This window comes from Protopterus annectens, chromosome 2.part1, assembly GCF_019279795.1.
Source record: "Protopterus annectens isolate FY-2018-M chromosome 2.part1, PAN1.0, whole genome shotgun sequence".
Classification (NCBI taxonomy): Eukaryota; Metazoa; Chordata; order Ceratodontiformes; family Protopteridae; genus Protopterus; species Protopterus annectens.
Genome location: NC_056729.1, coordinates 147,607,637 through 147,679,725, shown reverse-complemented (window position 1 = coordinate 147,679,725; position 72,089 = coordinate 147,607,637).

Genomic DNA, 72,089 nt, shown 5'->3' with positions numbered 1-72,089 from the left:
CCAGAACAAACACAACAACAGATATCACCAGTTGGGACAGTGGGACAATGACTTTAGGACCAGGGGTGAGAGTAATGTAGATACTGATAACTACCATAGGGGGAATACAGACAATGAGACTGATGTCCCTTTAGAATCAGAGGCACCAAGAAGGTCCGAAAGATTATGGAAATTACACCCACACCCGACATACATGCAGGCCACCAACCATTATGCTTTGAGACAGTAACGGAATGCACTATCAACAACAACGTTACCACCAACAGTGATGTTTCCCTCCACACTACTAACAACAATGATGTTGTTCTTACCAACCAAAATAGTTGGGAAAATGAACACCATACGGACCAAGAGTATAGGGAACTTAATGATGTACTTAATATTTGTAAAAAAACATGTCCAATGACTTTAGACACTTTGTTTAATTTAAATGACAACAGTGAGGAATTTAACAATGCCACCAACACTATAAAACCTCACAGAGGCAACATTATGGTTAGACAGCCTGATAGTGAATTTTTTATTCACAATTATAATGATATGAATGTTGAAGACAGGCATTTTTCCCTGTTTCAAAAGGGATTTACTTTTGTGCCAGCCAGGAAGATAGACATGGCAGAACTAATGTTGGATATAAAATTGTTCACTAGAAAACTAAACTTAGAAGTTTTGGCCAGTTTGAACAATGTTTCTGATGGTAACAACGTGACCACTACTGGAGGACATATAGATGTTTTATCAAGGAGAAGTGCATACAACCCCCCCCCCCTACAGAGTGATATCAACAATTTTGAAAATGTGGTAATCAATGAGGTGAAAACCTTGATTCACAAAAGACACTCATTTGGTAAATCAAATCTTACCACAGAAGAAAAACTAGCTTTGGATGAAATTAAACACAAGCATCTGGATATCAGGATTATGAAACCCGATGAAGGGGGTGGGGTTGTATTAATGAACTACTGGTTGTATAGAGCGAAAATGATGGAAATTCTAAATGGGCATGGTAGATATACAATTATTTCCAAGAATGAACTAAACATAGCTTATCATAAGATTGACATGATTATAGAAGACAATTTTACGCAAGGTTTAATTGATGAAAAACTCTATAGATTCTTTAAAGTGGAGAAACCATTTTTATCTACCATGTTTGGTATTCCCAAGATACATAAAAGTATAGAGGACCCACCATTGAGACCTATAGTGACATCTGCGGGTTCTAAAGCACAACCACTAGCCATTTATATAGACACAAAATTAAAACCTTTCTACAAATTATATACACACATTTTAATTGATTCTTGGGACTTACTAAAGAAATTAAACCAATTGTCTTTTCAACCTGAATACTCGTTCCTGACTATAGATGTGAAAGACCTTTTTTCTGTAATTCCGCATGGTATTGGACTTGAATGGTTTGAATACATGCTAACTGAATTTAAATTTTTGACCAACAATGAGTTTAGATTGATACTGGAAAATATAGAATTGGTCTTAAAAAATAACTTTATTTACTTCCAAGATGACATTTACAAACAGGTAGATGGTGTGGCAATGGGGGCAGCTTGTGCCCCCATTTTTGCCAACATTGTTATGTTATTTTGGGAACAACACTTTGTCTTTAACTCTAATTTTGGGGCCAACATAGTTAGATATTATCATTTTTGGATGATATATTGATAGCGTGGAAAGGTACACATGATGAGGCTCTAAAAGCTTTAGATTATTTTAATGGTTCTACCTCCTTTTTGCAATTTACACACAAATTTAATTTGGATGAAATACATTTCTTGGATTTAACCATTAAGAAGGATTATATAAATAAAACATTTATATCCAGTATATATAGAAAAGCATGTTTTTCGAACTCTTGCCTTTATTATTCTAGTAACCATCCCCCATTACAGAAGAAGAACATAGTTAAGGGACAGATGGTCAGGGTGGCCCGGATGACAACTAAATACAGTGATCTGATTAACGAACTAGATTACATACATAAATTATTTTTGGAGAGGGGCTATCCTGAATCTATTATATTTCCCTTAAAACAAGAGGTTGCTATGGGATGGGGGACTAAATATATTCCCTTACTTAACATTGAAATGAGGACTGATGGCAATACTTCAGATGACTATTTAAATTCCAACAATGACATTGCTCCCAATATGTCTTTAGACACACCTTTTCTTATTATGACATACAATTCCAACACCAGATTAATAAGAAAAGCCATCAACAAGACATGGGACAATTTTAAAAGTATGCCTAACATTTTAGGCATATTTGATATACATCTATGTTACGGTTTTAGAAGGGGGCCAAATCTCAAAACTATTTTTGAGAGGAGCAAACAAGAGATGGACACAAAGAAAAAAGGTACATTTCGATGTGGAAGATGCCCGCAATGTACATTTATAGCCAACATAGAAGAACTAACACTGCCCACTATTTCAACTACATTAAAGGGGAAACATTATTGTACATGTTATACTAGTGGAGTAGTATATTTGGCCTATTGTACGTTATGTTGGTGTTATTATGTGGGCAAGACAGAAAGATACTTACACCAGAGAATTTACGAGCATATGTATGATGTCAACAGGAAAAAGGAAACAAATGCCCTTTTTCGGCATACACTAACATGCAAGGAGGCAAACTTCAAATTTTGGATTTTGGAAAAGTTACCTAGAAACAATAGAGGGAGAGATTGGGAAAACCAGCTTAGTTATAGAGAACTTATCTGGCAACTAAGGCTGGATTCCAACATACCCTCAGGTTTGAATGATCATATATCACTTCTACCAGCCTTAAAATTAAAAGCAAATAAAATTAAAAGAAAAATACACAACCATAAGAGATGAGTTGTTTTCAATTTTTTTATTAGTAAAATCATAACTTTCATGTAATTACATTCTGTATTAAAACAACAATCTGTATGATATTATTTCATTGTTATATAATTTTAATTCTATTACTGCAATGAAATACAATAGTAATAATCTTATGTTTTTTATACTTAACATTTAACATCAATAAAATAAATATTAATTTATACTCATTTACACACTTTTTAAGTCCATCTGCTTGTTTAGGTGACATAAATATTCCATTATTGGTAATCTAATTTTATTCGAACTTTTACAAATATACCCTCTTTGGACACTTAGTGGATTTTAGTTATTTTTTTATTTTTTATATATACATATCTTTTATACAATTTCTGTACATATTGGGTATATGTACTGAATGTACTTACTAGTTTTTATGTGGTTTTTATGTTGTTGTTCTTTATGTATTATTAAAACACAAATTTATTATGTATAGAAAAACTGAATGACACCACAACCATAGTTTGTACGTTGTACCTTTAAATCCATGTATTTTGTCCTAATGATTCAATTGAATCAATTAATTTTCTATTATATATGTGGGCTGTTACAATGGCAGTTTTATTTTGATGAAGTTTCCTTGTTTTTGGAAATGAAAGCGCTTAAGGGAATTACTGCATTTCGTTATTAAACTTGGTGCTTGTTACCTCCTTGGACTGAAGAGTCTGCTTAACACTATTACCTGCATCGACGCTTGTGCGACTGCCTTCATTGGGCTCTGTACAACGGGGAGTACTGTTTTTTATGAGTTGGGAGGCACTCCAAGCAGCTTAAATTATAGCCCTTTATTAGCCAGATGTTTTCAGGATTTTCTGTCTGTTATAAATTATGTGCATTTTGGCAGAGCTGTTCACCATTCACTTGTGGTTAGCAGTTCCCTATTTAGAAGAAAACCTACAAAGCTAGCATATAGGTCTTTAAGCTATAATACAGAAAGACTTTGCATGGAGCTCAGCTTAGACCAGCTACATTGTGTCAAACAGCACTAAAATCATAACGCTATCTAACATCTAGCCTTCACCCAACCTGACACCATTCAGGTGACCCATGTAAAACTAAGACTCCAAACCATAACAGACCAACCGTTATACAGGTCCTGACAACATGGATTTTCAATTTCTTAATGTTTTTGTGGCCAAATTGGTAGATAAGTGCATCGTAAGACAATGTAGCAATTGTCTCATGTACTCAGCCAGCCTTTTAATCATTAAAGAAACTAACATAGTATGCAAGAGATTTACAAACATAACTTCCTTGGAGACAAAAATCTCGCTTACAAACAAGTTTGTCAAGAACACATACACATTACATCCTTCACACATACCACTCACCACACCCATAAATCTTCTTATGCTGAGGTACTTAAAAAAAACTTCTTCAAATCTCAAAGACCTCCTAAGCCATCAGACTGCAACAACTACCCAAAGCAGCGAGTAACACACACCAAAAGCAACACCTAACAGTATATATAAGCCTACACCCAGTGACCCCTCAAGAACAAACACCATAAGGCAAGCAAAAACTTTACCTAGTACTCTAATATCACAATAGTAAAACACATGAAGCAAATAATCCAACAAAAAGATGTCACAGGATACCTTCTCCTTGAAAAGAACCAGACACCAGGCAGAGTAAGGTTATAAGTGCTTTTGTTCCCTTTATTCACACTCAATACAAACGGAACTTCATCAGATACAAAACCTTACACACTTCCCCCCTTTTTTATATGCAATTCAATTGCTTAATCATAATCAATTAACTTAAATGAATTAATTAGTTAAATGTGCTCTCAAGTTAAAAATACATTAATATGTTCTTTTAAAAATATGTTGCTATGTATAATACATAAATAATTCTCCTATAAAAACACATATATAATAAACATTTCATCTGTTAAAAAAAAAAAAAAATATATATATATATATATATATATATATATATATATATATATATTTATATTTATACTAACTTAATTGCTTCTATGTTCAACCACTTAAACCATTTTAATCTAATCTCATCTGCCTTTAAATGAAGCAAGCTCCTTAGAGAAATCCTGTCATTAATACCAGGAAAAACTGTAGCATCTGTAGCACCTGCCAGTGTGTTTCCCTGTATTCTAAAAAACAGGGCCAATTACCCCCCCCCCCCTCCTGTCTACCTACCTTTTCCAATACACAGAAGAGGAATTTTTTAAAATCCTTACAATTTATGCATTTGTTTTGTCTTGTCTCCTAATTGCATAAATGTGTTGGTAAATTCGCTTTTTTAACTTCTTTTCTGTTTTTCCTATATAATATGCACAGCATGACTGGCACAAGGCCACATAGACAACTCATTTTGTATTACAATTATAATTCCCTGTCAGTGGAATTATTCTATTGTGACCCTCTATTACTATATTCCTACATTCATAGATATACCTACATTCCCTGTAGCCATTGCACTTCCTCATATTACCTAATGGAATCCTATCTTTGTCTTTCTTCCTTTCAAATAAGTTCTTAATATTGGGTCCTCTTCTGAAAACTATTTTTGGTTTATTACCCAGTTTTTCAGTTAATCCATATGCCCCAAAAACACAATTCCAGTTCTTTTCCACCATTTTACGGACCTCTACACTATCCTCATTATATGTTAGCACACAGAAAGTAGTTGCCTCTTCTGTCTTCTTAACATTCAATAAACTCTCAGGTTTCTTCAATAATTGGGGATAAAAACCTTCCCCCCTGCTTGTTACATAACTCTCCTGTCCCTCTAGAACACTAGTTGGGTAACCCCTTATTCACAGCATAGTCTTTAACTCTACCATTTGTCCTTTAAACCTATTGTCATCTGTCGTTAGTCTTGATATTCTAATCATTTGGCCCTTTACCAAATTTCTTTTTTGCTAAAAGGGGTGGTCACTCTCAAAGTGCAGATAACTATTCGAATGGGTGGGCTTCCTATATATACATGATTCCTAACATCCATCCCTTCTATTTTTGTATAGGTGGATGTCCAGATAATTAACTGCTTCTTTCTCAATTTTACTAGTAAAATTCAAAAAATCAGTATTGGCATTGATATAGTTCAAAAAAAATCTGCCTCATCAAACCTACCTTCCCATAATATTACAATATTGTCAAAAAATCTATAATATCTAAAGATATTTTTCCTAAACGTTGAATTTAACACAAATTTGGTTTCCCAATATCAAAGAACAATATTAGTAAATATAGGGGCTACTGTTGCACCCATTGCTACACATCGGGTTTGCTTGAAATATTCCCCCTGAAACCACACAAAATTATTTTTCAGAACCAATTCCATGAGGGTAGCTAAGACATACATTGTATCCCTTGAAAATCTGGTTCCTTCCCTTAGTGCTTCCTGAAAATATTCCATTCCTTCTTTTTGTGGGATACAAAGAAAAAGGTCCTTAATATCAATAATCGAGGAAATAGCTTCTTCATTGAACTCATTCTTTGCCATGCACTGTAATAAATGCCAAGAGTCCTTCAAGACATGTTTTTATTCTCAAAAAATCCTTTTAAATGGAAATCTAGCATTTTTGCTAAAAGTTCTGTTTTACTCCCACCTCCTGCCACTATGGGTCTCATTGGTGGATCCCGTAATGATTTATGAATTTTGGGAATCCCAAAGAAGGCTGGGGTTACAGGATTGTTCACCTTTAAGTATCTCACCTCATCTTCATTAAAGGTATATTCCTGGAAGAGTTCTTCCAAAATCATGTCTAATCTAGCATTAAAGATGTTAACCTCATTCAGTGATGCTGCACTAAAGTAAGAACTGTCATTCAAATATTTCATCATTCTAGTGGTGTAGTCATAATGTTCCATTACAACTACCTCTCCCCCCTTATCGGGCTTTATGATTCTTGCTTCTTGGTTCCTCATTAACTCTGTTAATGCCTGTTGTTCGTCTTTTGTTAAATTCTGGTTAATCCATCTAGTCGTATTCCCTATTAAATTCCTGTACTCTATTTCATTCAATCTTTCGAAAAGGGCCACTGGTGATAATGGGGGGGGGGGTTATAAGTACTTTTTCTTTTTAAGGTTACTCTAGTTGCATCACTCTCCTTCCCATTCTGCATTACCAGCTTTAAGTTTATGGCCCTTGCAAACATTTTTAAATCTAAAATGATGTTAACCATATAATTCTGTTTCTTAGGGATAAGACTAAACCCTTTTACAAATAGTTCTGCATGGGTGTTATTTAATATGATTCCACTGTAATTATAAATCTTAAGGCCCTTATATTCCAGAATACAAACATTTCCATTGTCATTATTGTCATTACTGCTCCCTGTATTATTACTATTGTCATTATACATAGCTTCAGCAGGGACATTGTTAAACTCAAAATCATGCTGCAAAAATATATAATTTCCTTCATTGGTTATATTCAATACATCTAGATTTTGTTTGTTCCCCAAAGATTCATCACAGCATGTCTCATGTGTAATCTCAACACAATGCTTTTCCATATTTACATCAAAATCATTATACAGTTCCTTAAGACATGCTTCATTAGATAAATCATTACATTCTACAGCATACTGTAACAATGAGGCCTGATTGCTAAAACTTTCATTTATAGTATTCAGTCCATTTCCAATGTCTGCGGTGGTGGTGCTGCGGTAGCGTTGTCGCCTCACAGTTAGACGTTGCCTGTTCGATTCTCAGTTAGAGCATCTTCTGTGTGGCGACATGCGCGAACGGGCATTCTTCATTGAAGGTTGTGCATTACGCCTGGCAAGCCAGTACGTAAAACTCTACTGCCAATCATTAGCAGACCGGAGTTCTGCTGTGGTGACCCCTAACCGGGAAAAGCCGAAAGACACAAACAAACAACTCCATTTCCAATGTCCCAGGTATCAGCAACATTCTCTTGAAACAGCATAGTACAAGGAAAGTCAGTATAACACTCAGTGCTGTCATTTCCACCAAACACAGGTGACCATTCATTTGTTTTACTGTGGATTCTTGTATAAATGATCTTCCCTACACATTTATGACCAACAGTCTTATGCATCACTTCAGTACTAAAACAGTTAGAACAGTACTTCAAGTTGTCATTAACAACAAACTGAGATGGTCTTACCATTATGGTGGTGGTGGTGGTCTCCCCTTCCTTCAGTTTTGACCCCCTTGTTGAACACGATAGTCTCTCCAATACTGTTTTTTGTTGTTGTTGTTTCTGGGTGTCCAGGAACCATACTTGCTTTTCAGTCGTGCAGACCTTCTTGGCAATGGTCGAAAATCCTGCTCTAAACCAGTCCCTTGCTCACCAAACACCTCCGGTTCATCAACCTCATCTCCTGGGAAAATTTCCACAACTTCTTCATCTGTTTCTACGAATTAAACTCTTGGTCAACCACCTGCACCTGGAATCAGGTACACCCTCTTCTGCTCGTATTCCTCCTGATCTCTTTTCAGCTTCTTCTCTTTTTTCTTTTTAATGTTATTTTTGTGTTGCTCAACCCTCGGGAAGATGGTGGAATAAACCCCTTTGTTTGTCTCAAAGAGGCTATCAGCAGTTATTTCTCTTTGTAATGTCACAATTTCATCTTTTAAATTGCACATTATTCTAGCATTGTCTTTAATTAGTAACCTCATAAAGTCAATGCCTGTCCGGTCAAACAGTTCTAAAAGTTCCCGGTGTAGAACTGAACCACTCTGAATGTTATTAGGGAACTTACAGATTCTTTGCTCCTTCGGTCCTCTTCCCAGGCATATACAGTCTTCGAAAAACATGTTGTCAAGCTGTAATCCCCTGAATTTTTTCAGAGTTTTTTCCAATTTATAAATGTTATGTTTATAATTGGAAACAGGATCATCACCTTCTCTTGGCTGGCCCCCGAATCCGTCCCACGATGGTATAGGTTCCCTGTTCAGCCAGGAGAGGAATTCTCCATCACCCATTGCTTGCAAGCCTTTTCCATTCACTTCACCTACTCCAGTGTCATTCACATCTCTCAGTACCGCCCCCGAGTAGGATATTCTAGCTTCCTGCAACTCACCAGGAGACTTTTCAACAGCAATACAGTTACTAACATTCATTTCTGTAGCAGTATGAATTTAATTTGCTCTACTAGAAAATACTAAATCAACTTTAGTATTAATCTGAGAAATTAAAGCCAAAAGTTGTGTAAGGCTTACACTGTCATCATTATTAATATTGTCCACAGACTTATCCATTGCCAGGAACTTGTCAGTAAACACTGGTCTCTAATTCACAAAAAAATACTTGCTTGTAGTTTCTCTCTTCAGAGCCAACTTCTAAAAAAGTATCAAAGTCTAAAATTCACATTAAATTACCTAGTACTCTTGTCATGGGGATTCTGTTGTGTGACACACAGATACTCCTGTCACCAGGATGGACAAGGAGAAGATAATGCTTAGTTGTATATCTAGAGCTAGGATCTGAAATATCATGAATGCACTCAGGTCACTGCACCACAGGTGCCAATATTATTCTATCATAGTTCATGTGGGTCTAACTGACCTAAAGTATACCTCACTGGACTATGTGAAAAGAGACATTATGGACTATATGAAAATATATATTATGGAGCTCTCTGAATGCATTTCACAGACAGGTATGTGCCTTGCACTGAGCAGCATTCTACCTTCACCAAGGATGATGCCACAGTATGAAAAGGAAATTATTTATTTTAATAATTGGCTTAGTTTCTGGTATCACTCCAGGGGAAGCCAATATCTAAAAGCATGGAAGGACATGGTTAACAGACCACTGTTCTCTGCCAAGGATCATCTGCACCCGTTCCCTCCCCCTGGGATTTTAGATATTAGCTAAGACTTTATCCATCCCCTTACAGACATTTTTAGGCAATGCAAAAAAAGTCAAAGCAACCTTAAGGTGTTTCTGCTTATTTCTAGGAGACCAAACAAGAAACTCCACACCCCACAAGCTCTCCTCACTCTGGAAAATGTAGAAATCTGTACTGTTACCGTGACTTGGTTTACAGCCACAGAAAGTACTTTGGCAGTGGAAGGCTACAGTGTTTTCCACATATTTAGACCAACAGCAGCACAGACAGGGGATAAAGGTAGAAGTGTCTCAATCTATTTTGTCAGCAAGTCCAACTCCAAATTGGTTAAACAGGATTATGCCCTGGAGTTGATCCACTTCCAGGTCTTCTTAGACAAGGTTCTTTATCATGTACTGGCCAGCTACAGGTCACCCTCTATTACCCATGTAGCTCACAACTCTTATGAATACATACTAGAGGTGCACATGATCAACCCAAATACCCTATTCATGGGAGACTTTAACTAACCCTATGTAGACTGGGCAATGTACACTGCCTCAAACTCACAGGCACAGCATTTCCTGTACTTCATTGAAACAAACAGCCTGGATCAGATAGTGTACTCTCCAACCAGAGGATCAAACATACCAAACCTAGTACTCACCAACATGGGAGAGCATTGCACCCCCCCCCCCCCACCATAATGAAGTTGGACCTGAAAGCTGTCTCCCTCAAAATAAAATTCAATCTGGAAAACCTAACTAAACCCATAGTAGTTAGGAACTATTCTAAAGCAAGCTACATCTTATTAAGTGGTGGTTTGTCAGTAATCATGCTTTCCCAAACCCTAACAGCACAGCTACCTAGCATAATTATTTACAGAAACCCTGTACAAACATGTTAATGGTTGCATTGAGGCTTCCATGCCTACATGAAGCAATCCAAGATCTAACACCAAAGCCAAGACACTGGTGGAATCCTTAACTTAACAGGCTATATAACAAATGAAAATCTCATGGAAAAACTGTGAAATAATGGCACTCATAGAGACAAGAGCTCTCTGATTCAGTGAAACAAGAAAATGAGAGCTCTAATAAAGTCCAGCAAGGCCAATTATGAGGTTGGAAAAATCACAAAGCCTTCTTCAGCTATGTCAGGAATGTTAAAGGTGTGCAGAACTGGTGGTAAATGACACAACCTTTAAGGATCACGGTGATATATCAAACCTACTGACTAATAAATTTAGCCGTAACTTCACCTGCCACTCCCCCCTACAACCCCTTGTGAAATTCCTTCTAGCATACCCCCCAAACTATCAACAAGGAGCACTTCCTGGAGGTGCTCACTAAAGTCCAAAAAACTATTTCAGTGGGTTGCAACGATATCTCTGTTTGTCTCCTAAATGGCATAAAACATAACCTAGATGACCTAAGGCACATTGCAACTACAGCCTCAAAACAGGTTATGTGCCAGGTGAATGGAGGGCCATAACATTCATCCCTCTTCATAAGGGTGGGCCAATAACTGATCCTGGGAAATAAAGACCTATCATTCTGACAAGTCTAATATGCAAAGCCATGCAAAGAATTAAGAAAATGATCAACAAGGACGTTGGCAACCTATAGACACAGGACCCATTCCAGTTTGGCTTTGTTAAGGGAAGGTCTTGCATACTTAACCTGGTAGACTTTTTTGAGAAGGTCATCATGGCTATAAATGATGGGACAACAGTGCATACTCACTTCTTGACCTAGTTAAGGCATTCAAAGGTATTGTTGACAAACTCTCAGAATTAGGCATAAATCTCTATATAACTCGATGGATTGCCATGTGGCTTACAGATAGAACTTAAGAAAGTCAGGATTGATAAGGGCACCTCCATCAAGAGCCTGTGTCACCAGCAGAGTATCCTGAAGCTTTGCTTTGGGCCTGTTCCTGTTTGGCATCTACTTCAAAGTGGCCAAGGCTAATGTGAAAGGCCTCTGGCTCACCAAGTTCACAGATGACTGTACATTGGGAGCTATCATAGAATCTCCCATGACACCAACATTTTACAAGAGGGTCTAACACAAGCAAATGACTGGTGCTAAAGTCATGGATTAAAACTCAATGCAATGAAATGCTTTACAGTGCCCACTGGGAAAGTATCCACCCAAGCTAATTACTTAATTGATAAAACACCCTTAAGAATTGACCTGATAATTAGAGATCTGGGAACATATGCTAATAGTAATGTGGAATTTGACCACCACATAGCCAAGATAGTAGGAAAATCATTTATTGTCATCTGTCTTATAAGCAAGGGTATGGCATCCAAGTCAGCCCTTATCAGACCTGCCATTCAGTACAATAGTTGGAACGCCCTGAAAGGTTTCTCACTAGGACAATCCAGGGTATGAATGTCCTGTATTAGATGGAGGGTTTTCACTTTAAAGTAGTTGGTAGGCATAAGGTGGAAAAATACACCTGAAAATATAGAGTCAGACTTGTGTTTTCATTTATGCATGCAGTTCAGAAAAATACTGTTTCAGTTTATATTATTCAAGAGAAAAATAATATATGTGCATACACTTTGGCTATATTTTATCATCACTGTTACTGTTATCCAGTATTCCAGATTATTAAAGAATTTCTATAGACTATCGAAAATGATGAATGGCAAGCAATGAAAAAAATCCGTTTATTGAGTATAAGACTAAAGCGCTTTTCGTACGTAGCATGTACGAACTTCGTCTGAAGAAGGGTGTATGAGCATTTTTATGACATCGCCAGTGGTAAGGAAACAAATGCGTTCTTTAAGCATTCCCAAAAATGTAGGGAGATGAAACTAAAATTTATGGTACTGGAACAGATCACCCCAGAAGTGAGAGGAGGGAGCTGGGAGACATGGTTGGAATACCGTGAATTGTACTGGCAGCTTAAATTAGATGCTACAAGGTTCCCAGGATTGAATGAAAATATTAATATTGCACCAGTTTTAAAATTAAAGAAAACTAGGCTTTAAGCATTTTAATGGGGTTGAACAGGGGAATAAAAATGTTTAAATGGTAGAAGGAAGGTGTAGAGCTAGGGATCTATTAGTCTTTTAATTAAGTGTTAGATTGCTTGATTATTATTATGTAATTAATTAATTGTTGACCAGCTGATGTTAAAACAATGTATTTAAATAAGGAATGAATTAATGTATTTGTATTCAGTCCTTGAGAAAGCCTGGCAGAAGCTAGGTGAAAGCGCTTGGTTGGATTTGTTGCTTTTTAAAGAATATTAAAGTTTGTTGGTGATTTTAGTTGGTTCCGGGTCCTGTGGCTTTTGGATATTTCGCAGTTACTTGGTCTGTTTAGCAGTTTGGTTCGTGACATGCAAGATAAGGCTTGAACACCAAGGCTAAGGATGGGGTACAAACATTACAGGGGTTAATATTATTAGGTAATACTTCAGACATGGGCAGTTGAGTCAGTTAAGTTAGCTTTTGGACTGCTACGCAAAATGTCTTTGCAGTACAGACACTCAAGCCTGAGTACTAAACTCCAGTCAAATATCCAGCATTATTGATACTATTCTGGAGGAAAAGACTGTTTCAGTTGATATTATTCAGGAGAATCAGAACACACATGCAGAAACATTGGATATATTTTGCAATGACTAACCACTGCCAACCAGTAATCAAGGAGCTTAAATCCTCACCACTGGCAACAGTAGGGATCATTCACTGGGAGGATTAACAGGTACACACAGAGTATTTCCAGATGTAGCTCTCTGCATTAAGTGCAATTTACCTTAAGAGCACACAGATACCATGGTAAGTCTGGGACTGGTTTCTCCCTCTTTCTCCAGATCCACAATAAGACTCCCCACTGGCAAAGCTATAGAGTTGAGATCTCAGCTCAGTGACCAAGCCAAGACCTCCAGCACCTTCTCTGTCCAACCAGTGCTTCATGTCCCTGCCTAAGTAGCTGGCACACACACACACACACACACACACACACACACACACACACACACACACACACACACACACACACACACACACACACACACCTGGGAAAGGCTGGCACAGGTTTACTAGCTATGCTGCTTGTTCCCAGACTATAAGGTAGTTATCACTGCCACCAGTGACTCCTTATCAGCTACTTTAGGGCCCTTAACAAAGGGTGTCCAATTTTATTGTGTAATATTAAGACTAATACAAATGATAGTCTGACCAAGAGCAAGGCTATTAGGAGTGGCCTACACAGTGTCACCAAATAAATATGCAAGTACTCAAAACTTAAATATCTCTGCGCAGATCAGCCACAATGAAAGGTTTAAATATATTTCATAATAATTAATAAAAGAAAAAGACAATACTAAATATGTATTCACAGTGACATCAGAGTTCAGAATCACAGGAAGTATTTAAAACAACATTGCAGGACAGGCTCAGACAAATAAAGAAAAATATCTAAACTAAGTTTCACTATATTCCTGACTGTATCTAAGAAAATTACTATACCCTAAAAATGTACTTAAAGCAGGACAGATATGGTGAATGGTGCTTCTTGTTGTTGTTGTCAGGTCCAAGATAGAGTGCAGAATACTCTGTCTCAGTAAGAGACTTCTCAAAATAATATCTAAAATATTACTGCTGGGATAGCATGTAGAATGGCATCATTTTTTGTTATCTGTTCCCAGTCTAAACCTCCCATTGCTGAAGCTGGCAGTATTTAGCATTGAGGAAGGGTGTAGACCCGAAAGCTTTGCTGCTGTTTTTTGTATTAAAAGTCTTTCTCAGCATGGTTGTATTCTACTGCTGCTTTCTGTTTCCATTATTACAGTGGGTGCTTACTTTAGTATTTAGCATCAACCCGTAAAAATACTCATACAAGGGCTTTTGCTCAGATCTTTGGCAGTTGCTGGAAGTCATAAAACAACTACATTCCTTTATGCTTCCAAAGTAGCATGTTGTTCACTCTAAAGACAATACAGAAAGCTTCCTAGTACAGACTTGGTGTCTCTAGCTGCATTGAATCATCTTTATGGCATAGCCTATAAATTAATTTAATTTCAGATATTTTTCTAAAGTTTTCTGGACTGAGGTTAACCTCCTATATTCCAGTTTCCACTGTTAAAATATATATATTTAAACAATTACAGTAGTCCATGTAAATTTCTGTTCTCTTCCAGTACAGCACACTGTGGATACATTTTAAACACAGCACTTTACAAATCCCTTTTCAACACAAACGTCTGTACAGAGCAGTTTTATATACACATGGTGTACGGTTCTAATACATTTGTAATACAAGCATCTTGTATAAATTAGTTTGATATTCACAAAAGACATATGATTATTTATAAAATCCCAGCTACCTGTGAAGGCAGTACCTCCTTTCGTTACACTTCTTCTGTTTTTCAAGTGACCCTTGAGAAATGTTGCTTGAGAGGAATGAGCCTATCTGGGAATACATTCATCCATTCCCTTTCTTCAGATTGCAGCTGCCTTTGCATTGCTGTCTCCATTAAAGTGTTGCACTGTCATATCATAGGCCTGCAACCCTAGGCTCTACCATAGTAACTTGGATTTTGCTGGCTGACACCCTGTAGTGAAAGACCCCCCTCAGACTCCTCCTGCCTTCTTCTGCAAATACTTAGCACCAAGGCCTCCCTATCATGGTAAGGTTTCATTATGTTAACATGGTACAGTTTGTGCCCCTGCCTCCTGCCCAGCAGTTCTACCATTTAGTTAACATCATTGACTTTCCTTACCACTTTGAATGGTCCCTCCCTAGCTGCCTGCAGCTTATTGTGTCTGACAGGAGTGAAAAGCATAACTTGCTGTCCCACAGCATACTCTGGCTCAAGGATTCCTGTCATACCAGACCTTTTTCTGATGTTGGCCTTCTGCCAAGTTCTGCTCTGCCAAACCCATGAGTTCCCTGGGCCTTGTCCTGAGGTTTAGGAATATGCCACAACAGATTCCTTGTGAGATTCACACTAACCCTCTGACTCATTGCAAATTAAATCTAGAGGTCCCCTCACCCTATTCCCATACAGCAACTCAAAGGGTAAAAAAACCTATGAATTCCTGTGGTACCTCTCTGTAAGCAAACAACATATGAGGCAAATATTTGCCCCAATCCCTCTAAAACTGGTCTGTAAATGCCTGTAGCCTGGCCTTTAGTGTAGAGTTTAACTTCTCCACCAGACCATTAGTCTGGGGATAGCAGGAGGTGGTCTTTAGGTGCTTCACACCACAGTGCTTCCACAGACAAGCCAGCAGGTCTGACATGAAATTGGCACCTGGTCAGTCAGTATTTCTTTTTGGAAACCTACCCTGATGAAAATCTCTAACAAAGCATTTGACACCTTTACTGCCTCAATGGAGGACAGGGCCACCACATCAGGGTAGCTAGTAGGATAATCTACTACCACTAGGATATACTTCTTCCCTGTGGGACTTGGGGCACTCAGATGCTTTACAATATCCATAGCTACCAACTAAAATGTCTCCTCAATCACAGGTAAAGGCACCGAAGGAGCATTAGCCTTGCCTTCTGCCTTGCCTATATTTAGGTACTGCTCACAGGTCCTGTAGTACCCTGTTACATCTCTGGAAATCCCAGGCCAATAAAAGCTCTTGCATAATACATCTCTTGGTATGCTTTATGTCCATATGATTTGCAAAGGGAATGTCGTGGGCTATGACTAGAAGTGCCAGATGGTAGGCCTTGGGCACTACCAGCTGCTGTATTACTTCATCCTCTAGCCCTCCCTCAAGGGTTCACTCTATCTATGGTAAACCTTTGTCCCAGTATACAGATTCTCCTTTTCATTGAAAATCGGGCACCTCCCCAGCTACCTCCTCAAGTTTTGTAATGTAGGGTCTGAGAGCTGAGACTATCTCAACTCTCTCTTTGTAACCCTTCCCAGCTTCCCTTCCAGAGGAAGTATGGTATCCTCTGACAGTAGTGCCTCGCTGTCAGCCTGGGTACTACTACTCATCTCTGCTCTTGCAGTCACCCTGTTCAAGGGAACATCAGTACACACAAGCAGTTGTTGCTTACCTTCAGTATTACTGCTACAGGGTAGCTCCCTCCCTGTAGTAGCCACTTCACCAGTCCTAGTTTCAAGTGCGTGGTCTCTCTGGATCCCCATCCAGGCTACCAGATGCACATGTCTGCCTCCAAGCCTGAGTGTGTGTAACTGCATGCACACAAGGTACTGCATTATCAAAATCATTCCCTATCAGGGCATCTGCAGGGATATTCTCAAACACACCTTCTTCCTTGCTTTCTTTTCCACCCTCCCAGTGAAGGTGAACCCTAGCCAAAAGTATTTGGAATGGGGTCCCTCCTAAAGCTCTGACTGGAGTAGACTGCCCAAGCAAGTACTGATCCTCTTTAACCATTGCAGGTTTCATAATGGTTAGGTCTGAAGCTGTGTCTCTCTTAGCAGTGGTATATTTCCCATATACTAAGATTGAATATAACCTCTTGGGGTAATTTGGTACCTTTGTTGTCTCCAGATAACTTACTGCTGGAAATCTGTCATTTCCACTTAATGGCTTCCTACCTCTTGTTCCCCACCTTGCCTCTTGTGGACATCTCTAAGCTACATGGCCCTACTGGTTACATTTAAAACATTTAACCATTGATCCTGGCCATGTATGTAAACTAGTGGCTTCTCCTGTTACTGGCAGACTTTGTTGAGGTGGTTTAGGCTGATCACCATGGGTTCTCTTATAGCCATGTGCAGTACTGGATATCCCTTTCCTATGCAATGATGCCCTGCTTACTAGGTAAAGGTCTCCTTTTTTCCCCAACTCATCTGCAGTATTGCATTCTCTATCTGCCAACCAGATTCTCATGTCCTCAGGCAAAGTGCTAAGGGCTTGTTCCCTCACCAAAAGGTTTGCCAGACCTTCAAAAGTATAGACCTGGCATCCACTCACCCACCTATGAAAATGAATGATTAACTCAGCAACATAATCACAGACACGTAGCTGCCTTGCATCTATCTTTTTCTGTAAGCTTCAGGTGTTAACTTAAAAAACTCTAATAAATAATTTTATCTGTATTATAATTTAAGCAATCAGTATCAGACAATTTAGAAACAGCAGTTACAGCTTCACCATGGAGTAAGTGGGTCAGGAACCATACCCAGAGCCCTTGGTCAGCATTATACTGTTTACATATCCTTTCACACATATGAATAAAACTATCAAAATTATCACCCTCTTTAAATTCTGGAAGACATTTACTGACCTTTATTGCTTCTGGGGTTCAGTTATTCCTTCCCCATTACCTCCATGACCCTGGTGAAGAGTCAGCATCTCCTTTTCATGTTGCCTCTGCCTCTCATTTTCTTCAGCCTCCAAACATCTCAGTCTCTCATTTTTTTCGGCCTCCAAATGCTGCAGTTTCTTATTTTCTTCAGCCTCCAAACACTGCAGTCTGTCTGCTGATTCTATTTCCAAATATTTGGCCTCCAGTTCAAATCTCTTTAACTCCAGACATATTTTTAAGTCTTCTAAGGAAAAGTTGAACTGTCCATTTTATGAGCGCTATATATCCCGAAGGCCAGTCTTCCTGGTTGCTGGCTTGTGATGCAGCTGTGATTAAGGTTGCAATAATTTCTGCTTCAGTCAGGAACTGCCTCCTTGTCAGCTTGCTCTTCTGACATCCTTGCCTCCTCTCCCTGACTAAGCTATCAAAAAATAAATAAAACTATTGTGATATGAAACTCTGAATGTCTACCATGTGGCTGCTTGAGAGTACAAACAGCTTCTTTAGTGACCACTGTTTACAGGCTACAGGAGTTCAATATCCACACCACTGAATCCCAATATGTGATGTCAGGAACACACCACTGCCAGCCAATTAATATGTGATGTGGATATCCCACCACTGCCCATCAATTAATATGTGATGACCCACCACTGCCAGCCAGTAATCAAAGAGTCTCAATCCTCACCACTGGCAACAGTGAGAGATATTCACTGGAAGGATAACAGGTACACACACAGTATTTCCAGATGTAGCTCTCTGTATCAAGTGCAATTTCCCTTAAGAGCACACAGAGACCACAGTCAGTTGGGGGCTGGTTTCTCCCTCTTTCTCCAGATCCCCAGTAAGACTCCCCACTGACACAGCTATAGAGTTGAGATCTCAGCTCAGTGACCAAGCCAAGACCTCCAGCACCCACTTTGTCCAACCAGTGCTTTGTTTCCCTGCTAAAGTAGCTGACACACACAATCTTTGAGGTTTGATTTACACACACACACACACACACATGCACACACACACACACACACACACACACACACACACACACACACACACACACACACACACACACACCTGGGAAAGGCTGGCATGGGTTTACTAGCTATGCCCCCTTCTGCCCAGACTACCACCACTTTTATTACATTTATACTTCCTGTAACTCCACCCACTCTCCACCTGACCAGTACCATTCCTAACATCAATAAAATCTCCATCCCTATCCTGCCACATACCCTTCAGTAACACACAGGCTTTGCTTGTCTCAGGACTTTATTTTCTGTGTTCAGAGCTATCCAGACCTTGCTGTGGTAGAGGGAAGTCCTACTGTTTACCAGTGGGAGTGGTGAGCATTGTACCGCCTATCTAATGCCAGTGGAGTGGTTTCCAGCCCTGAAATTGTAATTTTATTACCCTTTTGGGGCTGATTTCTATCCCTTTCAACTATCTGGCTTAAAAACATGTGTGTTTGCACATTTTCTGCATTGTGCAGCGCTGTGAGGCTACAGTTAAACTATTTCAGGTGCCAGAAAGTGTGCTCTTCAAATTTTCCCTTAAAACTGGCTGGTTTCTCGGTAGTAGCACTAAACTGTGAACCCCTGTGACTAGCACTTGCTCTAGAACCTGCTGGAAAGCACTAGGAAGCCTGAAACTGTTACAAGCACTCAACTCTCCTTGTCAATAAGGAGAAATTAATCGTAGGCACTAAACAGCCTATACTTGCAAAGTACCTTGCAAAGGTAAGGGAAAACAGCTCTTAAACTTTAGAAAAAAAGCACCTAAGCAGGCATGTCCAAGGGACAGCTTCTGGTGATTTCTTCTGTCCACCTGGTGAATCTGGGCATACTGGGGCAATGCGGCAACTGCCTCATGTACACAGACAATCCTCTTCTCCTACCACCCAACACTACAATACGCGAGAGATGCACTTACATAGCCAAACTGGAAGCAAAGCTCTCTCCGGCCAAGATTGTGCTAGACAGTCAAGAGGAGAAGGTTAACACCTGCACTACACCTCAAGCAACTCATAGCCCTTCAAAACCCACACCATCAACACCCACACATAACAACACTAAACCCACATATGCGGAGGCCCTTAACATTAACCTGCCCAAGCAACAAGGACCTCTGAAGCTGAAATGCAAACAAACACCAATCACAACCAAAGTGACACATATCTCACAACATCAATGTGCCACCCAACAACAGCCCTTAAGGCGAGACAATGTACCCAACACTTTAGTCATAGGTGACTCTATAGTCAGGCACACTGATGTCCAACTCACCAGGCTGAACAAGGAGAAAATTGCAGACAGCTGCCTGTCCGGTGCCAGGATCCGCCACATAACGCATGCACTCAAGTCACTCCACAACAAGTACAAATACGACTCTGTCATTGTCCATGCTGGAGTGAATGACTTGAGACGTACCTCCCTGGACTACATGAAAAGAGACATGGAAGAGCTCTTGGATCATGTGACCCAGGCAGGTATGACCCTAGCCCTGAGTAGCATCCTGCCTTCGCCCAGAATTATACCACAGTATAAGGACAAAATGATTGACTTCAACAATTGGCTAAGCTTCTGGTGTCATTCAAAGGGGATCCAGTATCTGTCTGCCTGGGAAGACATGATCGACAAACCACTATGCTTTGCCAGAGATGGTCTGCACCTGTCACCCCTGGGATTCAGGTTACTGGCTAAAGCTCTTGCCACCCATATAGTGCCTTTTTTAGGCAAGGTTCAAAGGATAAAACCATGACCGTAACAGATACAAGCATGCAAAATCTGAAGGTAATGCTACTCAATGCTAGAAGTCCAAACCTCAAAATGCACTCTCTTGAGGCACTCCTAAAAATGGAGAACATCGATATCTGTGCAGTAACTGAGACCTGGTTCAAGGCTCCAGAGAGCACCCCTGCAGTACCAGGCTACAACTCTTACCACACTTTTTGGCCACAAAACCAAGACCAAAACACTAAAGGTGGAGGAGTGTTCATATTCACCAAGGATATTCACACTTCCAGGCTAGCTGTCCAACACAATGCATCTGAAATTCTCCAGGTGCAACTAACACTAGGTAAGACTGGAATCCAAACTGTAGCTTGCTAAAGATCCCCCACCATGCCCCAAGATTCTCACTACACCTTCCTAAACATACTGAAAAATATTAAGATACAACCAAACAACCAAATAATGGGTGATTTCAACTACCTTGCCATTAACTGGGAAAACTACTCAGGTACCAACTCCTTTTCCCAACGGTTCTTGGAATTCATAAATTCCAATTCCCTGGATCAACTAATCCATTGTCCCACCAGGGGCTCCAATATCTTAGACCTGGTCATTACCAACATGGGAGATAGATGCTCCACACCAGTGGTCACCCCCTCATTAGTCAGGTCTGACCATAGGCAAATCACCCTTGACATCCACATCCCCCCCCCCCCAGTTAGGAAACCTTAAAACACTTCTACAAAGCCAACTTCATGCTACTGAAGTCAGAAGTGACAAACTTCATGACACCCATGCAGATGGGATCTGAAAGTTCGACTGCAGAATCCTACACTAAGGCACTGTATGAGCACATCCACTCATGCATGAATCGTGCCATCCCAAATAGAACCAAGATGCTCTTCTCCAAAAAAAGGAAGCCAATTTGTTGGTCCCCTGTTATAAACAAACTATAGAACAGAAGGAGGAAACTGTTGCAGAAAAGAGGAAAATCCCAGGATGCAAAAAACTCCCTCACCAGCCTCAGTAAGAAGCTGAGATCCCTCATAAAACCCTCAAAAGCTAGTTACAAAAATAAAATTGCCAAACAGTCCAAAGACAACCACAAGGCATTCTATAGTTATGTCAAGAATCTAAATGGCAATGCTCAGATCTGCTCTGAGCTACAACAGAATGGCATTAAATATACTGATCCCAAGGATATTTCCAATATCCTGGCAGATCGATTTAGTGCCAACTTCACCCCCTTTCAACCCTAAAGGGCCCATCTCAATACCAAAAGATTGCCAAATTCTGGTAATCACGGCCACACAGGTAGAAACCGTACTCTCCAAAGCTAAGAATACAGCATCCATGGGACGAGATGACATCCCAGGATGTATACTACATGAACTACAAAATGAACTGGCACCTCACCTAAGTGTCATGTTTAATCATAGCCTCGCCACAGGCTTCATTCCCACTGAGTGGTGCACAGCTACAGTTATCCCACTCCACAAGGGGGGATCCACCTTGGATCCCGGGAACTACCGTCCCATCAGTCTGACAAGCTTGATCTGCAAGGGCATGGAACGCATTATCATGAAACTTATAAACAAAGATATTGGCAACCTTCAAACACTGGACCCCACCCAGTTTGGGTTTGTGAAGGGCCGAACTTGTCACCTGAATCTGATTGACTTGTCTGAATCAGTCTCCAGAGCTGTGGATGAAAATAAGGCAGTCCACACAGCCTATCTGGACCTCGCCAAGGCCTTCAACACCATCCCCCACTCTGGAATCATAGATAAACTTACTAAGCTGGGCATAAATCCCTACATCACTCGATGGGTTACCAACTGGCTTACTGACAGAACCCAGACTGTAAAAGTAGCTGACTCCAAATCCAGCTCCAGACAAGTGACAAGTGGAGTACCTCAGGGTTCAGTCCTGGGACCACACTTGTTTGGCATCTACTTCTCTGAAGTACAGGCCAACACTAAGGGACTCTGGCTAACAAAGTTCACAGATGACTGCAAACTGGCAGCCATTATTGAATCCCCAAATGATGTGGATATTCTACAGAAACAGATGCCTGGTGCCAGAGCCATGGACTCACGCGTAATGCCAAGAAATGTATAGTTATCCCCTTTGGAAAAAAAAATGTACCCTTGAATTACCACATAGGTAGCAGTACACTAAACATTGAAAGTGTGATGAGACTTAGGGACACAGGTGGGCAGTGGTCTCACTTTCGATAACCACATCGCCACAACAGTCAAGAAATCCTTCTATGTGGCACATCTCATCACTAAGGGCTTTTCATCCAGAAAAAAAGAGGCCATTGTCCCACTGTACTCATCCCTCATTAGACCCATTATAGAGTATAATGCCTTGTTTGGTATGTACCTCACAAGACATCTGCAACAGCTGGAAAGGCCACAAAAATACCTCTCTAAAAGAATCACAGGCCTAAAGCAGATGCAATATGCTGACCGTCTAAAAAAACTCCAGCTATACTCTGTGGCATATTGTCTACTCAGAGGCAATGTCTGCTTAACATACAAGGCCATGTCAAACCTTGAGCTGTTAGACATGCTCCACTTAAAGAAATCCCAATCCCTCAGAGCCATATGCTCCAGGGATCTAAACCTTGTCATCAGAATGAACAAAACATGATCGAGGGATAGGTTCCTGACCCAGAGACTCCCCATACTCTGGAATAGACTGCCCATACATGTGATGCAAAGCGCCTCATTGGCTCTCTTCAAAAGGAACCTTGATGATTGGATGGGAGATAGGATATTCACCCCAGGGATCATGTAAGTTGCCCTGCTAGACAGGGGTCCAGAGAAGTAAATATTGTGGGAAGAAATATCCAGGGAATTGTTATGGCTAGGCTTGAATAGGCCCTAGGGCCGATAGCCTAGTACCAACCTATGAACCTATGAACCTATGAACACTTCTTACCACCTCCTTTAGCATATACAACCAACTCCAATCCCTAGAATCTAATTATGAACCACTTACTAAGACTCTTATTTATCTTATTTGTCCTTACTACTTTACTACTGCTGTTATCCCTCTCCACCACCATACATTGTAGAATAAATACATCTCTTCCAACATCCACAACACTAGCTACTCACTTACAACATAATTTAAATAGTTACTCCAGCATCTCACCATCCTTATTAGTAATCAGCACCATATATCTAGCCACACTTCACTACTACAAATACTAAACTGAAATTAACACAGCACTACCCACATAGGTTCAGAGGTAGGTACTAGGCTATTGGCCCAAGGGCCTAAATAAGCCTAGCCAACAAGGTTCCCTGGCTTACACCACCCAATTTTCCTGTTTCCTTGTCGAGCAGAGCCACAGAAGTGATCCCCGTGGTGTATTTCCTATTTCCCATCCACTCAAGAATTTTCTTGAAGAGTGCTAATAAGGAACTTTGCTTGACATAGATGGGTAGCTTGTTCCAGAGTATGGGAAGTCTCTGGGACAGGAATCTATCCCTCCAGCATGTCCTGTTTATTGAGGTGACAAGGTTTAGGTGGCTAGAGCATGTAGCTCGGAGGGATTGGGATTTCTTTAGGTGCAGCATGTCCAGCAACTCTGGATTTGACATAGCTTTATATGTTAGGCAGAGATCACCTCGGAGTAGGCGATATGCTATGGAGTAAAGCTGGAGTTTTTTGAGACGGTCAGTGTAGGGCATCTGTTTGAGGCCAGTAATCCTCTTTGTGAGGTACTTCTGTGGCCTTTCCAGCTGCTGCAGATGTCTTGGGAGGTACATTCCAAAAGGGGCATTGTACTCTATAATGGGTCTAATGAGTGTCGAGTAGAGGGGAACAATGATCTCTTTTTTCCTGGATGAGAACCCTTTTGTGATGAGGTGTGCCACGTAGAATGATTTTTTGACTACTGTGGTGATGTGATTATCAAAGGAGAGACTACTGTAAACCTCGGTACCAAGGTCTCTTATCACAGATTCAGCATTAAGTAGACTGACGCCTATGTGGTAGTTCATGGGTACAGAGTTTTTACCAAAGGGAATGACAATGCACTTTTTGGCATTGAGCTTGAGGCCATGGCTCTGACACCAGCCATCTGTCTCAGTGAGGCCCTTCTGTAGGATGTCCACATAATTTGGGGACCTGACTATGGCTTCTAATTTGCAGTCATCTGCGAACTTCATTAGCCAAAGGCCTTCTGTGTTAGCCTGTACTTCAGAGAAGTAGATACCAAACAGGAGAGGTCCCAGGACTGAACCCTGTGGTACTCCATTTGTCACTGGTTTGAAGTCAGATTTGGAGTCTGCAACTTTTACAGTGTGGGTTCTGTCAGTGAGCCAGTTGGCAACCCATCTTGTGACATATGGATTTATACCTAGTTTAGTGAGTATATCTATGATTACAGAATGGGGGATGGTATTGAAAGCCTTGTCGAGGTCAAGATAGGCTGTGTGAACCACCTTACCCTCAACTACAGCTTTGATGACTACCTCAAAGAAGTTGATCAGGTTCAGGAGGCATGATCTGCCTTTCACAAAGCTGAATTGGGTGGGATCCAGAGTTTGGATGTTACTAATGTCTTTGTTTATGAGTTCCATACGTTCCATGGCCTTACAGACCAGGCTCGTCAGGCTAATAGGATGATAGTTCCCGGGATCAGTGATGGCTCCCACTTTGTGGAGCAGAATAACTGTTGCTGTGCACCATTCAGTGGGCACAAAGTCTGATGTGAGGCGATGATTGAACAAGGTGCTTAGGTGGAGAGCCTTAATCACTTCAGCCACAGACACTACTACATCTTCTCCAAGTATTAACTCAATGTGGAGATGTTCACCCTAATCCCGGGTCAAATAACTTGCCAAAAAACACTCATTCCTCTAAAACCCATGATTTATATTTTATAACAGTTAATGCACGAAGCCTCTGCAGCAAAATTACTGAATTCCAGTCTTGACTTTGTCACCATACACCAGACATAATAGCAATAACTGAAACCTGACTTAAAACACATATATATGACTCGGAATTTCTTCCACCAAGTTACAACATTCTTTGTAATGACCGAAACCATCAAAAAGGAGAAGGTGTACATCTGAAACCTTTCCCCTTTTTCAGTAGTATGGAAGTCCTAATAACAGCCTTCCATATAAACCCTAATAAACAACTCTGTATTGCCACTATCTATATTCCCCTTGGTCAAAAGATCCCTCACTTTCAAGACTTCCTATGTTGGATTGACCAAAATATCTCTCAAAAAACTATTATTCTAGGAGATATTAACATCAACTGGCAAAACCTAACCTTCAAAGCTCCTACTACCAGCATTAACCTCCATAGTTTCACACAACTTAGCACAGAGCCTACACATGCTTTAAACACCTGAGCAGAATCTATATTATACTGAATTCTAGTATCTCACCCCCACTTCTACTCCAATACCAGCACCGTCCCAAACACTCTAAGTGACCACCTACCTGCATACACCCATAGAATCCAACTACACATCCTCAAACCTCATGCATACAAATCTATCAGTAACCTCGCCCACTTTAACCAAAACATATTTATCACTACCCTACAAGCTCAAAACTGGTCTCCCATTAAAATCACTGCCCCTGGATGATGCTGTACATTATTTTAATAACATCTTTCTTAGCAAATTAAACAGCTTAGCACATCTTCGTACAAAATGAACAGAACCTAACCATGCCCCCTGGTTAACAAAGCATACCAAACAAACCCTCGTGTCTAGAGACAAAGCCTGGAAAATATGTAAAAAATGTAGAACTATAGCAAATGAACAAAACTATAAACACTTAGAACTTAGAACTACTGAAAAAAACTCATTATAACTGACAAGAAAACCTATTTCTCCTCACAACTATCCTCCCAAACTAATAATCCAAAAAAATTCTGGAAATCTGTATCCTCCTTGCTTAATCCAGGTAACATTCAAAATCCATCACCCTCTCCTGACAAAGATCCTCACCAGATAGTACAAATATTTAACACATACTTCATTGACACCATCTAAAAACTAGTCAAGGATTCATCCTCAAAAACTAACCCTAACTTCCATAACACCACACAAATAGACCCCATATCTACCGCTATACACACTATGAGTCCCTCTAACAATAATCAACCTAATCCTCCTGTCTCACTACAGCCAGTAACTACACCCCTAATTCTAAAATTTCTAACCAGACTAAAGGCCTGCTCCCTCTCAACTTATAATTTCCCACCTGAATACTTACAACTTGCGGCCAGAGCTATAGCTTACCCTGTTAGTATTCTTATCAATCGTTCAGTCCCTGAATGTTATGTACCCCAGCTATGGAAAAAATCTATTGTAACCCCACTACACAAAGGAGGTAATGCTCATGATCTCTCAAGCTACCAGCCAATTTGCATTTTCTCTCTGCTATCAAAATTCCTAGAAAAATGCATACAAACCCATCTAATAAATCACCTCATTAACAACAACCTCCTACCTCCCACTCAACATGGTTTCCACCCTGGTCATAGCATGATCACAGGTTTACTCTCCTTCACTGATACTGTGAATAAAGCTCTTGATGCTGGCCTATCAACTTCACTACTCCTATTGGACCTATCAAAGGCTTTCAACACAGTATCACACCCTAAGTTATCACAATACATAGAAAAAACTTGGATGTTTTCTAAGTGTAATAACTTGGTTTTCCTCTTACCTAAATGCCAAACAACAATCGGTAAGATGGGAAAACCAACAATCAGAGTGTCTTGCAAACAACACAGGTGTCCCCAAGGGTCCATTTTAGTACCAGTACTATATTCATTAATGATCTAAATAAAGTCTCCCAATAAAGCATATTGATTCAATATGCTGATGATTCAAGTATCATCTCCTCCTCCAACAATTTTGCTAACCTTCAGAAGATCATGCAAGATGCATTCACCTCCATAGAAACCTGGCTAAATGATGCCCAATTAATGCTGAACCCCAAAAAACTAAACTGCTACTATTTTCATCAAAACCTCCAGCTGCAGACTTCAAGACTTTTTTTCACATAACAAAACAGAAATTGAACAGGTGCAATATGCAAAACTTTTAGGAATCACTATTGATGATAAACTCTCTTTTGAACAAAACATACTCAATACAGTAAAGAAAACCCATTTCAAACTGGGAAAACTATACCAACATAAACTCTACCTAGATAAACAAACCGAGATAAAACTAGCAAATACTTTACTTATCTGATCCCTCTTGTATGGAAGCCCCATTTTCACCAACCTCCATATATCCCTCAGTAATAAGCTGTGATTGTGCTACTTCAAGATAGCAAAATGTGCCTCCAACATGCCCATCCTCTCACACCACTGCAAAGCTATTTCAAACCTGTCCTGGCTTGAATTTCCCCACTATCTCTATTATACTCAATTAATATTTGCTCATAAGCTAATTTTCAAACATGATAGCTGTCCCACACTCCAGTCTATCTTACACATATACACCCCAACTAAAGCCCTCTGCTCCTCAGAAAGGACCCTTTTAAATGTAGCTAAAAACAACAAAAGAGCAGGACACTGCCTATATTCATATAACATTGCCAAACTATGGAATAGTCTACCCTCATATATTACTCAACTTGACTCCCTAACAGCCTTTAAAGGTGTACTAAAAACCCACTTCTTAAATAATCCCAGCTGTACCTGTGAAATACAATGTAAGCTCCCTTAACATCACACACTTAACTATTCAGATTCTGCTTTTAAACCTCTTTGATATCATTTTTCTTCCTCTTCTAAATCACTGTTTCTCCTACATATGATATGTATCAGTTTTACTAAGTTTTATGATTACTCTCTTGTAGATTGAAAGTATGTTATACTATACTAAAGTTTATGATTATTCTTCTGTGATTGAAAGTATGTTATTAAGTATCCATACATATCTCTTTCACTTTGTATTTGTTCTGTATAATATTTGATTAACTGTGGAGCTTTTCTCCCCGGGCCTCCACTGAAAATGAGTTTCTGACCCAGTGGACTTTCCCAGTCAATAAATGTCAATAAATAAATAAAATAAATGAGGAAGTTACCACTGCCATCAGTCACTCCTTATCAGCTACTTTAGGGCTCTTAACAAAGGGTGTCCAATTTCACCGTGTAATATTAATACTAATGCAAAAGGTAGTTTGAGCAAGAGCAAGAATATTAGGAGTGGCCCACACAGTATCACCAAATAAATATGCAAGTACTCTCAAAACTTAAATATCTCTACACAGATCAGTCACAGTGACAGGTTTAGATATATTTAATAATAAATAATAAATAATAAAAGAACAAGACAATACTAAATATGTATTCACAGTGACATCAGAGTTCACAGTCACAGGAAATATTTAAAACATTGCAGGACACCGTCAGACAAATAAAAAAAATCATCTAAACAAAGCTTCAGTATAACCCTGACTGTATCTAAGAGAATTACTATACCCTAACACTTACTTAGAGCAAGGCAGATGTGGTGAATCATGCTTCTTGTTGTTGTCAGGTCCAAGACAGAATGCAGAATGCTCTGTCTCACTAAGAGTTTTCTCAAAATAATATCTAAAATATTACTGCTGGAATACCTTGCAGAATGATATAATTTCTTATTATCTGACTTCTAATTCCCAGGCCAAGACCCCCATTGCTGAAGCTGGCAGTATTTAGCATCTACCTGTACAAATACTCATACAAGGGCTTTTGCTCAGATTTTTTTGCAGATGCTAGAAGTCATAAAACAATTAAATTCCTTCATGCTTCCAAAGTACCAATTAATTCACTGTAAAAGAAATACAGAAAGCTTCCTAGTACAGACTTTGTGTCTCTAGCTACGTTAAAACATCTTTATGGCATAGCCTATAAAGTAATTAAATTTTAGATATGTTTCTAAAGTTTCCTGGACTGAGGTTAACCTCTTGTATTCCAGTTTCCACTGTAAATATATACATTTAAACATTTACAATAGTGCATGTACATTTCTGTTGTCTTCCATAGAGCACCATGAGGATACATTTTAAACCCACCGCTTTACAAATACCTTTTCAACACAAACATCTGCACAGAGCAGTTTGATATACACATGATGTGCAGTTCTAATACATTTGTAGCAGAAGTATCTTATATAAATTAGTTTAATATTCACAAATGATATATATTTATTTACAAAATTCCAGCTAGCTCTGCTGGCAGTACCTCCTTTCATCACATATTTTGTCAGCACTGTTGCTGTTATCCATACTTCCAGAATATTACTGAATTTCTACAGAGTGTTATTGTTTATTTATTTATTTAATTAATTTATTTATTTGACATTTGTTAACTTGGTTAGTCTGGCTAGAAAAGTTGCCCTTTTTCAGCAGAGACTTGAGGAGAAAAGCTCCAAATACACTGTTTACAAAAACAACAAATAAAAAGAAGATGTTTGCAGTACAGTGAAATATTTAACAAACAAATGGAGGAATGTATATAATACTGTGAAAAATTCAACAAAATAGAGGAAGGAAATATTTATCCATTACTCTTAGTCAATATACATAGCTATACATAAAATAATAAAGTAAGAGATATCCAAGTAAATTCAATATGGATAGAAATGAAAATATTAAGTAAACAAGGGACTAAGACAAAGTAAGGGATAGATAAGTCAGTAGGACAGTCATAGAAATATGAAGTAATTATGGGACTAGGATATTCTAAAGGAGTGTCTAAGATAGGGATGAGAAATGAGGGCAGTTAGTGTGAGAGGAAGTGTGGTCTAGATGTTCAGGTGGGGTCATTGCAGGAGCAGATGCAGGATGACTGCAAGAATTCCTTTAGTGCTGTTTTAAAGCTGTGGATGTTGTCTATTTTACATAGTTGGAGAGGAAGTTTGTTCCAGGCAGAGGTGACAGAATGGCTGTAAAGTGTCTTACCAATGGATTTGTTGGGTTTTATGATGTTCAGCAAGAGTTGGTTAGAGCTACATAGGTCACACTTAGGGATATAAAGGGAGATATGATTTGTCAGCAATGGACAAGCTAGGGGTTGGTGAAGGATGGAGTAGATCAGGTGGAGCTGTGGAAAGAGAAGTTGGTGTTGAAGTTCAAGCCAGTGAAACTTTTTTTAAGGCAAGGCAGTGGTGTGTTTGGTATGGGACGTTACTAGCAAATCAAGCTATTTTATTGTAGGTGAGTTTGAGTTTGGAAATCAGGTTATTTTGTAGGTGGGCAAATATTGGGGCAGCATAAAGATGGGTGGGAAGTAGGTAGGTTTGAGCTAGGGACTGTTTAGCTTCAGGAGTTAGGAATTTTTTGTTTCTGTACAGTAGTCCAAGTTTTTGGTGTGTCTTTTTGATACAGTTATTGATATGGACGTCAAATTTAAGTTCATCATCTATGTACACCCCAAGGAGTTTAGTATGTGATTCCACTTTGATGGAAGTGTTGTTTAGAGAGGAGATGGAGATGGTACATTTTAGATGTTGGAAAGTTTTGGGCAAGAAGAGTAGGAGTTTAGTTTTGTTGGGGTTAAGTAGGAGTTGGTTAGTAAAGAGCCATTTTTCGACAGAGTGCAGAGATTCTTGAGTGAGGGTGAGTAGGTGAGGAAGAGTATCAGAAGTGGAGATAATAGTTGAGTCGTCAGCATATTGAATCAGGGTGGAGTGTGGGCAAGAGTAGTAGAGATTGTTGCTAAAGATATTGAATAAGAGGGGCCCCAGGATGGAGCCTTGGGGAACCCCAGTTTGAATAGAGAGAAAAGGAGAGGAGGCAGAGAGCAATTTAACAGATCGAAGTCGGTCAGCAAGGTAATGGTATGGTAATATGTTTATCAGTACTGTTAATGGCAACAGTATTTGGATATTGTTAACATCTAATAAAGCATGCTTACCTGAACTACAGTTTGCAGACTTTTTTGTGAAAGGTACAAGAAGACATGGCCATTAAAGGAGAGACTGGCACCTGTTCAGTACAAGTTTGGGTAATTAACAGATAAAAAGATTCATTCCAGTCTCATTTCATTTGTTTCCAGCATGATCTAGTATATCAATTCTTTCACCCTGTCCTATACAGATCACCTAATGGTCCTACTTAGTCTCCTACATGTTAATGAGAAGTGATCTATGCCTGGCATATAAGACATCCTCAGATTCAGGTCTGATGGATCTCTTGCACATCCACAAGACAAACAACACCGTAAACGCTAGAGTCAAGACCTGAACTTTGTCTGCAGCATGAACAGAACCTGCTGGATGAACTGATATGCATCTCAAAGGATCCTCACACTATGGAATAAGCTCCCCATCTAAGTGAAGCAGAGTTCAGTCCCTGACCAAATTCAAAAGAAACTTTGATCATTGGGTGCAAAACCATAAATTCACCTCCAGTCTTGCCCAATGTCTCTGACAGACAGTTGTTGAAAGTAAGTAAATTAATTCACAACTAACATATCCCCCACAGACATAATCTTTAGCTACCTCTACTAACATACCCTGCCATATAGGCATCCAAAGAAGTCTGGGATAAAACTGGGTTGGTTTGCATGGCTAGTCTTGTAAAGACCTTGGTGGTATTTAGCCTAATATGAAGCTATAAACCTGTGAACCTCTATATCTATCTATTTCTTTCTCTCTCTCACTCACTTTCACTCTCTCTCTTTCTCTCTCTCTCTCTCTCTCTATATATATATATATATATATATATATATACATTCCTATATACACACCCACACATCTATATCTGTATCTGTGTCTGTATCTATATATATATCTGTATCTATATCTATATCTATATCTATATCTATATCTATATCTATATCAATATCTATATCATCTATATGTACTAATTTCAGTCATCTTTCAATTTGTGATTTTTTTTTTTTTGCTGAAGTCACTATCAGAAAATTACTCAGTGTGCTGTCTTAACTGCATTTTTTGTATAGCTGGAAGGGTTTGATTAATATATTATTTAATACGTGGCATAGATTTATATTACGGCTAGAATCTGTCCCAGCTACTTTTAGATTTTCAGGAGAATGATTCTATTCAGATACTGACAAAAATATTGCAGTTGCACAGCCTTTGTGGAGTCATTTGCCATAGATAATCATGGCAATCTTCTCCAGACGATAACAGCAGTATGCTTGAATAGAATGATGATGAAATGCTTAAAAGCTACCAGTGAGTGCACCGTTTTTAGGTAAGATAGTATGGCCAATAAATGTGCCTACTGATGTTGGCTGAGGTAGACAACACGGTTTAATTTTCATAATCTTTCTATTATTTTCATAACTCTGAGTTATGTGAGGTAGCACACAACTGAGACTGGAGATGATAGAATTGATACAGAACAGAAGAGAAGTCTGGCAATACTTTAATTAACATTTTTATGTGTGCCTGCACCCGTGGCATAGAGGAATAAAGTACTTACAGCAGCCCAGGTGACATAACTTTGAATAGTGTCTCCGGTGCTTGATGGAGACAGGGAGGATGGGAGTGCACATCCTGGTTGGGGGTGTACATGCTTGGGACACATTCATGCAGGTGGTGTCCCTGGAAGAGACTGGGGAAAAACATCACACCTGTTAGTAGGTGGGGAACCTTGCTGATGTCGGCTTGTAGTAAAAATGAGGGTTGGTGCAGCACTACTGTCCATTCATGCCCTACCTACAGGGTGTTACAGGGTTGCACAGGTGGTCAAAAGTAAGAGAAATACACTGCTCAGTAGTATTATGATGCTTCTTTAGTTACCTCAATCAACAGCCACAAACACCATTGAAAGTTATTTTGGGGAAACTAGTCATTTTCATTAAACCTACTTGATAATTAAGAAGTGAACAGCGCAGCTGATGGACATCTGCAGGGAGCCAGAGGTAAGCAAAAAGAAAAAAAAATCACAAGATAGGTGGTGAAATTTATATTTATCAGAAAAGGGGCAAAAAGGAGAGGATAACATTGTGATCATACAGAATTAATTTCCTTGGAAAACATAGGATGGTTAATTGAAAATCATTTAGAGTGTCTGGTAGGCAGTACAGCACACTACCTACAGTAATGTGTGTTCACAACAGGCAAATTACATCAAGCAAGTATAAAACAGTTTCTTGTCATAGTATCTTGAGTATCAGATCAGAAAGGGGTTGTGTGCATGGTTTAGCTAGGCATTTCACATGATACCAAAAAGAAGTTAAAAGAACACAACTGAAAATCACATAGATGATTCCCCTGAAGGAAGGGAAGTAAAACATTAAGAGGGTGCACAAAAATCATAGTAAACAGAGTCAAGACAGAAGAAGGGGTGATTACAATTGGGTTATTACAGGGTTCAGTACTGGAACCATTCTTTTTCAATGACTTCATTGATATTGCAGAGGGTAATGAAGAACAAGCTCCCTAACAATATAAAATCACCCAGGTTGATAGCAAACTGACTTTTAACCAATATATTGCCTCCATTGTACGGAAAGCTTTCTACATGGCCCACCTCATTAGTAAGGGTATCTCATCGAGGAACAGGGTTGTCACAACATCCCTGTATTCTTCCCTTATAAGACCTATTATTGAGTACAATACTCCTTTCGCATGTACTTCACAAAGCACATGCAGCAGCTAGAGAGAGTGAGACCTCAGAGGTTACTCACCCAGAGAATCCAGGGCCTCAAACATCTACCCTGCACAGATAGGCTAAAAGCCCTGTCCCTCTACTCAGTCTCCTACAGACTCCTCAGAGGTGACCTCTGTCTGGCATACTAAGCAATCTCAGATCCCACCCTAATGTGACTGCTGCATATCCACAAGTCAAGCTCTACTCGAGTAATCCGCATGCACAACCTCAACCTGGTCTGTGACATCAATAGGACTTGATGGCATGACAGATTTGTGTCCCAGAGACTCCCACGTTTGTGGAATAGACTCCCTCTCCACGTAAAGCAGAGTACTTCATTAAACCTTTTTAAGCGCAACCTGGATAACTGGATGGAGAACAGAAAATACACCCCCGGGATTCCACCTGTGTCCCTGCTGGACAGCGGCATAGGGTGCTGACTTGTTGGAACATGGGCTAAATTCTTGGCTAGGCTTGTAAGGGCCTCAGGACCAATAGCCTAGTAATTTCCTATGATTCTATGATCATATAAAAAAGTTGATACACCAGTATCTGTATAAATGATGAGAAACAGCTTGTCATGAGTAAAGAAAATATTTAACATGTTTACAGCTTACCTCTAATACAGAACTGCAAGATATTTTACAAGAAAGTGAGATAAAAAAGCAGTGCATGACTGGCAAGAAAATTTGTAACCAATGAATGTGAAACGTAGCATGGGAAAGTTATGTCTGTTGACCTTAAGCAATTCATACAGGAGCAATGAAGGCAGGCAGAATAGTGAGAATCATAAAAATTGGAATCAGAAGTAAAAAAAAAGTTGTTACCACTCTGGATAAACAGTTAGGTAAAACATAGTTCAGAGAATTTTGCACAATATGGAGGTGGGATATAGGCAGCTGGGAGATCGCAAGAATGATACACTGTCTGAACCTGAAACCATATAAATGAATGCTGGAAAATTTTAGCAAATAATGTCTAAAGGAAAGAAATCAAAAGAAGGGTACCTCACAAATCTATAAATACCAAGAAGCAGCCTTTGAAATTCAGCCTGGAACCAACTTTCAGAAAATGGATGAAAAAAAATCAAAATAACACAGCTTGGCATACATGGGAAGACATAGCTAATTTATATTGGTTTATGTACTCATGCATTTAGATATGAAGCCTAAAACCTAATGGCATTCTAGAAACTTGATTATTTTTGCTCCAAGTGCATATTATCAACACACACACACACACACACACACACACACACACACTCGATTTAGTCCCTTCATCTGAACTGGGATTTGGCTCTGGCTATAAAAGGGCTAACACTGAAGCTGTCCTTGGGTATTATAATAACAGATCCTGAGAAGGGAGAAGTGCAACTACAAACAGCAGTTAAGGTGTAGACAGATAAAATGTCAGCTAAGAAGAAAGTTAAGAATGGAGTGAGGATGGTGTGAGAAGGGGTTTCAAATGTGAAGTTGTTACAGAAGAAGCTGTTGAGTGTAGTTGGGGTTAGACTGAACTGTATGCATGCTAAGGCTGCAGTCTGGCAGTGTAGACCGAGAAAGCAACTATATGGATTTTTATACAAGGGTGCTGTTGGAAGTAAAAGAAGATTCCTGTGATACTGGAAGAACAGTGGATACCTCACTAGAGAACCAGAAGAAGGTAGCTCTGAGAAGGACCTTCCTGATTTTCATTCTTATGGATAAAAACTATTCACCTTTAGTCAATGTTTTATTTTGGATGTGCAGGACTATTAGGCTAAAATAAAGGTAGTACAGTGTTTCTTTTACCTCTATAAGGTATATTTTGTAGGACTGAACTTGCCACGAGGAACTGTTTATTTAGCATGGACATGAGTTCATAATTGTTATGGTGAAACCTGTTTATGGTTTCCCAAAGTCTGTGTTTGCTGAAGTAAGTGTATTTTTGACAAGAAAAGACATTGTGAGCCCACTAAAGAATATGCCTCCTACTTTGTCAAGATGATACAAAAGATGACTGAAAATATAGAAGTAGAGATGAATTCCTCTAATCGTAATTCACTATATATTCAAAAATGTAAAAAAATCATTAATAATCTTTAAAACTTCAACATAAGCAAATATATACAAATGATTTAATGCTATTCACACATATGACAGACTGAATGATGTCTTGCATAATTTGTTCCAATAGTAATCGCAGGCATTTTTCATGATAACACATTCTTCTTCTTTTTCTGTTTGTTATTAAAATTGATGACATTGTATTTTATATATATCTCACTAGCATGGTATCATATTTAGTAAGTACACTATAAACTCATAAAAGTCATATTATCAATTGTATTTATGTCTTATAGGTTTTTCTTGGTCCTGAGACACAAAATGGATGCATGATAGCAAAATAGATAATGCTGCACTATCTATTCAAAATATTATTTCTTATCTCTCTATTTTTAAGTTCATATACACACACACACACACACCACACACACACACACACACACACACACACATACATATATATATATATATATATATATATATACACACACACACACACACACACACACACACACACACACACACACACACACATACACACATATATATATATATATATATATATATATATATATACACACACACACACATATATATATATATATATATATGGATCTACTTCAGACTTACCTTGACACCGAAGCCCAGATAACCAAGATGAAAGCACTGAACAGACCAGGGTCCCATGAACTTTTTTGAATGGTGCTTTGGTTCACATCTGTTTAATTGATCCAGTCTGGTTACTAAATAGATTGGTTGAGAGACATGCAAGATTGATAATCCCAGGGTAGGGGAATATACCCATTTCCCCAGGAATTGTGCAATTTCAGAGTAAGAATATATAATTAGCAAGGGGTGGGGAAGTTTTCACCCCCAAATGTGGGGTGCAGGATATCTCTCCCCTTTCAAAAAATGATGTTCTCTTTGTTTTATTTTTTGGTTTTGCAGCTTGTCTACGTGCATAATGTCGATCAGTTTGGGTCAACATTATACATGGTCACAAAAGTAGTATTAGATGGATTTAGATAGAGCCATATTTGTGTGTGTGCATGTGTATATATATATATATATATATATATATATATATATATATATATATATATATATATATATATATATATATATATATATATATATATATATATGTATATACACATATATGTATATATCTATATATGTGTACATACATATATAGATATGGATTCACTTCAGACTCTCGAATTCCTGAAAACTCGAACTTCATATGGTCGAGACCATATGATCGAGTTTTCAGAAACTCGAAATTGCGAAGTAAAAAAAAAAAAAAATAGTCAAACACATTGTTTTCCCCCCTGCACACCCCCCTACTTAAATATACCAACTCCGAGATCTCACTACAGTGAGGAAAAGTGAAATCTCCCATTCCGTGCTGTATGCAGAAGTAGAGAACAGGAGATTTCCAGTTTCCTTACTATAGTGTGATCACGGAGATGGTATATTTAAGTAGGGAGGGTGCAGTGGGGCTTGCCCCCCTGCAAAAACTTTATATTTAATTAAAGTGTTTTTTTTAACACTTTAGACTTTCAAGTTTTGGAAAACTCGATCATGTGGGCTAGACCATATGAGGTTTGAGTTTTCAGGAATTCGAGATTCTAGTGTTCCCATAGATATACATACCTATATAATATATTTATATATATATATATACATATATATATATATATATATATGGGTCTACGTTGTATTATTGAAAATATGGTCCATCAAACCGTATTTCCAATAATACACTTCCAGGAAAGTGCATTATATCGAAAATGCACTTTTGCGAAACAAAAACAGTAAAATATAAAAAAAAAACATAGAAACTAAACAGTATTATGTTCGACAAAATGCACTTTCGCTAAAGTGGGTTCAATAAAGTACAGTTCGATGAACCGTACTTTCGACAATGCAAATAGGACCCATATATATATATATATATATATATATATATATATATATATATATATATATATATATATATATACATACACACACACACACACACACACACACACACACACACACACACACACACACACACACACACACACACACACACACACACACACACACACACACACACACACACACATACATTAACTCTAACAAAGAATCACTACAAGGTGGAGTGCTGACATATTATGTTGTTTAACTCGTCTTATAGTTTCAGATACTTCCAAAATAGTGAAAGTATCAGCCTGTCATGACATTGACATTGCTAAATGTATCAGTAAGTCCCATTGTTGGAACACCAAGAGGAAATCGAGGTATCATATGTCTATGTTCCTGTTTCTGATTTCTAGAAGGCTATTGACACAAAACTTATTTTTTTTTTCAGACTTGTAGGTCAATAAGTAAATATTCCAATTACCACATATCATAAATACATTTCACTTTCATAATGACTGATCACCAAGTATATGGTATACTAATCAATATATAATAAACAATTCTTTTCATAACAGTTTGGTCAACTACAGCTATTGACATTCCTTTACTACCGTGTTCAGATGATCTTGTTCATTCTACTCCCCTTCCCTTATCATTAAGTTGGGTATGAAATTCCTAAATAGTCTGCATCACTATCTGAGACAAATGCATTAGCAGCTCCTTCAGTTTAGTCATCTCATGCTCTTCTTTTGCAAAAGTCCACATTACATCAAAAAGAAATAACTTTCAACACTGCAAGAATATCAACTTATATTTAAATTTATCAGACATTGGTTGCATTCCCTAATGGGGTTTCCGTAGACTATGATCTTATCTAAAGAGTTGCATTTGAATAATTGTGATCAATCTACACTGTCTAACCCACCACAGTATATTTTTTTCAGTCCATCTTCCAAATCTGCCACAAATTATTTTCTTTTTCATAAGTCAGTACTATCTGCTGCAAAATAATGACTGGTTTCACATATACTCTGTGTGACATAGCCAATGGACATCTCTTTCCAATTCCCAGTGATAATTTCATGCAATCTGTCCTGTGTGCTATCCTAGTTTTTGCAAACTCCATGTATTGCAAACCTTTTCCTCCTTTCAACATTTGAACCAAACTCATGTTTGTCTAGGTCCACTTCAGTAAACACATATCACACAAAATGACATTTAACGACCTTTATTACAATTCCATAAACATAACTTCATTGATCAACTGATATTTTTCTTTTGTTAATTGCAGCATAAACATCCATATAACAGTTAATGTAGGGCAATGTCACCTTGCTCACCTTGCCCAAGTAAGCAGCATCCTTACATCTGCTTGTTTGCTTTACCTATCAAGCAGCATCCAACCGCTCACTTGAATTTACCAATATCCATCTAACAGTTAAGTTAAGGCAGCATGACCCCGCTCTCCCTGACCAAGTAAGCAGCATTCTTATCTCCTCTCACTTACTTTACTTATCGAACAGCATCCAAGCACTCACTTGAATTTCACAGCTCTACTCAGACAGCCTAAACCTGTCTCCTATCACTATCCCCATCCCCAATTTCTATCCTGCTGAACTTCTCATCCTAAACTGTCATCTTAACCCACACAAGAAATTTGCTGTCACTTCTGTCTACATCCCCCTGGGAATAATATACCCACCCTCGAAAATATCCTATCCTGGTTTAGTCACAGCTTGGACTATGAAACTCACATTCTTGGTGATGTCAATATAGACTGGTCCAAACTTACTACTGACTCACCACAATCTAGCATCAACTTACATGGTTTCCATCAACTACTTACATCCCCCACCCATTTCAGCAAAGACTTGTCTTCCAGTTCCACCATTGACTGGATACTCACAAACTCTCCTCACTTCTACCATGGCCCATGTACCCTACCTGATTCTTTAAGTGATCACCTCCCCACCTCTATCCTTAGACACACCTCCCAGACACACAAACCACACCTATTTAGAGACTGTTGTAAGCTCTCTAACTTCAATAACACCCAGTTTAACTCCATACTATGCAGTATTGATTGTTCCATCCTTAAACACATCCCTCTTGATGATGTTGTCATTAAATTCAACAACATTTTCCTAGATACCCTTAATTCCCTTGCTCCCTCCAGGAAAATCAGAATTAAATCAAACTATGCTCCATGGCTCTCCAAAGATACTAGAGCACTAATGCATACCAGGGATAGCACCTGGAAGTTATGGCTTAAAGCCAGGCATACTCCCCATCTACTTAAATACAATTACGTAACCTAGTTAAGAAATTGGTCACCAAAGATGAGACATCTTACTATAACTCACCTCAACTAGACAACAGGTTCAACCCACGCAACTTCTGGACTACTCTTGTCAAAATACTTTACCCTGGCAAGCCTTCTAGCCCCTCACCCTATCCCAACAAATCTCCTCCTGAAATTGATACCCTACTCAACAACCACTTCATTGACACTATCCAAAACCTTGCACCCTCAAATACTAATGCTAAAACTATCATTACTACCAACAACCCTCATAGCCAGAATCTCTTCCCATTTAAACCTGTGTCAGCTTCCTACATCAAATCCCTTCTTCTTAAGCTTAAACCATGTTCTCCCTCTATTGATAATGTACCTCCTATATTTCTCAAACTTGCTGCTGAATCTATAGCCTTTCCTATATCCATTCTCATTAACAGATCTATACAAGAGGCTACAGTTCCTACTATCTGGAAATCCTTCTATACTATTCCACTGCATAAGGGTGGCAACTCCACTGATCCATCTAACTATAGTCCCATTGCTATTCTTTCTCCCATCTCCAAGTTGCTCAAACAATGCCTACATTCACAACTTCTCAACCACCTTCTCCAACACAACCTTCTCACTACCACTCAGCATGGTTTCCATCCCCACCACAGCACATCCACTGCCCTCCTCTCTTTCACTCATACCATAGCCAATGCCCTTGATAACAATCAGCTAATATCATGCCTCTTCCTGGACCTTTCCAAAGCCTTTGACACCGTCTCTCACCCTATACTCCTTTCTGAATTATCTGACCTCAACCTGTCTTCTTCCCCCCTTGCTTGGTTATCCAGCTATCTCTCAGGTAGGCAGCAATCTGTCAAATGGCTCTCCTCCTGCTCTCCCTTTATATCTGTTCCAACAGATGTTCCTCAAGGCTCTGTATTGGGTCCCTTCTTATTTAATATCTTTACAAACTATTCACCTCTTGCAGACAATCTTCTCTTATACAATATGCAGGCGACTCTACACTCATCTCAATCTCCAGTAGTATCACAGACCTTCTCACCCTTACTCAAAACTCCTTTCTATCCACAAAGAAATGGCTATCTGACAGTCTGCTTATCCTTAACCCTAAGAAGACCAAGCTCCTGCTCTTTCTCTCCAGCCACAAATCTACATTTACCATAACATCCTCTAACAACACAATCATAAAACCTGAACCACACACTAAACTGTTAGGTGTCATTATAGATGACAAGCTCAAATTTAACTTACACTTACTGGAAGGAATAAAAAAAAAAACACACACCGGAACTTGGCTTGCTCTATCATAACAAAAGATTTCTTACTCCAAATGCTAGACTCTCCCTAGCACAGTCCTTCCTCTTGCCCACACTTCTCTACACAGCCCCAATACTAACCAATATAAAAGATACTACCATGAACAAACTGCAACAAACTTACCACAGAATTACAAGATTCATTACTAACTCCCCCTACAACTCCCATCACTGCCTTCCCTGAACTCATTACAATGGCTCGAATTCCCTCAACTACTGCTACTTTCTCAATTTCAAGTTATTCACTCCATTCTATACAGGCCTTCATCCTGTCCAGCTCTCACTACTCTTGTATCTACCTATACCCCTTCTAGAACCCTCCACACATCTAACCAACAACTCTTGAATGTAGATCATCCAAAGAAGAACACAAGAAAACTACAATATAACTGGTCCATAGCCCACACTTGGAACAAACTTCCTCTGAACATATTCTCCATCATACACCCTGCACACTTTAAAAAGGAACTCAAACATTTATCTTCTCAACACTAAATCATGTCTCTGCTTAGAACCTTCCTGACATTTCCCCTTTATACAATTGGTGCTCCTTCCCTCTGAACTCCTGAAAGCACCTACACCTTCCTACGAAGCCTAGGCAAGAAATCTGATTCACTTGTATATAACTTGTTTGTACAAAAAAAATTAGGGGTTCTTATACTCATTTCTTTGAGAAAACCCTCTTGCTGTAATCTAAATATGTTTGAGTAATATTTGTATTAATATGTTTTGGAGTTATTATTGGTTATGGTACTTTCTATTTTTTTGTTACCTATGTTATCCTAATTGTTTTTGTAATTGAAGCTTTTCTCCTCAGGCCTCCACTGAAAATGGGCTCCTGCCCAGCTGGACCAACCCAGTTAACAAATGTCAAATAAATAAATAAAAACTCATTGAAATAACCATCCAACCAAATAAGCAGCGTCCTCACCTCTGCTTGCTTGCTTATACTTAGTAAGCAGCATCCAACCCCACACTTGCATTTCCCAACTCACTTAAATGAACCTCAAACACCAGAGAGGGAACAGAAGAGGGACAAGCCTGGCCCTCTTCTCCGCCCACACCATCACAAATGTGACCCAAACAGGGAGGGAGAGTGGGTAGCAAGTTCATGCCAAAGTGTGATACCTTACCCAGTTACACCTTCATAAAACTGATTTAGCCCCTCCCTGCGCTTACCTCACTTCCTTCCAATCATCCTACTTTCCTATTAAACCTCCCCCCAAGTAACTTCTTCTCTTACCTTCCTGAACTTCTTCTCTTACCTTCCGGAAAACCATTATTATTCCAATCTAAACCCCATCTGAAGATGTCCCTGGAGGAATTGGTCTATTACCAAACCTCATTTGTCCAGGTCCCCTTCAATAAACACACATCACACTAAATAACATTTGACTATCTTTATTAGAATTCAATAAACATAACTTCATTGACAAATTGATATTTTTCTTTTGATAATCACAGCATAAACATCCATATAACAGTTAACATAGGGCAGAATGACCCCACTCGGCCTGACCAAGTAAGCAGCATTTTTACCTCCACTAGCTTACTTTTACTTATCAAGCAGCGTCCAACCGCTCACTTGAATTTCCCAACTCATTGAAATAACCATCCAACCAAATAAGCAGAGTATTCACCTCCACTTGCTTACTTATACTTGGCAAGCAGTGTCCAACCAATCGCTTGCATTTCCCAACTCACTGAAATGATCCTCCAACACCAGAGGGGGAACAGAGGGACAAGCCTGGCCCTCTTCTCTGCCCACCACCCTGACCAGGCTGTTCCCCCTCCTCATTCCAAAACTTCCGACAAACCCTCTGAAACAAACCTAACAATATGTAAAGGTTGAACCAAAGTCATTTGGTGAACACCATACCCTCTGAACTAACTGGATCCCTGTTATCAACCTCCCAGTGGCCTAACAAAATTTGCCAAAGCAACCAGTTGTCAAAAACTGACTTAACTGATAAGCCCTCCCCCATAGCCAAAATGACCACAACAGAGCACACAATACCCTTACCTTGAAATAGCCTCTTTAAATCACCAATCCTCTGTTAACTTTCCAAGTGTAACTCCAGAATTATACCCTCATCGCAACCTTGCAATGTTCCATAAAGACTGTAAAAGGTCAAATGCCATCTGCAACAATGCAAACCCAATTATGTGCTTCCCGACCTAATTGCAGCCCCCATTTTGCCTCACCACAAATATAAAATGGCCAAAATAATTTTTTTAAATATAATGAATTCTCCCTCACTAAACCTATGGCTCCCAAAATGAGTGAAAATCCTGTCACCCAAAAACCAACAAACCAAAAGCTGAACACGTCATGTATGCAAACTGATTAGACTTCCAAGTATTAAAGCTTGACCAGCCATACCACCTAATCACTCCCCCGAACTGTAACGCCCACACAACAGATGTACCACTTGCATCTTCACCCGATGACACATTCTCTCTAGCTCCCATATCTGCCCACTGTGGGCTCATTCATGAACCATCTTGTCATGACCACAACCTGACTGGTCATCAGTCTTACCCTGCCTACCCTTCACTAGACCTATCTTAGTGCTGTTCTTCTTGTAACTCTGCTTTATCCCGATTAAATTTCAAAATATACAAACTCTTGCATACCTCTCAGCTTCTTAGTTCAAGAGATCTGGAAAAACATACATCAAAAGTGGGACCAAGCCCAATGTAGGAACAATTTCAAATGTTGCAAGCTTAGGATAGAACAAGCTTGCAGTAGCATGCATTACTGAAGGGAATTCCATAACTCTACACTTTAATGATTTGACACTAATTGCCAGAAAACCAGAATTTTATGAAAAGTTTCCCCAAAATATAAAGCCAAAATTTGTACAGTCTGTGAAATCTGTGCAGTAGCAGTATGTTCCTTTATCTGAGTCTCCCATGAACTAGTTCCTGAAATCTCATCTGTGCTGCACAGCAACAAAGTACTCCGGCAACATATTGAACCTGATAGGTAAAACTCCCCCCGTGCTATGCCCTGATTAATGTGCTGACTGCTTTAAAGCCCCTAAATACTTGCATAACCTCAAAAACACCCAACATGCACTACTTCCTAAAGGCAATCCAGGCTAAAATCCTAGTTACAGCACTCATAACTAACCTTAGTCCCTCCCCCCATGTTACCTATGCAGCTAGGAAGGAATTAAAACATGGCTTACGTCTGGAGAATTGCAAAAGCATGGCTTGCTTAAGCATTCTACCTTGCTTAGGCCTTCTAGCTCCCACGTAGGCCAAGCACCTTGTTTCCCCACTATATCCTGAAAACATTCACATACCTAAAATTCTTTCTGAACCCCTACGTACAAACACAAGCTACGACTCCAGAGTCCTGTCAAACCAAACACGTCATTTGTCCTCTACGAACACAATAAACTGGATGGGTAACTGTAAATGCACCCCAAGGGGTTCCACCCATCCAAACACAAAAGTTGACTTGGCTGGCTTGTAAGAGCCCTATATCTGTTGTTAGCCTAATAACCTCCTATGCTTCTATGATTGTTGTGAATTACCAAGGTACAGTTTTCAATGAGAAGCATGGAATTAGTAGCGGCACTTGCCATCCCAAAAAAAAAACACCCTCATTCATCTCCTCATGCATACAACAGACAACACCCACAAATCCTTTTCATAGGTCATAATAGGTTAGCTTGCAGGGACAATATTGCAATATTGTGCTTATCAATTCACCTTCACACATACCGGCACAGCACTCCCCCCTTTACCCTCAATAAAAAAATTGTTAAAAACACAACACACACAATGCAAGGAAAAGTCTCCTATCCACAATTATGATGACTACTTAGTGTGTGTGTGTGTGTGTGTGTGTGTGTGTGTGTGTGTGTGTGTGTGTGTGTGTCTTTCGGCTTTTCCCGGTTAGGGGTCGCCACAGCGGAACTCCAGTCCGCTAATGATTGGCAGTAGAGTTTTATGTGCTGGCTTGCCGGGCCTAACGCACAACCTTCAACGAAGGAACACCCATTCACGCATGTCGTCACACAGTAGACGCTCTAACTGAGAATCGAATGGGCAACGTCTAACTGTGAGGCGACAACACTACCGCAGCACCACCATCGCAGTACAATGTAACATTTACCAATTAACATGAGAAGTGATATTTTATGTGTATTAGCCTTTACAATATTAAAATTAATACCAAAATGGCAACACTGCAAAACCTACAACATTGTCTCATCCTGGTCATCCAGCCACAGTCTCCATCATATCCCTGCCAATGAAGTCTAAGGTCATAGTCTACGCCAATCTGCCACCAACTACCTTCATTCCTTGGAAGTCGGCTTCTCCTGTACTCTGAGATGCCTAGGGTTTTACTGCCACTGCTCCTTCCCTCTCTGTTGCCCTATCTGCAAAGAAATGAAAACTTTAGTACCAACCTATAGATAGAACAAAATCCAGGAATAGGGGCCTAGTTGACACCTTCCGTCAGTAACTGTGTCTAAATATCTTTCTTAGAAATGAAGTTCATGACAATCTATCTCTATGAAGGATTTGCAATACAAAATTCAAATGTATGCCATTATTTAGTGACTACAGTCCTCAGATCCTCCCACTGATTTGGCAACAAGTATAACTTTTATGAAAACACCCCAAAGCACGCAACAAAGTCGAGACCATTGTGGAGTCCGCCTACCTTGAATCTGCTCGTTATCAGCATGACCATTAACCTAGGGCCCCACTCCCTGCTAGGCACTAACCTGCATATTAAGATCATAGCTCCTCACCTCTCACCACAAGAACTTAATAATCCCATAATGTTAGGACAAAGGCAAAAAAATCACAGAACTATGTCAAAATACTCACATACCTAAAATAATGGAAAACAAAACCCAATAACTGAGAGACTCTAAATATTGCTCTTGTAAATTTACTCCCCCCTAAATGGACGTTACAAGATTAGCAGGATTTGAGTTGGCTGGTATCTCCCAACTGACATTACGTCCTACCAGCTGCATGACATTCTCTCATGACTCCCTTCATACCAATTTGCTAGCCTCCATAAGTGTCCTAGTTAGAGATCAAAAAAATGGAGCCAGTATGTGTGCCATCTATGAAGATCTACACCATATCCATCTGGGCCCATCCACACCTTGAAAATAACGCCCCTTATAAGTAAACATTTTAAATATCACTCCTATAAACTTAAAATAAAATATCCGGAATTGCCATGTAATTCTGAAGCATATGCCATCTGACTCCGACGATTGTCATTAACCTGTGATAGCAATCCTCACCAATCTGCTGCAGAATTCCATCTTTAGCCTCTCATTCTTACTAGAGACAAAGGCGGAAAAAATGCCACCTGTAGCATTATGTGCATAAAACCCATTTTAACTATAAACTTCGAGGATTAGGTGGTGTAAATAACCTTGATTGTGATCATGCAGGTGAACGAATCCCAGCACAAAAAAAAAACTCTGACCCCCAGCACCCAAAAACTGCTTGCCCACCCCCATTTTCATAGAAGCAGGCACCAAACTATTTTACCAGTATTTTGCTTGCTGTCCAGGTAAAAAGTTATCATGCTCTTCCTCAAGCCATCAATAGCATGTACAAACTGGACACACAATGTACACAAACACATGCACAAGATAATGCATTCTTCCCCAATGAATACTGTTAGTATTCAAAGGCAACACTATGTGTGTCATCCCACTTGAGAACTCATGCTGAATATGCCAAGCCTTCACTCACCAGGTAATTCAGCTCATGTCTGTCTCTCGCACAATAACCACAGCAACATACCCGCCTTAGTACCACCAACAGCCGAGCCAGGCAGGAAACCTTAACCCCCAACTTCACAGCTCAAAATGTAGACCATGCCTTATGAAATGGGTTACAAAGGCACACAACAGGGACTGATTTTAGCTATTGCACTCACCCTTAACCAGCTAGAATAACAAAAAGTGCGTCTCATCCTTCTTCACTGAATCCCCCACCATATGTCATTATTTGGTGACTGCACCTCATACCTCCCAACCTCTTAGAGCAAGACCTCTGAACAAGTCCTTAACTAAAGTGGGCCAAAGGAGGACACTTCCAAATTATTGCCATGTAAACTTAGAAAGCTGACAGAATAACAGGGTCTGCATCAACCTAAATCTTCTGAGGGGTATGAGGCATCCCTCCTCCCCCTGAAACTCAAGTGCCAGACATTTTTTGAGTTGCCAAGAATTTGCCAGACAACCACTATTTTATGATAAATGGACCAAAAATCTGGGGCAAAATCTGGACATTCTGCAAAATTCTGTACACAGCATTATTTTAAATATTTATGTCCCTCGTAGCATCTGTACACAGTGTTATATGAAACATTTATTTCCCTCACAGCCAGGCTAACTGAAAAGATTCAGCTCTAAGTTTCTAAAGAGGTCCAGTGTATTCCTTGTTAAAACTACAAGTGCAGAACAGGGTCAACTAAACGGTCTGTATATACTGCCTAAAATCGTAGAAAATACATTTCATTAAAACAGCTTATTGATTTATCATAAATCCACAATCCACAAATAATGAAGATATGGTAACAGCTTTATGAAGACAGACAAACAAATCTATATATTAAGTCAGACAGTTGTTACCACAGCTCCACGCATATGTGATGAATGTCCATCACTCAGTCTGGCCCATAACCTGTGAAAAAACTCAGTCTCGTCAGAGAGCTGAACCAGCAAAAAGATGCTGAAATAAAAGCTCATCTTCCAAACGCTTTTCTCTCCCTTGGCACTCTTTTTTTTTTTTTTTTTTTTTTTTTTTTGGTAAGGAGGAAGGGAAAGGTGAAATTCAAACATATATCACTACCACAAACGTCCCCACCAGAAAACCACATATGCTAGGACGCCAGACCGAACCAACATCTGGACATTCTGTGAAAATCTGAGACAGTCAAGAGGTACACAGGAACAGCACTGATGAAATAATTTAACACACAGCTCCAGCTGCACAATCCATTGCTCACTGCCACTTTCCAGCCTGCAAACAACCCATAACCACCACATCCAACCCCCACACACTCCCATGCACCCAAATCAGCAAACAGAACTGCTCTGCTAACTCGCTGTAAATCCAAACCAAAATGCACAACACTAGCTAGGTGTTTCAGCTGCCAATGACCATCAAAAAACAACAGATTCTAAGTGGTACATACTGCAACAAAAACCCAAGCATACACAGTCCACACACCATGGGTGCCGGAAACCATAGAGCCAGGGGGAGAGGGAGCCTCCCCACTGTTACAGCTGCAAGACCTGTGGGAAAATATTAATGAAGTGGAGTTTTCATGCTAATGTGGATTTGCACGCAGAAGTTAAACTAACTAAACTAGCTGTTCTTGTTCTCTTATTGCTTTGTGTTACAGGAGTTATGCTGCCGCTGTTCCGTTGGTGCTGCCAGAGCAAGAGTCATGCCAGTAAGGCGAATTTTGTTCTTTTATTTGCAGGAGTTATGCTACTCTTCTGTGTGTGTGTGTGTGTGTGTGTGTGTGTGTGTGTGTGTGTGTGTGTGTGTGTGTGTGTGTGTGTAAAATATCCCAGTTAGGTATACCTGGTGGTTAGTGTTTCTCAGGCTCAAACAAGAGCCTGAATTCTCTACCCATACCACCATTTGTGATTCAGGGAGTTGAGTCCATAGCCTTCAACTGTCCAGATTTTCACAGAATATTTGGCTCATACTTTTGGTCTGTTCCTCTTAAAATTTGAGGTTTTCTGGCAAATTAGTGAGAATTGAATTCACTAAATAATGATAGCCCTTTAAGTTCAGTCTTCTTATCTTTCAGGAAACACGTGGTAACACAAAACTATTTATTTTAGCAACTTCCTAAGATTATACAAGCAATATTTAAAAATGTGTCTCTGGTTTTGGGACTTTGCCTCCCTGCAAATAAATGTTGGCATTTTGCAGATTTCTTGTGCTGCCAAGTTGAGAGATTTAGTTGAATGTCAAGTGGATTTTACAAGGAGCGGAGAGCTTCAGGGGAAGAGGAGTTTGGTGCTAGTTATGCTAAGTGGATTGTATTGTTAGTAGCACAGCAGGTAGTGTACTTGCTTTTGATGCAGAAGGCTGTGAGTTCTACTACCCCAGTATGTATGGATTGCAGATACTGTACTCTGTTGTACTTTAAAGGGAGTGGATGCTGCAACTCTATGAATGTCCTCCTTTGGAGGAATTACATAGTAACTATGTTTCTGTTATTAGTTTGCCATCCATTTCCCATTGCAAAATTACTAGCTTATCATGTTTTTACTATAACATAGGCAATTTATTCTTCAAGGACAACAGGCACTTTATTTGTAGATGAAACAATGAAATATAAAGTTGTTTGCTAGCAGCAACCTCTTCATTAGTTACAGATCCTTTTAATGTGGAATTATTTAGATGGCTTACTTCTGCAGAGATTTTGCATATTTTCTAGTATTGGTGGATTGTAATGACAGACGTTTCAGTAGCCTTTCATGGTTGAAATTTTCTGAAATGGGTAGTCTTGTCATTATTTTTTCATATAGGTTCATAGGTAGGTATTAGGCTATTGGCCCTAGGGCCTATATAAGCCTAGCCAAAAAATGTACCCTGGCTTTCGCCACCCAAGAAAATTATTTTCCTGTGCCCCTGTCAAGCAGAGCTACAGAAGTGATCCCTGGGGTGAATTTCCCATTTCCCATCCAATCATCAAGATTTTTCTTGAAGAGTGCTAATGAGGAGCTCTGTTTGACATAGATAGGTACTCTGTTCCAGAATATGGGAAGTCTCTGGGACAGGAATCTATCCCTCCAGCATGTTCTGTTTATTGTGGTGACAAGGTTTAGGTCCCTAGATCGTGTAGCTCGGAGGGATTGGGATTTCTTTAAGTGGAGCATGTCCAACAGCTCTGGGTTTGACATAGCTTTGTATGTTAGGCAGAGATCGCCCCTGAGTAGGCGATATGCGATGGAGTAAAGCTGTAGTTTTTTGAGACGGTCTGCATAGGGCATCTGTTTGAGGCAAGTAATCCTCTTTGTGAGGTATTTCTGTGGACTTTCCAGTTGTTGTAGATGTCTTGTGAGGTACATACCAAAAGGGACATTGTACTCTATAATGGGTCTAATGAGTGATGAGTAGAGGGGAACAATGACCTCTTTTTTTCTGGATGAGAATCCTTTTGTGATGAGATGAGCCACGTAGAAGGATTTCCTGACTACTGTGGCAATGTGATTATCAAAGGAGAGACTACTGTCCACCTGTGTCCCAAGGTCTCTTATCACATTTTTAGCATTAAGTAGACTACCAGCTATGTGGTAGTTCATGGGTACAGAGTTTTTACCAAAGGGGTTGACAATACACTTTTTGGCATTGAGCTTCAGACCATGGCTTTGACACCAGGTATCTGTCTCAGTGAGGCCCTTTTGTAGTTTGTCCACATCATTAGGAGTTTCTATTATGACTCCTAGTTTGCAGTCATCTGCAAACTTTGTAAGCCAAAGACCTTCTGTGTTAGCCTGCACTTCAGAGAAGTAGATAACAAACAGGAGAGGACCCAGGACTGAACCCTGTGGTACTCCACTTGTCACTGGTCTGAAGTCGGATTTGGAATCTGCTACTTTCACAGTGTGGGTTCTGTCCGTGAGCCAGTTGTCAACCCATCTTGTGACATAGGAATTTACACCTAGTTTAGTGAGCTTATTTATAATTCCAGAGTGGGGGGGATGGTGTTGAAAGCCTTGGCGAGATCTAGATAAGCTGTCGGAACCATTTTACCCTCATCTATGGCTTTGGTGACTGCTTCAAAGAAGTTAATCAGGTTTAGGAGACATGATCTGCCTTTTACAAATCCAAACTGGGTAGGGTCCAGAGTTTGGAGATTACCAATGTCTTTGTTTATGAGTTCCATGATGATACATTCCATGGCCTTGCAGACCAGGCTCGTCAGGCTAATGGGGCGGTAGTTCCAGGGGTCCGTCGTGGCTCCACCTTTGTGGAGTGGGATAGCCATCACGGTGCGCCGTTCAGTGGGTACAAAGCCTGAGGTGAGGCTATGATTGAACATGGTACTTAGGTAGGGTGCCAGTTCATTCTGTAGTTCGTGTAGAACGCAGCCTGTGATATTGTCAGGTCCCATGGATGCTGTGTTCTTGGCTTTGGAGAGTGCGTTTTTTTACCTGTGCAGCCATGATTATAGGAACTTTGCATTCTTCCAGTATAGAGATGGGCCCTCTAGGGGGTGAGAGGAGGGTAAAGTTAGCACTGAACCTATCTGCTAGGATGTTGGCAATATCAATTGGTTCTGTATATTCAGCGCCATTGTGCTGTAACTCAGAGCAGATCTGAGTGTTCCCATTGAGTTTCTTGACATAGCTATAGAATGCTTTGTGGTTGTCTTTAGAGTCAGTGGCAATTTTGTTTTTGTAACTAGCTTTGGAGGATTTTATGAGGGATCTCAGCTTCTTACTGAGGTTGACCAGAGAGTTCCTCCAGTCATGAGATTTTACTCTTTTTTGCAACAGTTTCTTTCTTCCGTTGTAGAGTTTGTTTATGGCAGAGGACCACCAGATTGGCTTCCTTTTTTTGGAGGATAACATCTTGGTTCTGTTAGGGATAGCATGATCCATGCACTCGTGTAAGTGCTTATAAAGTGCATTTGTGTAGGATTCAGCAGTCATACCTCTATTGTCCATCTGCATGGGTGTCGGGAAGTTTGCCACTTCTGTCTTAAGAAGTGTGAAGTTGGCTTTGGAGAGGTTTTTTATGATGGTTTCCCTAATTGGGGATGGGGGTGGGATGTGGATGTCTAGGCTGATTAGCTTGTGGTCAGATCTGACCAACGTGGAATTGACCTCTGGTGTGGAACACCGGTTTCCCATGTTGGTAATGACCAGGTCTAGGATATTGCTGCCCCTGGTGGGGGTGTGAATAAGTTGATCCAAGGCGTTGGAATTTATGAATTCTAGAAAACGTTGAGCAAAAGAGTTGGTACATGAGTAGTTTTCCCAGTTAATGATGGGGTAGTTGAAATCGCCCATTATTAGGGTGTTAGATTGTACCCTAATACTTTCCAGTGTATCAAGAAATGAGGAGTGGGAATCCTGGGGCATGGTGGGGGGAAACAAATATTTTGTTTCATTACATATTAGAAGACTGCTCCAAACTATAAATTTAAAATACATTTTAACAAGTAGTGCTGTATTATACAAGGAATATAATTTAATACAATCAGGTTAATACAATCAGGAAGGTGAATCAAAGAATGCATACATGTATGCTTGCTCACGGGATATAGGGCATCAAAACAAGGGAAGAGATCAGTCACCAATGGAGTCCCCCAGTGTTCGGTGCTGAGACTTTTTCTGTTTGGCATATACATCTCAAAAGTAGAAGGAGATACCAAAGGGCTTTGGCCGGCTAAGTTTGAGATGACTGCAAGCTAGGAGCAGTTATTGAATCCCCACATGACTTGGCCATCATGCAGGAAGGTTTGTCCCAAACAATAACTGGTGCCAGAATCATGAATTGAAACTAAACTCCAAGAAATGCATTATCATATCCTTTGGGAAGGCATCTACTCCAGGGAACTGCCAAACCTCCTGAGAATCGACCCAGTTGTTTGGCATTTGGGAACTTGTGTGTACAGTGACCTAACTTTTGACCAACATGTGCCCAGAGTCATAAGAAAGTCTTTCTATATTGCACAGCTTTTTTTATGTATTTTATTTTATTTATTTATTTTACATTTGTTAACTGGGATGGCCCAACTGGACACAGGTCCATTTTCAGCAGAGGCCCGGGGAGAAAAGTTCCACGGTAACTAAAATTTTACACAATATGTTAAAATACAGTATACAGAGAATTTTCAAACAATAAAATACAGTATACAGCAGAAGACATAACAAGACCTATATATACAGGAAAAAATAGTTACACGTGGTTAATAACAGAATAAGTATACAAATTCAATCAGCATTAGGAGAAGACCTAGACTGTAATATATATTACAGTAGGTATATTAGGAAGTGAGGTATATAAGTGGAATAATTTGAGGACTTATGTAATACATGGGCATAACCACTTATTCTTTAAGTGTGTTCTAAGTGAGTTTTTAAAGTCCAGGAAGCAGGTGTCGAACAGCTAAATGTACTGGTAAACCAACACAAAATTAAATCCAGTAACAAAAAGGCACAGCACCACTATCCATGTAAAACAAGGTTTATTACTTCAAGCTTTCGAGTTGAAACTCTTTTTCAAGAATAAATCAGTACATTAACACTACAGAATAAATATAGAACACCAGCCAATCATATAACATATCTCATAAACACATTATATAATTATACAATTTACATAATTAATATAGTTGACTAAGTGACTTAGTTTCAGCTCGAAAGCTTGAAGTAATAAACCTTGTTTTACATGAATGGTCGTGCTGTGCCTTTTTGTTACTGAGTTTTTAAAGTGAGAAGAGGTAGGGGCAGAAATTAGAGCAGGAGGGATTATTCTAGGTCCTAGCTATGGAGTGGGAGAACAGTGCTTTTCCTGCAGTATTGTTAGCCCTAGAGATACAAAGGAGGGGTTTGTCGCAAGATCGGAGTGGACAATTTGTATTATAGTGGGTGAGAAGTTGGCCTAGTGCAGAGTTTTTTTCTGGATGTGTTACCACATTGTAGGCAATGACTAATTAGTGATAGGTCAGTAGAAGGGGAAGTTCCACCCATTGCAGTTCCCTTAGAGCCTGGCAATGGTGGGTTCTAAAGGTGGAGTTGTTTGCAAACTTGGCGATTTTCTTATAACATGATTTTAGTCTGGCAAGGTCAAGTTTTCTAAGCTGGGTAAGAATTGGAGCAGCAAACAGATACATAGAGATGTTATTGTCCTCCTTTACAAAGCCCTCATTAGGTCAATAATTTTGTATAATGCCCACTTTAGCATGTATCTGTCTAGACCAATGCAACAATTGAAATACCCACATGGATACCTTACTAAAAGGATACAAGTCCTAAACAATAGGTCTTGCATGGAGCACCTCAAAAATTTATTGCTATACTCAGTATCCTACAGAGTGCTTAGAGGTGATACGTCTGGCATACAAGGCATCCTCTGAACATCAGCAAGTCAAATGGCATCAGAAATACTCATTTCAGGTATCTAAACTGAATGTTGTGGAGAGATAGATATATATCACAGAGGCTACCACTGTTCCGGAACAGACTATCTATTCAAGTAAAACAAAGCTTATCCTTGTCCATATTCAAATGCAACTTGAATCTAAGGATAGGTAATAGAAAATGTAAACAGAATTGCCCCTCATGCAACTAATGGATAGAGGCAGTTCCCAAATGCTGCATTCCTTACATGGGTGCCCTCAAATTATCTATGGTATGATCACATTTATTCTCACTAGGGCTAATATACAATTATCAGCCATGGGATAGGTAAGACCAATCAGGAAATGTTAATTGACGCACCAAAAGGGAAACTGGCTAAGCTTAAAATGTCCTCCAAGTGAACCTATGTTATGGTAGTAAATAGTTTTAAAAAATTGCCCTTTTTAGATCACTAAGTGCCCCTTTCACCCTATGCCCCACCAGTCTTCAACAGCTTCTGGTGTCTCTGCCATAAACCCTGGGCAGCGGTAATGATCCACCACAACCACCCCCAATGAAGCCCACTTAGGGACCAAGCGGATTTTATGCGGTACCAACCACAACAGAAACTCAAGCATACACAGACTACAAAACCCTGGCTGATATTGCAGGAGCCAAAGTTGACTCTCTAAAACTTGGTCTACAAATTATAAAGTAAGTAAAAGAGCAGGTTTTGCACTAACCTGAGTTTCTAGAGGGCAAATTCTGAAACTCAAATGACTGTCATTATTTTCCGGCTGCCACCCTCAAAGGATTTTCCAACGATCTGCCCAACCCTCCTCCAGCAGTAATGCAACACAGCACATGTGCTGAGGCAACCATGCTTAACCTCTCTCTGGGCCTCGGAAAAGCCATCCTCATGGCTTCCACTGTATAAATTACCTCAGCGAACAACAACCCCCCCCCCCCACCTGAGTCCTGCACCACCACCGATTCACAAAATCAACCAGAACTGGTATAGGGCTGTGAAAATTTCATCAGCAAACAACCCCCAACATGTGATTACCTAGCATTGTTAGCCCATCACCACAACACATCTCCAAAAGACCAGCACCCACGACACATTTCCAAACCACCCTCACACTATTGTTAGCTTGTCACTCCTTACATTACAACCTTAACACTTTTTCCAATGACCAACACACCCACAACACATTTCCAAACAACCAGCAGGGGGAAAAAATTCTTATATATAACATACACACATAAAAACCACCTATTTCCTACCATCGACCACCAATCAATAACCCGAGGCCTACCTGTTCTCGAGGAATACCTTAGGTCATCTCGGACATAACTCTTGCCTTAGCAAGTTCATGCCAAAGTGTGATACCTTATCCAGTTACACTCTCACAAAACTTATTGAGCCCCTCCCTAAGCTTACATTACTTCCTCCCAATCATCCTACTTTCCTATTTAACCCTTTCTTCCCTCCCCCTTAACTAGCTTCTTTCCTTAACCTCCTGAAACCCATTACTATTCCAATTTAAAACCCCATCTTAAGATGTCCCTGGACAAATTTGTCAGTTACCAAACCTCATTTCTTCATAAGTGTTGACATGCTTTGTTATGAATTGTTGACATAATTTTTCATTAGGTCATTAGTAATTTAATTATTTTGTTCTATTTTCACTTTAGCTACCACTACTTGTACCATGGCAACCTGTTGAGCATTTCAAACAATATAAACCATTACGACTGATTACAGCTTTCTTACATATCTTGAGAGCAGTCCATATAGATGCCACAAACTATATTCATTGAAATCAAATTGTTAATATCTGCAAAAGGTAGCTGTGGTATTAGTCATTCCTCTCAACTATTACATCACAAAGTGATGCATACTGATTATGTTTTCTTCCTGTACATTTCCTCCCTTACTGGTCTCCATACTTGCTATCATGGTGCAACTGATAAAACCTTTACACTTAATCGTTTTACTAATTCACATCAAATAATCTGATACACTTGCAAAAAATGAGTAATTTATTGTGATATATAGAATGACTGGAGGTAATAACCAACCTGGTTAAATACCACAAGGTTTCCAGTATGTAAATCATTTTAAATGGATTTATAAAGCAACTTGCTGAAATTTTAGTTTCCGATACACCTATGAGTATGTTTTGTTGACCTTGTTTAACACAGATGGATCAAATATCATGATATATTGCTCTCATATCATTAATGACATTACAGGCCTTAATATCATGAAAATGAATTTCACCATAAAACTTGACATCATTTTTTTACAAATTTTATTATCTGCTGAAATTAAGTAAAGGGTTATTAAAATTACGCAGGTTTGTACTTTCTGTAACACATTTTGTAAAGATGAGACATCCTTTTCTAACATAACCATGTTGAAAATGTTGCCATCATCTGAATACTTTCTCATTAAGAGTTTATTACCACCTTTCATATGCAAATAAAATCTGACCAGTAAGTGGATCCTTGTACTAAGCCCATTGGTATAAAGCTGTCTATTTCTGTATGGAGTAATTGATAACGATTTGCTTATACCCAGTGTGTTCTATTTTCTACCAAGTGTTAATATGAAAAGAAGTCTCATAGACACGAAGGCTTACTGTAGCAAATAGATTGTCTCATGAACAAAAAATGCAATTACCCAAAAAGTGAATCTAAATGACAGTACACTATGTCTTGCTTTTATACAGAAAAATCCATGAATCAGCAAACTCAAACTATCAGTCATTCCATATGGATGTTTTAGAATATTCTCTAATACTTCTCTATTTGTCTATTTCTTTAAACATGAGACTTTACGACAATTTTTCCAGCTCTGATGAACAGTATTTTTAATGCTTTTTGTGTATTCTAGTCCTCGAGTTCTGTCTCTGCAGCCTATATGAAATCTAATGAGATGAGAAACATGGCATTACAAGTTAAGATGCTGAGAGCTAGTTCTTGCAGAACAAGTCTTGTGATAAAATACAGCTTTTTAGACATGTTACATATAGATGCCATACACAAAAATAAATATAAAATACAATTGGATTTGTCTTCACTAGAATCCTTAATGATCATTATTTACAGCCTGAAAGCTCTCGAGCATATGTGACATATAGTGAGATAAAGCATCAGCATTAGTTTTAAAATCAGTGAAGTCCCATTTAAACTTCTGAGCTAACTTTTTAACATAGTCCATCACAAATATGCATTAATAAAAATAAAGCAAGCACACCGTTTGCTCTTTCCAAAAGGGCGATGAAAACCAAAATAGCACTTTTTCTCTCTCCTCTTCCTTTTATGGAAAACACACTGTTGCAAGCAAAGTTTAGCTGTTCCAAGTTACCCTTTGACGTGACTCTGTCATTCCGAATGTTTACAAGAGAACCCTGGAAGCAACCTTTTCAAACTTAAAGGGTTTGGGTATCACTTATGCAGATCCAGCTTAGTGAGTTCCCTATTGCAACAAAATCACTCTCTTGGTCACACTGTCATCTGATTCCTCTGACAGATGATGCAGTCATAAGGAGTTGGTCAGGCTGTCATCTGGCTCTTCTGGCTGGTCATGTAGTTATTTGGAGGTGGTAGTGCTGTTATTTGTCTTTTCTGGATGGTCATGTAGTCATTTAGAGGTAGTCATGCAGTTATCTGATTCCTCCAGCTAGTCATGCAGCCATCTGTCTCATAATGGGGAAGTATTCCTGCTTCATTTCCTGATTATGACTTGTTTGCCATCAGTATCTTGAAAAAACACCAAAAAGTGAATATACACCATAGCAAGCTATAGATACTTGTATACATAAAAAGTACAGGAATCAGCAAATTGTTATCTGTCAGGCCATCCGGATATTTTAGAAATTCTTCAATATTTTTCTAAAATTTTTTTCTCCTTTAACAATTTCAGTTGCAGCAATTCTGTCACTCTTGAGTGCACACTATTTCTTTCATACCCAATCGGCATATATTCTCCATCTGTGACAAACATAAACTATTTATTTATTTTATACCTAATGATTGCATGAACCACATCTCTCAAGCTCATGTCTTTCACTGTCCAACAAGATTTGTCTTAATCTCCCAGTTATCTTTGGCTTCAGAGCTTTGTATTCACATGATTAACATCACTGCCAGATAATCTGCCTAGTTAGCAGAAAATGGTTAAGCTTTCCTATATTTATTTATAGAGAGGTATTATCAGCATAATGTCTAATATAGCTAAGTCTGTAAAAGAAATCCATCTTAACACACCTGCATTAGAAATCCCTTTCATCATGACTATAAGTAGAAGATTTTATATATAATAACCTAATCAAAAATAGTCAAATTTTCCTTAATAAGGAGTTGATATTAGTGGCATTGCTAATACCTGGGAAAATATAACCTTGCATCTATTTATTTTCATACATATTTCTGTATATATTATATATATATATATATATATATATATATATATATATATATATATATATATATATGCACACACACACACACACACACACACACACACACACACACACACACACACACACACACACACACATGCAATTTACATGCATTTAATATTTGTCCTTGTGGATTGCACAAGTGTTCCAAAATATTTTAAACTGTGGTGTTTCTAATGTATTCACTGTGTCACTGTATCTTTAAATCACTTTTACACTGTTTTACTTTGGCAATGTGGTATCAACTCGAGGCTTTGAAAATAACACATTTTATTCTGAGGAAGTCTGTTCAATACATCAGACAAAAGTGCTCAGTAATCATTAAAGTGTCTGAATGGATGTTACTCTTTAAATGCTCTTGCAAGTTTTATTTTTACTAGTCCAATTTTTTTTGTGTGAAGCATTTGGGAAGTATTTGTGTTTCAGCACACCATTTGTATTTACTTTTATTCCTATGTATTGTTACGTCCTCTAGAGTTACTATTTCAAAATGCCACAATCATGCCATTTATCAGACATGGCACTACACTTCCCATTTTATATATACATATATGTATTGATTTTTAAAATTAACACAGAATTATTTACAAGGATGTTTGTTGTGACCAGCGGTTGTGATGCCATCACAAATTTTTTATTGATGATAATATGCATTTGCTATTTTATATCCGAGTTTTCAAATGTAGTTAGAAAAAGCCTTGTTTTTGCCAGTCTTAAGATACATTGATAGTATTAGTTAATGGATCTAATAACAGCAGCAAGCAGTTTGTGGCTTTTCTAGAAGCAGCCAAGTTGTTATTCTACAAGTGCCGGGTACCTGATTCACAATGTTATAAGGATCAAAATGCCAATGACTGCTATCTATTGGAAATCATTACCACTGTGCTTTTTATGAATTCTTGGCAGCATTTCTTTTATTTGTGGAGATCTTTCCATTCTTCCAGTTTGTGCAATGGTGGAGTTAGAGTATATAAGTCTGGGATATGTCTGGGCAATGAAGCTTGCACCCTGCAAAAAAGCTCCTAGTTTTGACTTATTGCTGTCTTGTGTTCAGGGCATTTATTTTCAACATTGCAGTTGCTTGGGTTTAGTCTCTTCAGGTTTAGTAGTGGAATCTGTTATTTTGTTCTTTATTTAACCTGGACTTATTACCCAGGCAGGATAAATGCAAATGTGGTGTAGCACCTGTCTTTGGTGTAATATCTTATGGATATTGTTGTTCCATTACAGATGTTCAATTGTGATTCTTAGCCCATATTTTGGGCGTTTTGTTTGAAGGGTTTGAATGCTGTATCATCAATAATACCAAAGTGGGCATTTCTTGGACGCTGCATATTTTTATCAGGTTCATTATGATTTACATCACTATCTGTTCTTGAAATTAATTCAATTATTGCAGTGTAGTTACCATTAAAAAGTCAAAACTGGTAAAGGTATTTTTCATTACAATAGTTCTTAATGTTAACATGATTATGGTGCCATGATTGGCATTACTGGAGGAGGGATAGTTAAGTATTATCAGTATAATTATTTGTCCCAAATGACTTTTGATGTATAAACGCTTTTATTTTCTGATCATATTTTTTTCAATTTGCACCAATATTAAACTCTGTATATAAATAGTGAAATTTTCAAATAAGAATTATATTTTCTCTTAAGGTCACCAAGGCAATGGATGAGGGCAAGGTGGTGCATACGAACCTCCTCGACCTTCCTCAACCTAGCTAAGGCATTAGATACAATACCATCCCAGGCATTGTAAAGAAACTCATGGTAATAGGCATAAACCCCTATGTAACCCCCTGAATAGCCAACTGGCTGACAGATAAGACCAAGGAGGTTATGAATGGAGAGATCATGCCCACAAAGAGGCTGATCACCAGAGAAGTGTCTCAGGGTTCTATGCTGGGACTGCTCCTCACTGGCATCTATTTCTTGGAAGTCAAAGCCAATGCCAATGGCATCTAGCTTACCAAGTTTACAGATGATTGCAAGCTAGGAGCAATTACAGAACCCCCCACCCCCAAGAAACTAACATTTTAGAGAAATGTCTAACACAGACAAATAACTGCTCCCAAGGCCACGGCTAAAACTCAGTGCCAAGAAATACATAATAATACCTTTTGGGAAGTCAGTCATCCCAGAAAACTAACTTGTAAATAAACCACCCATAAAAGTAGACACAGTAGTCAGCAATTTAGGGACTCATGTAGATAGTAACCTGGTTTTCAACCAATATGTGTCAAGGTAGTAAGAAAATCATTCCATGTCACTCAACTTATAAGTAAAGGCACATCGTCTTGGTCCAGAGAAGTCATCATGCCCATCATCAGACCCGTCATTGAATGTAATGTTGCCTTTGCTATGTACCTGACCAGGCACATGCAGCACCTGGAATGTTCACAGAGGTTCCTCACAAAAAGAATGCAGAATGTAAAATACCCTATGCAGATTGCCTCAAAGCCCCATCTTTATACTCTGTTTCTTACAGACTGCTGAGAAGCAATTTATGCCTGGTATACAAGGCGTCCTTGGATCCAGCCATGATGGGCCTGTTGTACAGCCACAAAACAAGCAGCATTAGATCTGCTAGATCTAAGGATTTAAACTTTACATGCAATTTAAATAAGACATGTTGAAGGGACAAGTATATATCTCAGAGAATTCCCAATCTCTGTAACAGGCTTCCCATCCGTGTGAAGCTGGGACCTTCCCTAATCCTATTCAAACATAACCTGGACCAGTGGATAGAAAATCTGAAATTCATGCCCTGCTCTGACACCTGTGTCTCTGAAGGACAGAGGCAGCAGTTAGGTCATTCCCTAAATAGCATGCACCTCTTAAAACAATCTCTAAGGCAAAATAGATACATTTGGGTTGCATGGCTAGGTTTATATAGGCCTCAATGGTTGTCAGTGTAGTATATATCTATGAATCTATGAACCTGTTAACTCATGATGATTAGCAACAAATATTTTATGTTCTGTATTTGACATTGATAGTATACTGTAAATGCTGAGCATTCAGCATTGTGTGCCAAGGCAATGCATGTTTTAAGATCAAATTTAATTTTGTTTCTTGAAGTCAAGCATTAATGTAGTGCTTTATAAATAAATTATTATTATTAATCTTGCATTAATGTGATGATTTATAAATACTGAGAAACTAACAGCTGTCCTCTTGATTCCACAGCAGCTGAAGAGCAAAAACCAAGACTTTCTGCAATGATATTTATATCACTCCCTGATTTAGAAAAACATCCCTAAATTTGCCTCATAATTTTGCTCTGGGTCTCATAAAATTTTTGATTTTCTGCTAAATCATTGAGAATCACAGTCAGTCAGCAATGCCAGACATTAGAGGCTCCTTCTTCGTATATATCAGAAAATGTATTTAGTGTAAAGTCTGTTGCTCTTAACTTTTATAGTGAATTAGCAAAATACTTAAAAACTTCTCCTGATTTCGGACATTTGTTTCTCCCATTATTATTGGCTGTATCTTAGATTCTTGAGTAAAGGAGTTAAGAGCTGTGGTGTGATTTCTGTAATTAGACCTGCTTTCAATCAGATTGGAGAATCAAAAGTCCTCAATTTAAAGACTTCTAACATCAATCTAATCTACCAGCATTTCTGCCAAATGCTACTTAATGCCGTTCACAAATCTTTCAACCTCTGCAGATGTGTAGATGTCGCAGATTCCTGAGCATGATTCTAATTATTAATTTCCTAGTTTTAAAATTCCTCATTTGTCATCATAATCAAAAGATCCTCTGAAAATGTAACTTTGTTTGGTGATAGTAATAAGAAAACATTCTTCATAATTTAGTAATTGAGCTGTAGTTTCAAAAGCAAAAAGCTAACCATCTGTCTGCTATCCTGTTTTATCTGTCAAGATCCTCCAAATCCACACCTACCCCATGTCTATACTTTGCCTTTTTTGATATCTGTTTTACTTATTTTTTTATTTTTCTTCTGCTAACATAGCGCATCCTCTGCTGCTCTGTTTGTTACAAGGCTCTCCCACTTTTAACTGCAGTTTCAGTGGGATAACATTTCATGTCCAGTAATTGCCCTTAGTGTAAGCAAATTGAAAGGGCAGCCATGGTGGCGCAGCGGTTAGCATTGCCGCCTCACAGCAAGAGGTTCTACGGTTTGATCCTTGGCTGGGGTGCCTTCTGTGCGGAGTCTGCATGTCCTCCTTGTGGTTGTGTGGGTTTCCTCCAGGTGCTCCGGTTTCCTCCCACATCCCAAAGACATGCTGTAGGTGGATTGGACACTCTAAATTGGCCCTAAGTGTGAGTGTGTGCATGTATGTGTCTTCTGTGGAAGGTTGGGCACCGGGCTGGCAACTCAACACTGTAAAACTCCACTGCCAATCATGAGCAGACAGGTGATCCGGTGTGGCAACCCCTAACTGGAAAAAGCCGAAAGAAGAAGAAATAAGCAAATTGAAAAGAGGTCTTGGAACATGTTTAAAATGTGTAAAATAACAAAGGCACACTCAAATAAAATAAGAAAATATTGTATGTTCTTTTTTAAAGGTATTGAGAAACTGATGAATATTGGAGACATGAAGATATGCATGATATGTTTGAAACAGAAAACAGTAAACTGTCTTATGCAAACAGAAGCAGTCACAGACTCATCCATAAACAAAAGCTTAGTTTAAATGCATTTTTGGCAAAGCAATGGATTATGTTCTACATATTTTAGTCACAGATTACTTAGTTACTTGTCAACATCAAAATATTACATAAGAAATAATTTAAGACATTTTTTGGGAATGATCAGTGTCTGCAGTAAAGACTGCAGAATCAAGTTGATATAAGTGGTTTTGAGAAAATGTGTTTAGTTCACATGCACTGGGGTCTGTTATTGGTGTTAACATAAAGGCTTTTAACACAGTTACCCTTATGCAGACAGAGACAGCTAAGTATAACTTTATGGTACTCAGTGGCTCTTATGAGTTGATAATATGAACTATACTAAGTTGTAACAGAATTTCTATCAGTTTTAAAACAGAGTAATGAGAAAGTAAAACTATTTGGCCAGTTTTTCCATGTCTTTCAACTTTCTGGTTTGAAAGCCCGTGTCTGCGCTTGTTTCCCACATTTTCTGTAACTAGTCTAGTGCAGATACAGATTTGCTGTATCCAGGACTGTTTGTAAGCTTCTTAACCCCCAAAGCCTTTCTGTGTTGGATGGAACCCTTCTAGCTTATCAGGGAGAGTGGTAAGCACTAGGTAGCCTATCCTCCACAAGAGTGGTTTCTGTCACAGAAATTGTAGTTTTTTGACCATTTGGGCAGCTTTCCCATCTCTTTCAACTTTCTGGTTTAAAAGCCCGCATTTGCACTTGTTTCCTGCCTTTCCTGTAACTAGACTAGTCCAAGTAAAGATTTGCTGTATCCAGGACTGTTTGTAAGCTTCTGAGTGGTGCCAAAGTCTGCTCTTCAATTTTTACCTTAGATCTGCTAGTTCTCGCCTCTCCTACACTTTTACTAGCTTATTAGTTTAGCACTTTACCAGACTTCTTGTTGCAATTATTGTAGCACACAAAAGCGCTACCAGCACTAAACATTCTAAAATGAAACAGCTCCAGTACTTATTATTAATGCTCACCCCTCCGGGCATGTCTAAAGGTCAGTTCCTTCTGCGTTCTCCTATTAACCTGGTGAATTGGGCATCCTGAGGCAATGTAGCAACTGCCTCATGTACACTGACAACCCAATCCTCTTACCTCCCAACACTCAGTCGTGTGAGAGATGCACTTATATATCCAAACTGGAAGCCACGCATTCTCCAGCCAAGATCAGAATAGCTGGTCAAGAGGAGAAGGTCAACACTTGCACTACACCACATGGAAAACATAGCCCTCCAGAACACACACCAGCACTGCCTTCACACAATAACACAAGCTACACGCCCACCTTCGTGGAGGCTCTCAATAAAAATCTACCCAAACAGCAGAGACCTCCAAGGCAGAAATGCACTTGACCACCACAACACAACACTAATCATGAGACACATAACTCTCCTAAACAGTGTGCCACTCAACCAAAGCCCCAAAGGCAAAACGGCATGCCCAACACAGTAGTCATAGGTGACTCGATAGTGAGACACATTGATGTCCCCCTCACTAGGTTGAATAAGGAGAAAGTAGCAGTCAGCTGCCTGTCAGGTGCCAGGCTCTGCCACATGACTCATGCACTCAGGTCTCCTCAATAACAGGTACAAATATGACTCTGTTATTGCACATGTGGATGTTAATGACCTGAGATGTACCTCCCTGGACTACATGAAAAGAGACATGAAGAAGCTCTCCGATTATGTAGCCCAGGCAAGTATGACTCTAGCCCTGAGCAGCATCCTACCATCACTCAGAATCATTCCACAGTACAAACAGAAAATGACTGATTTCAGCAATTGGCTAAGTTTCTGGTGTCACTCTAAGGGGATTCAGTATCTGTCTGCCTGGGATGACATGATTGAAAAACCTCAACGCTGTGCCATCTGTCATCCCTGGGCTTCTGGATACTGGCCAAGGCTCTTGCCACCCCTATAGTGCCTTTTTTAACCGGTGTTCCAAAGACCAAATTGCCACCATGACAGCTAAAAACAAATGCAATATGAGGGTCATGCTGTTCAATGCTAGAAGTCTAAATCTCAAAATGCACTCACTCGAAGCATTCTTTAAAATGGAGAACATCGACATTTGTGCTGTAACAGAGACCTAGTTCAAGGCAGCAGAAAGCACCTCTGCACTACCAGGCTATAACTAATTCCACACCTTTTGGGCCCAGAACTTGGACCGAAGCTCCAAAGGTGGTGGTGTCTCCATATTCATAAAGGATGCGCACACCTCTAGACTGTTAGCCCAACATAATGCATCTGAGATACTTCAGGTGCAGCTAACATTGGGTAAGACAGTGATTCAGGTTGTAGCCTGCTATAGGTCCCCAACCATGTCCCAAGATTCACACTCCACGTTCCTATGCACCCTGGAGAATATTAGGGTCCAACCTAACACTCTCATACTGGGCAACTTCAACTACCCCTCCATTAACTGGGAAAACTACTCATGTACCAATACACTTGCCCAACGTTTCCTGGAATTCATTAATTCCAATGCCCTGGACCAGCTCGTTCTTACCCCTACTAGAGGTAGCAACATCCTTGACCTGGTCATTACTAACATGGGCGACCACTGCTCTACACCAATAGTCAACTCCTCCCTGGTTAGATCCGACTACAAACTAATTACCATGGAAATCCACATCCCTCCCACCCCCACCCCCCGCAAAGGTAACCACCATGAAAAACTTCTCCAAAGCCAACTTTGGGCTCCTAAAACAAAGGTGGCTAACTTCACGGCACCCATGCAAATGGAGAATAGTTGCATGACAACTGACTCATACACCAATACACTGTACCAACACGTATACAAATGGATGGATCTCGCCATACCCAATAGAACCAAGACGCTCTCCTCCAAAAAAAGGAAGCCAATCTGGTGGTCCCCTGCCATAAACAAACTCTACAACAGAAGGAGGAAACTATTGCAGAATGAGGTAAAGTCCCAAGACTGGAAAAACTCCCTTATCAGCCTCAACAAAAAGTTGAGATCCCTCATCAAATCTTCTAAAGCTAGCTATGAAAACAGAATTGCAGCAGATAGTAAAGACAACCACAAGGCCTTTTATAGTTATGTAAAACATCTCCACAGCAATATCCAGATTTGCTCTGAGCTACTGCACAATGGTACCTCCTATATCAAGCCAACAGATATTGCCAATATACTGGCTGACAGATTCATTGCCAACTTTACCCACCCAAAGGACCAATCCCAATACCAGTAGATTGCCAGCCAGACACCCAGTATTACTGCTGCACAGGTTAAAACAGCACTGTCCAACGCCAAGAATACAGCTTATATGGGACCTGACAACATCCCTGGCTGTGTTCTACATGAACTACAGAGTGAACTAGCACCTCACCTGTGTGCCCTGTTCAATCACAGCCTCACCTCAGGCTTTGTCCCTACCAAATGGCACACTGCTACAGTCACCCCTCTCCACAAAGGAGGAGCAACTACAGACCCTGGTAACTATCACCCCATTAGCCTGACGAGTCTGATATGCAAAGCTATGGAACGCATCATCATGGACCTAATGAACAAGGATATAGGGAATCTCCAAACTCTGGATCCTACACAGTTTGGTTTTGTGAAGGGTAGATCATGTCTGCTCAACTTGGTCGACTTCTTTGAGTTAGTCACCAGAGCTGTGGATGAAGGCAAGGTGGTTCAGCCTACCTTGATCTGGCCAAGGCCTTTGATACCATTCCCCACTCAGGTATCACAGAAAAACTCACTAAGCTAGGCATCAACCCCTATATCACTAGATGGGTTGCAAACTGGCTCACAGATAGAACCCCACAGTGTGAAAGTAGCTGACTCCAAGTCAGACTGCAGACCAGTCACGAGTGGAGTCCCACAGAGTTCGAACCTGTGTCCTCTCCTGTTTGGTATCTACTTCTCTGAAGTCCAGGCCAACACAAAGGGACTCTGACTGACAAAGTTTGCAGACAATTTCAAGTTGGGAGCTATTATTAACTCCCCAAGTGATGCTGACATCCTACAGAAAGGCCTCACTGAGACCAACGACTGGTGTCAGAACCATGGTCTTAAGCTCAATGCCAAAAAAGTTGTCATCATCCCCCTTGGGAAAAACCTAGTTCTGTTGAATTACCACATCAATAGTAGTCCACTGAACACAGAAGGCGTTATACAAGATCTGGGAGCACAGGTTGACAGCAACCTCTCTTTTGACCACCACATTGCCACTGTGGTCAGAAAGCCCTTCTATGTGGCACATCTCATTACTAAGCGTTTTGCATCCAGGAAGAAAGAGGTCCTTGTCTCCCTTTACTCTTCCCTCATTAGGCCAGTCATCGAAAACAATGCCTCATTTGGCATGTACCTCACTAGACACCTGCAACAACTGGAGAGGCCACAAATGTACCTCACAAAGATGATCATAGGTCTTAAACACCTGTCCTATATGGACAGACTCAAAAAACTCCAACTATTCTTTGTCTCATATCACCTACTTAGAGGCAATCTCTGCTCAACTTACAAAGCCATGTCTGACGAGCTCTGTTAGAAACGCTACATCTAAAGAAATCCTGATCCCTCCACACCACATGCTCCAGAGACCTCAACCTCATTACCACAATCAACAGAACATGCTGGAAGGACAGGTTCATAAGCCAGAGGCTGCCCATGCTATGGAATAGACTTCCCATACATGTCAAGCAGAGCACGTCACTGGCCCTCTTCAAGAGAAATCTTGATGAGTGGATGGGAAATAGAAAATTCACCTTGGGGATCACTCCAGTGGCTCTACTCGATAGAGGCACTGGTAACTAAGGTCGAGTGGCACGATGTCAGGATAATCTTATGGGCTAGGCTTGTAAAGGCTCCAAGGCCATTAGCCTAGTACACACCTATGAACCTATTAAAACCAGGCAGTATGAGCCACTGACATATGTGAGTATTTGCAAATAAAATATTGAAAAGTAACTGCTATCAAGAGGACATCATTATATTTATTTATATGTGTCTTGTGGACAAGAATGGAACAGGGATCATTGATAATGCCTCACAGTACAATGTTCTATGATTTAAGCCTGACCTCTGGTAACTGTTTGTATGGTTTCTACATGTTATCCCATGTTTGCTTGCTTTCCTCTGAGTGATCTTGCTTTGGGGACATGCTGGTTAAGTTTATAAACTACTGCAGATTATTAGATCTATCTATTGTCATTCCTCCAAATGGACAAGTACTGTTAAGTAAAAGACTAATACCCTTCCTTGGCAAATGCCACCTTGCACAAAGTGTTGCTAGTACTGCCTGCAGCTTACATTAACCTAATCTTGATTTAAGTACTCAGTAAGAATGGATAGATGTGTTACAGGAAGTGATTGTTTCATTTAATCCAGTTAGAAGATTCAGTAAATCAGTAGTAATCAAAGCTATGCTGTATTGGAATGTCTGTGAGAGCTGTAAGGCATCTTGTCATCTCAAAGAATCTACTCACATGTGTTTTTCCTCAGTACAAGGTCATTCTATTAAATGGCTTATTAGATTTCAGAGTGACCATTCAGTTAACAAGGCTGTTTACAATGTAAAAGAGCAAGTGTTCTTGCACTAGTTGTTAGTGTCATGTGTACATATCAGAAGGTTTGAGAGGTTAGATAAATTAAAATTAACATATAGCTTATGTGCTCCTGCAATTATATCTAGCAATTCATGTAGACGAAGGTGGTCACTGAGGCATGAACTAGATTAGAAGTGTCAGGTGACGTGTCATATGATGCACAGAGCATGGATGAATGATGCTGATAATGTCACAGTATCCCTTTAATTGACTTGGCATGCATGTAGTACACATGCGCTTGGCATTTCTGTTTATCCCATTTGTTAGTATGCCTGCTGCTAACACAGCGGTAGCTGGAAGCTAAGAAACAAGGCACACATAAGGATAAACAGACATTACGGAGCTTGTGACATTTTCAGACCTTCATTAAATAGTAAGACGTACCCAGAGCTGCTTATGATTAGTATTGTATTGTACGTCTTCTCTTTGCTTTTCTTTGCTGAAGGTTTTTAATCTGAAGCAGCAGTCTTCACCTGTCAAAAGCTTTCTGCTCTTATTGATTTTTTCATATCTGAGGTCATAGTACCCTCATTACAGAGCAGTCACCATCCAGACAATAGTCTACAATGTCATAATGATGATTATTAGCTGCTCAATGGACTACAATGTGGAGACATTCAGACTGTAAAATAAGTTTTAAAAAATAAAGACCACATATTCATGGTGATATCATAAGAGACATGAAACTGGAAGTGATCAATATAGATTTAAATAGGATGTACATGATAATTTTTGTTAATAGTAAAGCTTCTTAACTTGTTCACTCAATTTCATGTACAAGTTCCTATTTAAACGCTTGGAATACTTCTGAAAGTATAGAACACAACACCTTGAATCACCAAACTAATAATAAGTAACATGCATCATACACTAAACACATTTTGTATTTCAGTAAGGGCAAGTGTCGTATACAATGTAGATAATTAGCAAAGACAATAAATTGTCTTTGCAGAGGAGACATGAAAATATTATTAGGTTTCAGTTTTTGTCTTTGCTGAATTAATTATTAGTGCAAAACTTTCCTAAAATAAGACACAATATATGTGTACATAAGTTATAAATCATAGCATCTGCAAGAAACAAAATTTGTTCTGTTTTTGATAGGCTGTTGAGTGATAAGTTGTATTTTATCAGTTGCCTTTCGATAGCTTGTTCTATTGATGATTTGTCACACATACACACACACACACACACACACACACACACACACACATCTATCACTCTCTCTATATATTTTATATATATATATATATATATATATATATATATATATATGTATATATATATATATATATATGTGTGTGTGTGTGTATGTATATATATCTATCTATATATATATATATATATATATATATATATAATATATGTATATATATATATATATATATATATATATATATATATATATATATATATATATATATATATATATATATATTTATATATTGGTCTACTTCAAATGAACGAAATTGCACTTACCCCGAAAAGAACATCACTGAGATGAGATCTATTAAACCTTAGTTTAACAAACGATCATATTGCCAAAACTTATACCATGCTAAGTATCCAGTTGACCAACATGTAACAAAGAAATATACCACACAATCTCCAACCCACCACACCAAACTAAACATACCAACTCCAGGATCATACTGCAGTGGGGAAAATGAAAAATTTTCCCATGTTGGTCAACTGGATACATATTGCCAGGAAAGTTTCTGCAACATGATCGTTCGTTAAACTAAGGTTTCGGAGATCTTGTTGCGACGATGTCCTTTTATATATATTTATATAAAATTTTATATATATATATATATATATATATATATATATATATATATATATATATATATATATATATATATATATATATATATATGTATGTATAGTGCAGTGTGTCTTGCAGTATTCCCTATGGCTGCAGTGCATGTTGGATATCATATGAGTCTTTCTTGCTTAGGCAGTTGCTGCCATGTCATTAAACTAGAGTGGATGGCCTGTCTCTTACTATATGTTTTTTTTCAGTGAGCTGCTCCTGTTTCCTTTCCTTTCATACTTCAAAAGCAAGCCAGCAAGCTAGTAGGTGATTTGGTGGCCCTTTTACTCACTTTTAACTCCCAGTGGGTATGGCTTTAAAAAATGAAGTTATCACCTTACACTTCCAACAAATATTCTTATCTCTGGAACTATAAGTGTTACTAGCAAACTGTAAATGGCAAACTATTCAGGATATATTAAGGTTTGCATTAGTGGCATTCATTCAGTTTGATGCTTTTAAACTGGATTTTATAGGGCCAAAATAAAGGCAGTGAATATTAATGTTGTAATGTTGTATAACCAGCTTATGATATCTCAGTAACTATTTAAGCAAGATACATACCAACAGCAGGATTTACTTCATACAGCTGTGCGCTATTAAATGAGGCTATGTGATTTTGTTTGCATTA